General features: G+C 30.4%; 3 protein-coding genes across 3 annotated transcripts; all 3 read right to left on the bottom strand.

The window, feature by feature from the left end:
- Nucleotides 1-16,194: 16,194 nt before the first annotated feature.
- LOC132932865 (uncharacterized) lies at nucleotides 16,195-17,023 on the bottom strand. Its single transcript, XM_060999217.1, has 2 exons — nucleotides 16,626-17,023; nucleotides 16,195-16,552 (listed from the first exon to the last, which is right to left on the bottom strand). The coding sequence occupies exons 1-2, from the start codon at nucleotides 17,021-17,023 to the stop codon at nucleotides 16,195-16,197; spliced, it is 756 nt and encodes a 251-aa protein (XP_060855200.1).
- A 13,793-nt stretch (nucleotides 17,024-30,816) lies between these two features.
- LOC132932864 (ATP-dependent DNA helicase pif1-like) lies at nucleotides 30,817-32,181 on the bottom strand. Its single transcript, XM_060999216.1, has one exon. The coding sequence runs from the start codon at nucleotides 32,179-32,181 to the stop codon at nucleotides 30,817-30,819; it is 1,365 nt and encodes a 454-aa protein (XP_060855199.1).
- Nucleotides 32,182-36,921: 4,740 nt separating this feature from the next.
- On the bottom strand, nucleotides 36,922-44,974 carry LOC132932863 (uncharacterized protein K02A2.6-like). The gene is made up of 7 exons (XM_060999215.1): nucleotides 44,836-44,974; nucleotides 43,908-44,309; nucleotides 42,771-43,796; nucleotides 41,460-42,728; nucleotides 39,017-39,198; nucleotides 38,610-38,931; nucleotides 36,922-36,950 (listed from the first exon to the last, which is right to left on the bottom strand). Exons 1-7 carry the CDS (start codon nucleotides 44,972-44,974, stop codon nucleotides 36,922-36,924), a joined length of 3,369 nt encoding a protein of 1,122 aa, XP_060855198.1.
- Nucleotides 44,975-52,944: the final 7,970 nt, after the last annotated feature.

Genomic DNA, 52,944 nt, shown 5'->3' with positions numbered 1-52,944 from the left:
TTTTTTTTATTTTCTTCCTGTTCAATTTCTCTTAAAAGAAACCATAAAATAGGAATAGCAACGTCCTCCTCGTCGGACGACATTTTGACGACTACTTGATATACTTTGATTTGACTAACTATGTTTTATCTAGTGTGCGACAACAATGCTTTATTATGACTAAAAGCAAAATGATTAAATATGACTTACATTTCTTCAGTCAATTTTGCTTTACCAGTGTGCGGTCACCCTTAGTAGGAACAGGTTTGTTAAGTATTGACGAACAATGTAAGGGTTATGCCAGTCAAAATATATTACACCCAGTTACAACGGTTCAAAACTCAAAATTAGTGGACATAATACCAGAAACTAAGATTATTACAGGGGGGGCAAAATTTAGAGCAGAATATTACATTTAAAATACTAACGTCTAGGAATATGGGGAAAATTGAAAAACTACATGATTTAAATTCTATATCTAGTTCGTTAGATGACATAAATAGAGATATTGATTATCAACTAACAAAACAATCAGTACGAGAAGTACAGAGAAATCATAACTATATATTTTATAGCATTATAATTTTGTTTATATTCATGATAATTTGTGCTTTGTTTAAAAAATATTGTATTAACACAACACCACCTCCGACACCGTTACGTGATTACGATCCCATACATTTTGATACCATCAAAGTAACTGAGGTATGAAATAAGGTAGAATTATTATATTAACCATTGTATGAAATTATATATTGTAATAGTTTTAGTAGAGAAAAATTTAATATTTTATTTTATTTTGTTTACATATAATTTCATTCTAGGGATGGAGGAATGTAATAATCCTCATCATCATTATTATTATTAGTAGGGAACGGATTTGAATGCAAATTGCATTTTTTTCTGAATGTCCGAAAACATTGGTTTCCAAGCAAAAAGTTCATTTCATATGTCAAAGAATTAAAAAATTGTAACTTTTATTTTGCATTTTTTTGCATTTTTAAGACTTAAATGCATTTTTAGAGCATTTTTTGAAATTTTTAGTGTATTTTGTGGTTTTTTAAGTCATTTTTTTCCACATTCATTCTAAAAAAAACTAAAATATCTAAATATGTATTATGTTACGAAATTACGAAATTATTGTTGACACGTGTATAATACAATGCTATGAAACAAAAGGTAAAAGTATAACGAATATACCTATCTAAATGGTATACCTATTAAGTTTTTTTATTTTTAGGGTAAAAAGAAGATGGACAGAAGATAATTGAAAATTAATTAATTAAGGTTGTATTGTATTTAAATATTTTTTATTAGATTTTTCATAATAATGTGTTTTTTTATGTCTTAAATTTAAAATTTTGTTTTTATTGAATATAAAACCCATTTTTAAAGTTTTTTAGGGCATTTTTTTAGTGCATTTTTTGATGTTAAAGCATTTTTTTAAGGCATTTTTCTTGTTTTTTAGAGCATTTAAATCCGTTCCCTAATTATTAGTATATAAATTAATACTGTTATATCTATATTCTATATATGTATATATTATTGTGTATAAGTACTATTATCTAACATGCATTGACTTTGTAAGAATACCAGATATACGAAAAGCGTGTATATAGTTCAGAGGTGATGTCTAAGATTAGAACCTCATTAGAAATTTTCGGTCATCACATTTACAAGGTGATACCGTTTAGCTTAAATAGGAAAGCGATAGGGATAGTAAGGGAGTTGATTACTGGAGTCGACGTGAGTACGTTCTTGAATACATCTATTCAAGACGTTTGTTACTTTTAATAAAAACACTTTGAGTATACGTAAATTTGTGTGTCTTTATTATTATACCTCTAATTCAAATTCGAGTGCTGAAGCGGACACGTTACAACAGCGCCTACCAATTATGTTGAAATGAAACAGTTCTTAGGCTTGCTTATGTGGATGGGGCTGGTCCAAATGCCTAGTTTAAAAGATTATTGGAGTTTGAAGATGTTATATAAAATTATGTAACAAAAAATATCATGTCGAGAAATCGATTTGAGTTGATTATCAGATTTCGGCATTTTTCCGATAACGAGCAGGCTCCTGAAAGTGATTGTATTTTTAAAATTCGAAATCTGATTATAAAAATGGTTCATAACTTTCAAAATATAATGGAACCAGAAGAAATGATGGCTGTGGACGAAACAATGGTTCCATTTCGTGGGCGATTAAAATTCAAACAGTATATTCCTGGTAAGGCCCATAAGTACGGCGTTAAATTATTTAAACTTTGTGGCGTCAACGGGTATACGTACAGGGGCGGATCTTGGATATTTTGATAGGGGGGGCACATATAAATTATATAATGATTCTTTGATGATATAATTAATAATACATACTCTTATTTTTAAACAAAATTGGTAATAATAATAATAATGATAATAATAATGTTGATTACATAATATCACATACCATATAATAATAATTTATACATATATGTAGTCATTAATAAGTAAATAAGTAAAAATATTTTTATAGGTTCTCATATTGCCTCATAGGTCGAATTGAAGTTTTAAATTAGTAATAACTGAATCATTATTTTCATTAAAACGTGAATTTAGTTCTGACATAAGATAATCCAAATAAGGTAGAAAATAGTTAACGTGGTAGAATTCAGATAAATCAGTTGATTCGGGCTGAGCGTTTGCACGATGACATTGTTTTTTTGTTACTCTTGGAATCCTTATATCAACGTCCATTTTTACTGCAATTATTCTTGTTTCTTCAAAAATGTTTTTAAATTCCGTTTTTGAATTTTCTCTTATTGTAGTTAATAAATTTTTAACATTGTTGATCATTTCTATCGATTGTGTATAGTCAATATTAATACTCTGTAACAGCATTGAAAGTGGAAGTGTTATGGCTAAAAATTTCGTTAATATTTTTAAGGAAATCAAAAATTCAAATTTACAAATAGCTGCAGATAGAGATTGTGCATTGCTTCCTGTATGGTTGCTAAGGCTTAATTCGTCTATTATAGCTGGTAATATTTCCAAAAAATGTAAAATTCCATCATGTCTTTCGACCCAACGTGTTTCACACAACTTTTTAGCTTTTACTGATTTTTGATGTGGAAAAAGTTCTGTAATTTTTTCACTCAAAAGTTGAGTTCTTAAAGCAGATTCCCTTAAGAAGTTATAAATATTTGTTATTATTCCGACTGTGTTGCGAATTGAAGGTACAGTGCTTGCTTTACTGAGCACTAAATTTAATCTGTGGTTGGCACAGAGAGTATAAAATGCAAGAGGCTGTAAACTTGCAATTCGAGATTGTACTCCTTTAAACGCACCACTCATATTCGCGGCACCATCATATCCTTGTCCTCGAAGCAGAGCAAGATCTAAATTTTTTTCCAGTAATCAACTCCCTTACTATCCCTATCGCTTTCCTATTTAAGCTAAACGGTATCACCTTGTAAATGTGATGACCGAAAATTTCTAATGAGGTTCTAATCTTAGACATCACCTCTGAACTATATACACGCTTTCCGTATATCTGGTATTCTTACAAAGTCAATGCATGTTAGATAATAGTACTTATACACAATAATATATACATATATAGAATATAGATATAACAGTATTAATTTATATACTAATAATAATAATGATGATGAGGATTATTACAGCGCCCACTTACTAAATCTACTAGATTTAGTTAATCGATGTTTAGACAACACCTGATCAGCATTCCTATTCGTTTCTACAACCATTAAATTAATTATTTCGTCAGTTATAAACAAGTTCAAATACGTCCATATTGTTGCATCGTGCGGAATTTCAATTTTTAGACCGGGATTATTTTTTTCGAACAAAAAATGTTTTTGGTTTTGGTTCGTTACATCATTCCATGTTTGTTCAAAAGTTCTTGGGTGGTTATTATTTACTACTGATGTATTTTCATCAAGATCACTACTATCTGAAATATCATAGTTTTTAAATATTTAATTGACTAAAAAGTTGTTTAGAAAATTAAATTTTAAAAATAAAACCATATTGCGATGAGGTCTTATTTAAATTATTTTTTATATCTAATTTTATTAATTCTTGGTTTAGTATCTAATATATGTACCTATGTACCTATGTAGTACCTATGTATTATAAAATATTATAGTTGGTATATAATATAATAATATCGTACTTACCATTGGAACTTTGATTATCACCTGACAAGTTTGGAGGCAAGTATGTATTGTCCTCATCCGTGTCATCAAATTCACTGAACGAACTTAAATCGTCATCAGACTCTTCCAACAATTCCCTAACAACACTTTCATCACCAGACTTGAACCTTTTTACACGCGAATTCATTTTTAAATGTTAAAATTCAAACACTGCAACTATCAGTTAAAATAAGTAAGCACGCCCGCGGCCGTATGGCGATTGACACTGAATCGTATTATCTGAGCGCCGTGTGACCGCCGGCGGTCGTATAATTATTATTACATATTAATAATCTACGTATAAAAATAAATATTTTGGTATTAAATTCGTATTTTTAGACCTACTTGTTCAAGAGATAACAGTTCGAGCGTTTTCGTAATTCCACGCTGAATAATCGATGGCGTAATAATAATAAACAACAGTACGACCGCCGGCGGCTGTATGGCGGTCAACGTGTTAAAAACAGTAGTTTAATAAATTTAACTAATTGTTTTTAGAAAACTAGAAGGAAGAAGAATTGTCGATATTTTATATTTTATAAGTCAAATCCAAAAAAAACATGATATTTCAATCTGTTTTTTATTTTAAATGTCAAGTTTGTAATATTGTAGAGAAACTTTATACTGAAAATAATAAAAAAACCGACACAGTAACAATCAACAATGCTGCTGTCAACGCGTGTCAAGCTATAGGTTTGTTATTATTAGACTATTAATTATAATATGCATTTGTATGTTGTATATCTGCATACGAAGTTTAATACATAGAACAATAATATTTCATGGAGTTTTGTGAAGTGGCATAATTACAGTGGGGGATGTGATTTGGGTGTCGTATCCCCCCATGACTATTTTTTTTAAACTGACAAACCATATTAATTATGTACCTATTTATTTATATAGGTTCTATTGTACTATAATATAGTATACAGTTCGTGTTCAACGCCCGACCGTGACACACGTGTGTTTCTTATAGTATCGCATTTATAGCTATCGATAGCAGTAACACACCAGTTTGTTCAAACTACAGCGTTGCAGGTAATATGATTACGATTATAATTATCGCCCTAGTTACTCCAATTAAATAAATACCCAAATCTATAACGATGGACGATAAGCCCGTCACCATATCTGACGATATGAATATCACTGACAGTGGTTCCCAACATATACGTAATACTACAACATTCGCAGAGATAACCTCCAAGGTTACTTTACCAAAAATGAACCAAGCAATTGTATTTAACTCCATTAACAATATCAAACAAATTGAGTACGTCACCGCTATCAGTAAAATTATACCTGCAGAAATTATACAATTTGTATCACGTATTTCAAACAATAGATTCTGCATATTTTTCAATAGTCAAGCCGTCATGGAAAATCTACTCAAAACCCACTCTTCAATTTATGTCAATGAAATAGAAATCCCAATTCGTAGACTTATAAATGCGTCCAAAAGAATCATTCTATCCAATGTTTACCCAACTATCCCAAATCACCTTATACTGAACGCTCTCCATGAAATAGGAATTAAAACCACTTCCCAAATCTCTCATATGAAAGCTGGTTTTGCAACAGAACAATTCGCGCATATACTAAGTTTCAGAAGACAAGTATACATTAATCAAGACAGTGCATCCAAACTACCCAGTTCAATCACAGTAACATTAGAAAACACTACCTTTAGAATATTTATTACCGATGACACCGTAACTTGTTTTCAATGTCATAAAACCGGTCATTTTTCAAGCCAATGTAAAAATATACCGGAACAAATCAATATCTCCGACATGACCGAAACCAACATGGAAGAAACAAATGACCTACCACCAACCCCAAATGTAGGAAAAAATGTATCTCACTCACCACCTGCTAATGTTAATGCTCAAAATATTTATTCCACTCAAAATAACGTTCCTTTAACACCAAACCAAACAAATGATTATGTTGATCTAATCACTATCGATCAACCCAAAAAAAACTCGCTAGCCGAAAAACTCAAATCATCATCCAACAAAATTGTCAACGTATCTTCTCCAAACCAAGTTAAACGTCCTGCCCCGTCAACCACGTCTCAACCACTATCTCCAAAATCTCCGCACTCATCCAACCCGCCTTTAACAATGAAGCCTCCCAACGCATCTGAAGGAAAAACCCAGCCATCAAAAAACCCAAATGGAAATGTACACAAAAAACCGAAAGTTAGAACCAGCACCAGTTCTAATGATAGCTTCTATTCAAATATCGATGTAGGGTTAAATCCAACCAAAGATCTGTTCAACTCCAACCCTCAAAATATGTCCCTATCACTCAATCAATTCAAAGATTTCTTCGAAAACTCGCAAGGTTGCACCGATCTCGAGAGTTTATGTATGGAGCACAATAGTACTCCAGATAATATAATCCAAATCATTTCAAACATCTACCCTGTCGCAACAATCAAAAGTATTAAAAACCGTCTAACCAGATTGTCAAAAGCACTCGAAAAAGTTCGAAACATAAATCCTAGTCAGACTTTCTATTCTGACAGCAATGATGACGAAACCTACTAACTTGTACGATATCCATTCATCTACTACATACCAAATAAACTAAATATCAAACCTATCATGACAATCAATAACGGTCTTAAAATACTTCAATGGAATCCAAATGGATTCTACTCCAAATTAGACGAAATCAATTTACTATTAAACAAATACTGTCCAATCTCAATATGTCTACAAGAAACTAATTTTATCAACGACAAGGTCTGCTCCCTAAAAAACTACACAACATACTACAAAAATAGAACCAATGCTGGCAGAGCCAGTGGTGGTGTGGCAATCTATGTAAATTCAAATTATCACTCCGAAGAAATTATCATTAATACCAATCTAGAAGTGGTCGCAGTAAATGTTTTAATCAAAAATTCAATAACAATCTGCAATTTATATCTACCAAACTCTCAACATTTTGAGCAATCCGATATTCAAAACATTATTAATCAACTCCCCTCCCCATATATTCTCTTAGGAGACTTCAACAGCCACAGTCCTTTGTGGGGCTGCTCCACTCTTGACTCACGAGGAACAAAAATCGAGCAAACACTATACAGCAATAATGACCTCAATATACTAAACAGTGGCCAAGCGACAAGAGTTAGCGCAAGCACGGGACACTTTTTTGCCATCGACCTTTCATTCTCATCAGCTACAATCACTCCCTACATAGATTGGGATGTCATACCAGAATTATCAAGCAGTGATCACTTTCCTATCATTATGACGCTAAATCACACAAACTCCTATAATCATTATACTAGGAAAAAAAAATGGAAATTAAAAAATGTCGACTGGAATATATATCAAACGGAAATTGATAAAAATATTGATTCAACTCCTTGGACTTATACTAATAATGTAGAAGATAAGATAAAACTATTCACCGACCTCATTATAAATACAGCCTCTGACGTTTTCGAATCAACCAGTTACTCTGGAAAGAGACCTCCAGTCCCTTGGTGGAATAAAACAATTAAACAAGCTATACGGAAAAAAAAGTCTGCCTTTAACAGATACAAACGAACTTTAGACCTACAAGATTTTATACAATTTAAAAAAAACAAAGCGCTAGTCAGATACCTTATTAAAAGTGAAAAAAAAAAGTCATGGATAAATTTTACATCCAGTTTAAACAGTCATATTTCCCCAACCATAATGTGGAATAAAATTAAAACATTAAAAGGAGTCCCTTTTACACAAATAAAAACACTGTTGGTAGGGCAAACCGTTTTTACAGATCCTAAAGAGATAACCAACCAAATAGGACAGTATTTTTACTCTAACAGTAGTAACTCTAGTTTGAATCCAGACTTTTTGAAATTTAAAGAAACGCAGGAATTGATTACCTTACCGAGCCCCACAACAACAACAAGTCAAGGTTCAATTCTCAACGATCCTATCACAATGTCAGAACTTAACTCTAGTCTTGAAGGAAAAAAAAGTAACAGTTGCGGACCAGACAACATACCGTTCTTATTTCTCCAGAACCTCTCCATTAAAGGTAAAATTCTACTCCTCGAGTTGTATAACAATGTTTGGTCATCCGGTATTATACCATCGTTATGGAAAAATGCTAGCATTACCCCTATTCCTAAGAAAGAGCAAGACAAACACAAACCTTCAGGATATCGCCCTATTTCTGTCTTATGTAACCTGAGCAAAACACTTGAAAAAATAATTTCTAACAGGCTTAATTGGTATGTACAAAGATTCAATCTGTTATCTCCAAACCAGCACGGATTCAGGAAATCACACTCCATTTCAGATTGTCATGTTAAAATTGAAACAGAAATACTAGAATCTTATGCCAACAAACAAACCATGATTCTCATTAGTCTAGACCTTCAGAAAGCTTATGACACAGTCTGGCGACATAGAGTCTTAAATATACTGAGGAAATGGCACATTAATGGGCTAATGTTACAATTTATAATAAGTTTTCTTAAAGAACGTTCTTTCCAAGTAAGAATTAACGAACACATGTCAGATAAATTTGATCTTGAGAACGGAGTACCACAAGGTTCCCCCCTGAGCATTCTACTTTTTCAAGCTGCAATCAACAATCTACCTGATGAAATTCCACATCCTGTCAAATCAATTATGTTTGCCGATGACACACATATTTATCTCAAAGGGAAAAACATTAAATCAATGACACGTCAACTCCAAGATTGCCTAAACGATCTGTCCAAGTGGTGCTTCCACTCAGGTTTTATTTTCTCACCAGAAAAAACCAAATGTATAATGTTTACCAAAAAGAAACAAAGTTCAAAACCAAAGTTATTTTTGGGAAACACACCCTTACCCTTTGTAAACAACATAAAAATTCTAGGTTTGATGTTTGATAGCAAGCTTACTTGGAAACCTCATATAAGTAAGACCAAAACAACCACGACCAAAAGTATCAATATCTTAAAAACGTTGAGCCATGCTGAATGGGGAGCTGAAAGTAATATATTAATCAACTTATATAGATCTCTCGTTAGGTCCAAATTAGACTATGGGTCCATCTGCTATACCAATGCAAACCCCAATGTTCTTAAAACAATTGATATAATTCACAACAGTGGTCTAAGAGTTGCAACTGGAGCTTTTCGAAGCAGCCCCATTCCAAGTATATTATCTATCTCTGGAGAACCACCCCTTCACATTCGTAGAATCAAATTAGCTCTAAATTATATTGCTCGCATCCTATCCTCCCCAGAAAATGCAACATTACCATTCTTAACACATAATCGTTTTGCAAATACATTTTGCTCCAATCCCAATCTAAAAAAACCACTGGGTCAAAGGATGTTATATGAAATGTCACACACCAATATTGATCCAAATTTAATTATCAAACGAGAATGCAGTGTGGTGCCCCCTTGGAGGGTTCCAACATTTCTTGTGGACACCAGCCTAGCGGATCATAGTAAAAAAGAAACGTTAAATGTTATATATAAAAATTTATTCAATGAAATCATGGACTCTTTTCCATCTGAACCACAAATCTATACAGATGCCTCAAAAACAAACTCAGGTGTTACGATCGCTATCATAAACGGAGAGCAATCCATATCGTACAAATTACCAGATCATAACAGTATATATACGGCGGAATACTTTGCACTCCTGGAAGGAGTCCACCTAGCCATTCAACTACCCGATTCCACCATTAACATTTGTACAGATTCGCTCAGCGCTCTAAACAATCTGAAATACAATTTACACTCAAGCATCCTAGCAATCAAAATAAGCAACATCATTGAAAATGCCAACAAAAACATACGGTTCATATGGACACCTGGCCACAGCGGAATTGATGGCAACGAGAAAGCTGACAAAGCAGCTCGTGAAGCAGTAAATAACCCTCTGACTGAAATACGCACGTACTCCTCACTCATCGACATCCATAGAAATGTCAACACCTATTGTACCAATCTATGGGAATCTGAATGGCGTCGTACACCCAATAACAAACTGAGAGAAATAAAAAATACTACCGAATAATGGCCTAAACCCCATACATCAAATCGTAAAGATGAAGTAGTTATCAATAGATTACGTATAGGTCACTCAAAGATGTCCGATGGTCATCTTATGCGCAGAGAAGAACCAGCAATGTGCCTAACCTGTGGAGAACTTCTCACAGTCAAACACCTCCTCATCCACTGCCGCATCCATATAGATACCAGAAAAAATCTAAAAATGCCCGACAACCTCTTTGAAGCCCTCAGCCCTACACATGACAACACCAACAAAATAATCATATTTTTAAAACAAATTAACATGTATAATTTAATTTAAGAATTTATTGTAAAACTATACTCTATTATGTACTAACTACCAATTTTGTTGCAAGCTAATAACCTAGTAGTTGATGCTGTACCATGAATAAAAAAAAAAAAAAAAAAAAAAATATAGTATATTTTATAGAAACAACAAATAAAACCCAATTCCCCAAGGTAATATATCACAAATATATTAAAATAATGCAGTTTAACTCAATAGGACATAGGTATATTAATTCAAGTTTCTACGAGTTAAGCACTGCAGTGGTACAATCAGTATTAGTCGGTCGGACTTAGTTCCAACAATTTAAAGTTTGCAAATTTGACCAAATTACGCCACTGGTTGTATTTATATACTCGCACACACATAATCCGTGGTGTATACATTATATTATTATAGTTTATAAATTTAATAAATATTTATGAATAGTTTATTATACATTACGTTTACAAATTTAAATCGTTTTTTGTTTAATATAACGTTATTATAAACATTGCAAACTCTGCATTATATACTTATGTAGGTATCTACCTAATACCTATTATAAATGTATCTATATTTTAATATTAATATTTTGTCGTTTATAGGTATTGGACATACCCAATTGTCAGAATTTTTCTTCATTTCTTGAAATACCATCATTATCATGTAGTAGTTATATAAAAATACAGTCTACTTTAGCCAAAGTTATTTCGGATAGTGCATGGGAAGAGATGAGAAAAGCCGGCGAGGAAAAAAAAGAACTTGCTTTGAAATGTGGTAATGTCGACACTGATGGTATTCCGATGTGTACGGTAGTGGTTGATGGACAATGGTCTAAACGAAGTTACAAAACGAATTATAATGAATCATCTGGAGTAGTTAGTTTATTTACTAAATTCTAAACACAGTTAATAATCATAATTAATGATTACTGAATCTGTATGTTTGAGGCTTAAAATTAAATTAAATTTTTATTATCGTATAAATATCTTATATTATTTGTATATAAGGTATAACTCAGTAATAAACATAAACATATTGTTTATAGGCAACAATAATCGGATATAAAACAAAAAAGGTTTTGTTTATTGGAATTAGAAACAAATACTGTGTTATATGTCAAAAATCAAATATAAAGAAAGAAATTGCACCTGAACATCAATGCTTTTTGAATTGGAAAAAAGCATCTACAAGTATGGAAGCAGATGGTGTTATAGAGGGATTTTCAAAAAGTATAGAATTACATGGACTAAAATTTAATAAACTTATTGGTAAGCGAATAATAATAATTTATAAGAACAATTAATTTTATTATGATATATGTTTTTAAACCTTAATATATCAAGCATATATTTACATTATTTATAGGAGATGGGGACAGCAGCGTTATGAAAAGACTTCAAGAAATACAACCATATGGACCAAACTTTTTTATCGAAAAAATCGAATGTACAAATCACTTGCTTAGAAATTACGCTAGTAAACTTAATACATTGGCCAAAGTTACAAAATATCGGCTTCGTGTTCGAAAATGTATTATCACAAATATAATTCGATTTCGTTCTGATATTACAAAATCTGTGAAACATTGGATAAAAGATAGTTAACTAACGAAACTACAAAAAATAAAAGGTATAGGACATGGTTATATACATTTTATTTTTATTGAAAATTTTAACAATTGTTCTTATAAAACTTAAAAATTTTAATTTTAGAAATTCAAAAGGATTTAGCCAATGCTCCTTTTCACCGGTTGGGTCAACATGTAAATTGCGCCAGTTATTTTTGTCAACCGGATGAAAAAAAAACGAACTAAATCTAGTTCCAGAGGCCATAAGTAGTGGGATAATGTCAGAGATTCAAAATTGTGTATCGCGTTTAATTAGTAAATCCTCCAGTTTACTAGAAAACAAAACAAATAATATATGCGAACAGTTTAACTATGTAATAAATAAACATATTGGTGGCAAAAGAATAAACTTTTCTAGCCGAGGAAACTATAACACTCGAATTGAAGCAGCAGTTGTGGCATTTAATTCAAAACAATTTTTACGGAAAATCCACAAAAAAATTACTAACAACCACATTCCAGGTAATAAAATACAAATACAATATATATTATACTTTATTAGATTATTTAAAACATGATTTTCCCGATTATTTCGAAGGGTATTGGTTTTTTTTTTTACTTTTACTAGAGTACCAACTAGATTCACTTTCCTATTAGGGGAAATATTGAACTTAAAATACGGAACACTACTTTACTTATAGAAAAAGTGTCTTTCGACAATCTGACATATAAAACAGTTGTTTTATATATATATGCTTCAGACATACTAAAAAAAAAAAACACGTAAAATAGTGTATGTCACGACCCTGCTGTACAATTTTTAGCGTAAAATAACACCAAAATGAGTATTTATAATTTTTAGTTACAGAATACCCTACTAATTAAGTTTTACCTTGTTTAAATTTTCAAACCTCAGCTATAAAGAATAGAATTAGAATTATATAGAATTAGAATTTTGACAAAATTTATCATAATCTCAAAAATTATAAATTTTTGAAATAAAAAAATTATAAAGATTCTAAAAATATCATTGTAAAATCAATACATCCACCAATTCGCCGAGAATCTATAATATTGAATTTAATATTAAAAACGATTAATATAAAATTTTAAATATTATAGGAAAATTTGGGAAAAAATATTTGAAGAATCATAGTCGAAAACTTTTTAACACCACGAGAAGACGATGACTATTTCCAGAACGCAGAAATCATATTCGTAATTCAGTTAATGGACCTGAGGAAAATTATGGGTTGGCGGAACCGTTGGTCAATGATTTGTTACCAGAAATTTTTTTAAAAAAACAAAAAAAAATTCTTATGTTAATGACAGAAACTGCAAATAAAACTGATATAGAATTTAATACACGGGATCAGAGCAATAGTCAAACGTGGTTTAAAGAGCGTAGGATCCGACTTACTGCTTCTCGTTTTGGTCAAATATGCAAAATGAGATGTACCACCAGTTGTAAAAATACGGTTTATGATTTATTATATGCAAGTGAAGCGCAGGCGAAAAGCTTACAATATGGGCGAGACATGGAGGCTATAGCTCGTACGGAAATAGAAAAAAATATTGATAAAAGAATTGAAACGTGTGGTTTACTAATAGATCCAATAATCCCATATTTAGCTGCGAGTCCAGGTAATTAATATTTTGCTATTTAGTACCATTATAATTAATTCATCTCGAAAAAGCTAACACATAAGTTTACATGTATACGTAACAGTATTAGGTATTTAGTATTTATAGAAGTTAATATTTGCATTTAATGTTTAGATGGTCTGATAGAAGACATTGCCATTGTGGAAATTAAATGTCCCTTTTCTGCCAAGGCTTTTCTTAAATGCAATAGATGCCGTGAAAAATAAACTTGTATGTATATTTACTTAAGTCAATTTGTATTTAAATATTAAATAATTGTTTTTGTTTTAAATGTACAGCTACAGTATTGTAAAATAATCGATGGATCAATTAAGCTAAAATTGGAACATGCATATTACTTTCAAATAATGGGCCAGTTGCATATATCTCGAAGACAGATGTGCTACTTTGTGATATACACTCCAAACTGGATGAATATTGAAATGATTGAATATGACAATTCATTTTGGGAAAATAAAATGGTCCACAAATTAAAAACGTTTGTTGCTTTATCATAATAAATTTTAATTTTTAATCCATAGTTATTTCTTTTACCGAAATTATTATTTTTATTTTAGATTTTACGAAGAATGTTTACTCCCAGAGATTTTCGATCCATTATACCCTAAACGTATGCTCAAGGCAGATATAAGAGAATCCGATAGAATAAAAAAAAATATGATTTCAAACGATGGAAAAAAAATAATTAAAAAAGTTTACTGTTATTACAAAATATTATATTATGTGTTGTTATTGAAATGTTACTATGTTAGATTTAAGATAATATTCATTTAGGTTATTGTTATATATTATTATATAATATATTAATATATACTTTTTATAAAGTAGGAAGTAGTATACCTAATAACACAATAGATACAAATTGCGTAGAAACTCGGGTGTATCAAAAATATTACGATGGTATTTACCTATGCGTTTTATATCGACGCAACCCGACGCAGGCGGAGGTTCAGTATTTAATAAGCATCGCTCTGAATGGACTGAATGTGAATAATCGTCGGCCGGCTGCCGACGACGAGTAGTGGGCGCGGCTTAAACGTCACGTGCTTGCGCATCGTGAAAAAACCTAACAGCGCGTTCTCTCGGTCGTTGTATGCGTTTCGCTTTCGGTGTGGCGTCCTCTTAAGATAACAACGTTTTATTTTCAATAGTTCGATTGTATATTTTAATAGCGTCTGCTGGAATAAAAGCGCGAGTTCTGAGCTGTGAGCACATGTGTTATAATAATAATGACTTATTTCTTTTTAATTATCATTCATTTTGTATAAATTTGTATAATTTCATAAAATATGTTATGAACTATTACGTTTCAATTTTTTAATTATTTTCATTTATTTAAAAAAAAATGAACCGAGCTCGAAAAATGGTAAATGCTGTAGCTGTACAGCCAAGGGTACAGTCAGTACAGAAAGTAAGTACCTACTACATTTTATTACCAACATTATACTCTATGAATAGTATATTATTATTTTAAAACATTAATATTCATAAACTATTAGATATTATATCTAATGTGATATTTTATTTTATAGAAGAGCGTTGTTAGAAAATTATTCAATGATACCCAAAAAAGACAGGTAATATTTTGTACTTTTTTTTTTTTAATACACTGATAGAGATCATAATATATTTTACTCCTAAAATCAAACATTTTATATATTTAGTTTAAACCCAATAATATTTTGAAATATAGGTGATTCAAATTGTTTATTGTTTAATAAAGTGAAAATATCATATTATGTTAAATAATATTGTTTCTTTTCACATTATTTTTACTGTTAATAATGATAACTTATATAAAATCATACAATTAATATTCTAGGACAATGTTATAGCATGGCCAGATAATTCAAACATTAGAGAAACGTTAGACATTTCTGAAACGAATCAATCTACTGAAAATGTAAGTTGTATACTCATATGCATAACAGTTTTTAAATTTATAATGGTATATCGTTATATTATTTTCTATGGACAACAGATTAAACTCAATTTAATAATAGGTATAAATATGACAATATAATATTTAGTTGGTGCTGTGCATTTTATAACTTTTTTTTAACATCTTCAAATTTACTATTAAATGTTTGATAAAAAAAATAATATCATTTAAAATAATGTTTACTGTTAATAATGACAACTTGTGTAAAATCATAAAATTTTATATTCTAGGACAAAGTTACAGCATGGCTAAAAAATAGCTTTTTACATACATCAGACCTTTTATTTTTTTTTTTTCGGTTAAATCGAGGACCGGAGGGGGAACCGCGTTAGCATTACTTCCCCTCCGGACCCCATCGTTTATTGAATCACAATAACAACGCTTGAGTCAGCAGCGGTGAGCCATTCTCCCACTCGCTGTCTGCCACAAACAACAATACAAACAATAATAATAATATACAAATGGGGAGACTACTCTCCCAAAGTTGCCTTCGGCTACAAACAATTTTTAACTTACCTAAGTATTATCTAACTACGGGTTATCTGACGTCTGGTCCGTCGGCTGGCTCTGCTGCTTGGCGGGCTCTCTCCTCGTCCTCCTTCACTGTCAGGATGTCTTCAATCATCCGATAGGACAACTGGAACGTTTCCTCCGCTTGCATCAGGATCGCCCGCTTCTCGTCTTCGTCCGCCGGGAGCTGGTCGAAGGGGGGGCCGCACACGATGTCGCCGATGTCGGCTGCGGTCGGACTGTGGCCCAGCTGAGTGGCCAGAGGGACCTGGAACGCGCTCCAGTTGGGGCACTCCGTCAGGGTGTGCTCGGCAGTGTCCTCATGGCTCAGACACTGGAGACACATGGGGCTGGTATTCCTGGAAGCATCCGTGTCCCGACAGTGCCTGTGACATGTGGTACGTCAGAGGCACTAGCGGGACCGTTCTCTCCAGCCAACGTCCGACTGATGGGATGCACCGTTTGGTCCAGGACGCCTTACTGGTGGCCTCCCATCTCTGCTGCCATGCCTCGATAGTTCGGGCTCTCTCCTCCCTTCTGACGGACGCTTTGGAGGGTCGTAGCGCCCCAGGAGCCGTTTCAGTGGCGAGGCGGGACTGGATCCTCTTCCGTTCGAGGCCGAGTAGGTCCGCAGGAACCGTCGAGGCCAGTACCAGGGTGGCTTCGTCTGAGACTGAGCGGTAAGCGCGGATGGTCCTCAACGCGACCGCTCTCTGCTGGCGGATCATGTTCGCTCTGGTCCTGGCCGCGACGGTTGCCTTGCCGATCCACGCGGGTGTGGCGTACAGCAGCTGGCTGTCCACCACGGTTCCGAGCAGCTTACGTTTCCATCCGCAGGGGCCTCCGATGTTCGGCATGAGCCTGGCCAGCGCGGCTGCCGTGCGTGAGGCTTTCTTCGTCACGGTGTCCACGTGGGCTGCGAAAGTCAGATTTTTGTCCAGGATCAACACTCAATGATATAATTTTTTTAAAAAAATTAGTTGATTATACAAAACATAATAGTAAATAGGAGAAGTAGCAATAAAAAAATTTATCAACCATTTGTGGTACTTAAATGATGAATGTGTAACGGTAGTTTTTCCATACTGTTTTTATAACATAAAATATATCTTTTGTCATGAACCATTAGTTTATAACATGCATATTATAAGTTTATTTATTTACATTGTTTCAATAACATAACCATTATTGGTTTGATCAGTTCAATAGGTTCCATAAGAATAACATTTTATACTATTATGTTTGTACAATAAATTAGTAGGTTATTTTGTTAATTTTTAGGTAATTTTATCCAAGGAAATATTGGATACTATGAGTTTTGAATACATTTCTGGTAATGTTTCTGATGAAAATGTTAATGAGAATATAAACCAAACAATAATAAATGCTTCAACTGTAACGTCTGTAACTACTGATCATATTTTAAATGATAATACACTCTAAAGCGTACATTCAACACCTGCTAAAAGATCTATATTAGGTTCAGATCCAGAGTATAAAGAAGAAACACAAATTGTAAATGGTGGAAGAAAACTTGGTAAAACAAATAAAAGAAAAGAAATGCAACTTGAAAGAAATCATATAAAAGCTGAGTAGTCATTTACTATAAATAATGCATGTAACCATAGTAAAGAGGAGAAAAAATATAATGTTTGCAATAAATTTGATCTTCTTGAAGAAGATATCATGTCAATTAGAAAATTATTATCCATCATTGATTTAAAAGTTGATCAGGATAAGTTCATATTCACAATGATGGTAATACAGTCCGCCGAAAGAACAGATCGCCGTAAAAAGCACAGAAAAGAAAGAAATGCTAATATCTACTATATACCTAAAAATCTGGTGAAAGAGTTAGGGTTTGTGTGTCAGCATTTTGTAACATTATATCTTTTACAAAACGACGTTTAACTATATTGGCAAATAAATTTAAGGAAGGAAATCCTAGTCCTAAAGAAATTAGAGGAGGTGCTCGTGTTAATGCTCAATCACAAGAAGTTACTGAAAGTATTATGAAGTTCATTAAAAAGTTTAAAAATAAGAAGAGTCACTACGCAAGGAATGACATAGGTCGCAGCTACCTTCATCCGGAACTATCAGTGAAAAAAATGTAGGAGTATTGGAAAAATAAACGTTCAAATAATGATAAATCAATTTCTTCGCTTGGTAAATTTTATAATATATTTGTGAACAATTTCAATTTAAGTTTTGGACATCCTAAGCAAGACGTCTGTAGCTTTTGTACTGAATTAAATGCAAAAATTAAAGTTGAAGCCGATGAAGAAATAAAAACAACAGTGAAAAATAATTTAATTAATAACAAAGAAAATTCAAAAATGTTGTCAACTGTGGAGCTTGGGTGCATTAGTGTATGTTTTGATATGATGCAAAACCAGCCAAATCCCAAAGTTAAGTGTAACTGATACGTTTTATAGCCGCCAAGTGTGGCTCTATAATTTAACATTTGTGATTACTTCAGAAGAAAATCAAAGTCTGGATAATTGCTATCTATATACATGGTTGGAGACAGATAGTGGTCGTGGACCTAACGAAGTATGTTCTGCTATCTTTGACTTTTTAGAAAGACTGGAAAATCGTCTAAAATGTATGACTGATCCTCCGATTAGTTTAAATTTATACTCTAATTCATGCTCTGCCCAAAACAAAAATCAATTTGTCATAGCCCTGTTGTTGTATTATATAAACTGTACTGAAACTATGTTTACCAAAATTAACCACATTTTTCTAGTAAGGGGTCATAGTTTTATGCCCCCTGATCAAGTTTTTGGTAGGATTGAGAAATGTTTGAGGAAAAAGGAAAATATTATTTCCCCAACTGAATATTATAATGTTTTTAAAAATTTTGCTCAAGTCTAAGTAGTAAATCGTGACTTCTATATTTATGATTTTAAAACATTAGTAAAAAATATAATTAAACCAAATCAATTCAAAACAACTGAACAGAAAGTTTTTTCTTATACTAAAGGGAGCAAAAAATTAGGAATTTCACAAACATATGATGGAATTCCAATACAAATATCAAAAGGAATGCTAACCTAACAACTTTGAATAATAAAGAAAAATTGCCCAAGTTGAACCATGTCAAACCTGCAAAACAGAAAGATGTTGAGAAAATTTAATGAGATTTTTCATTGTGCCTGATGATGCCAAAGATTTTTATCATGATATTTTTCAACCAAATGAATTAATCACAAATGAAAATGAAGAAACGTTGATCTTTTTGTGATGTGCAACTGTCCCTAGATTTGATAAAAGTAATCACTATTTTTTTTTAGTTTTACTTTATTATTTTTGTCAACTGTACAATTATCAGTAATCTACAACAATATTTAAATGTATTGAAAACGAAATTAAATATTTAAGACATAGGTACATTACTTATTACTTTTCCGATTGCTTCAAATATATCATAATATTCACGAGCGGAAAAAGGACATTTTATTTCAATAATACAATTTTTACCTAAAAGTCCATCTAAAAACAAGATATTTGTACAAGTATAACTTATTTATTATTATAAATATATACATATATTAAATATACTGTAATATTATAATTACTGCAATGTAACATGCATTCTAAAAAATATTTATAAAATTATAATTCTTACCTGGACTTGCAGCCAAATAAGGTATTGTATCATCTACGAACAAACCAGCTGGGTCGATATTAAATCAAAATTTTTTTTCAAATTGTAATTTCGTGAATGACTCCATAACTCTTCCATATTCAACTGCCTTTATTTTATGGTTCACGTTTCCGTATAATAATTCATGCACTGTATTCTTACACGAAGTATTAGGCCTCATCTTATATATTTTCCCAAACTTTGAGGCTGTTAGACGATGTTTTCTTTCAGTATGCCAAACTTGAGATTTTGCCTGAGATCTTGTTACTTTCTCTAACATTTCTAAAATTCAATTACATAATACATTGTTAGAATTTTGTAGGTAAATACCCACACAGCAAAAAAATATGATTATCATGTTAAAATTATGTTTTTCAAAAACATGTAAATATGTTTGAAACATCATCAAACATTAACTTTGTATGTAATTTATATTACAGCAATGTATTAAACATGTGTTATACACACGTTGGCAGAAGTGATCACATTGTTTTAATATGGATTTATAATATGTTTGAAATATTTACTGTAATATGATCAAAATATTATCTTTTCACATGTTAGAAATATTGTCTTTTCATATGTTAGAAATATTTACTGTAATATGATCAAAATATTATCTTTTCACATGTTAGAAATATTGTCTTTTCATATGTTAGAAATATATAACGCAATTGTTCTATTATATTTTGATAATATTCTCTTATATTTCAATGATGTGATTGTCATATGAACTGAAACTTGTATTTCATATTTTCAACATGTATTTAAATATATACATACCTAGATAATATATTTTAGCCATATATGTGTTATCACATGTTGAACATGAGTTTTAGCATATAAAAATCTATATTATACTTAGGTACTATGGATAACATTATAAATTATAAATATTTAATAAATTTCAAAATGCATTTAAAACTAAAATCATATATTATTTTTAATAAAACAAAAAGAATATGAACCCTGTCTTGGGTATAACAATAAGAAAATAACTGAATACTTGTTATTTGTTAATATACTTAATACTTGTTTGAAGTAAAAAAAAATCATAATAGGTGTAGTATAATAATTGTAAAATATTATAAAATAAAATTTATGATTGAGATGTCGAGGAGGAACTGGTTATTTTGCCATTTTTTCTTGACAGTCTGTTGGATGCCTGAGCAGGCCAGCTTTTGATTGATTGCTCAATATCTTTATCAGGAGTATTTTCAAAAAGTTTGATACTTCTTATAGTGTCTGAAATAATAAAATGGCAACATTATTATTTATAGAAATTTATTGTACACATATTATGTAAGCATAATATCATTTTAGATATGATTATGCTTTTATGGTATGTTTAGTATTTTAAATATTTATAAATTTTTTCATAAATTATGAGCAGAATTGTATAGTTAAGGTGATTTTTAAACATGCTCCACAACCCCCACATTAACAGTGAATATTATTCAGATTCTGAAATTTAGAATATTTGTAAGTAATAATAATATTTATAATTCTACATTATATATTTTATAATTCTTGATATTTTTATATATGCCTAAGAATAGTGACATGTGGTGATCCAAACTTTTATTTTTCAAATGAGAACTTCCCCCTTTTTATACTGTAATTATTATGAATTTAAATCAAAATTGTCATGAATAGTTTTTGAGTTATTGAATTTTTGTACTAATGTCTAATAGTGAAATAGATAATAACCGTCAAAATGGTTTGATAAATAAGCTAAATGTAATATTGGATCTAGTATTTATCTACTTTTTTAAACATTGTTTTAGACAGGTACATCAAAATCCTTTAAAAAAAATTATCTGCTTAATAATTGAAAATGTAGAATGGGGTTCCTATTTGAAAACCTGAAGTTTGTATCGCCACAGGACCTTCCAATTTGGTACAAAAAACCTCAAGCTTTCAAAAATGTAATCAAATGTATTTAAAAGTTCCAAAAATCAGAATTTAAATACATTAATAAAATAAAAATGGGGAGCATACTAAAAAAATTATTCTGTATAACATATAATAATATACCATATTGAAGACATAATTATGTTTTACTTACCAAATATTAATTGGCAACTTTTAAATTTTGAAAAAATACTTTTTCCTTTGAAACCCAAGTATGAGTATTGCTTTAAAAATGTATCACTAAATACATGTTGCATGATTCGCCTGACTGTTCCGGATATATTCTTATCAGATAATCTTGCCAACTGTTTGATCTACAACATGCAATAAATAGGTATATAAAATAAACATATTTTGTATCTGATAACATTTAAATGTTAAGTACTTAAATATACATGTGTTGTTAAAATAACAGTTTCCACCATCTGTTAATGTAATGTATTCAATTTGGACATGCTATTGTTTGTTTTAATTAAAACAATTAAACAAACAATACTTAAGTATATATTTAAACAAATGACAAAATATGTTTAATTTACTTAGGAGATTTTTGTATTAGGATACTTCTTTAAAAAAAAATAAGATCTAGTTATTATATACGCCTTCATATTATAATTATAAGATTAAATAACTATAAAAAAAAAATCTATTTATGATTGTAAATTTAGTGATATTTAATATATAGCATTAACTTCATAAAAAAACAAAATGATGTATTTCGTTTAGTAATAAATAATAACTCTTTATGTTTAATGTCGTATTGCAATATAAGGAATCTACAATATTTTATTATGCACTTCATGCCTTCATGCACTCCCAGTTTTAAGTTTAAAAATTATAATTTCTAATACACATAATACTAAAAGTAAATACTCAGAAAAATAAATCTAAATACACATAAATCTATACATATATATTACATTAGTGTGTGATGATGTTATATATATATATATATATATTATTATAAGTGTATCTTACCATTGCATTTCGTTTTGTTACATCCTTCAGACATTCTTCTTGCTGATTTAAATCGCTTTCACATTCAATTGGCCAAACATCATAAAATGTGACATTTTCATCATTACATTGTGTTGTAGTTGCTTCTTTTGCAGACAACTTTTCAACTATAGTTTTTGTAATATTTTGTAAGCATTCAACACTGTAAGCTAGACTTTTTATTTCATACTTAATTCCTGTTAATAATTTTATTGTTTGCTTATGGAGCTCTAAAAAAAAATATATCAACGTCTTAGATACAATCAATTTTGTGCGCTATAAAGCTAACATATTGATATAAATTTATTTATTTACCATCATCCTCATCTTCAACTGGTTTATTATCATTCTTATACTTTTTAGAACTTGATGCTTCGTTTTTTAAACTACTAAATAAACCTATATATTTAAACATAAGATATATTTTGGCTGTAATATAATAATATTGTAAATATTGTAAAATGTGTAAAATTTAAATTTAAATTGCATACATTTTAAACACAAAAATTAAAGAATGAATGAGTTCATAAAATTACTTATTGATGTGATAACAAAATTATGAAAATAATTACGTTTGGCAGAAGAAGCAGCTGGAGTTATCATTATTGAATCCTGCATTTGTTCGTGGCTGCTTAAATTAATTCCATATTTGTCCAAATCATGCATTTCTGTAAATTAAGTTGTTTTTTTTTAAATAACTATATGACAAACAAACATTCAACATTTTTAACACTATTATTATTACCTTCTGTTCTAAACAGTGATTCATTGTTAATAATTTCTAAACCAGAAATATTTTCATCAAATTCAAATGACTTATTTAAAATACAGGAACTGGTAGTAAAAACTATAAAACAAAATATAGGTACTTTAAGTACAAAGGCAATTGTTTAAATAAATGAATACAATATTAAAAAATATTGTGGACAATTTTAAATACCTATACTATTTTTATCCGTCGGTTGTTTAAATGATGGGTCTTTGTCTTCATCATCAGCTGCTAGTATAAAATAATATATTATTAACTATGAGTAGTAAAATGTACAGATTGCTATTAATAAATGTATTAATCTCACACTATTACCTATACTTTCATCAGATTCATTATGTATTGGAATTGGCGAAAAACTTAGCTTTTTTTTAGTTCTACTTTCTCTGAATGTTGGTGTATCATCAGTAGAAGAAAGTTCAGACGTAACAGTAGCCTTTTTAGCCTTTGAACGAGCTTCAGTTATTGTACCTAAAATTGTATCAAGTCATTTTATGCGATAATATATATTTTACTTTATATAAAACTCAAATAAGCTATGTAATCATCTAAAATTAATTATTTATAAATACAATGAAACTTCTATACCTATTAAGAAACTTTACTTTTTTCATGAGTTTACAAAAAAAAATTGTATATAGAGATATTTTATAGAATTACATAAATGTGGTCCTAATTTAGTTATGGTTCTCAAAGGTATTTCCTTAAACAGAAATTGTGTTAAATGGAAGTTTCACTGTATACATTTGTTATAGGTAGGACGTAGGTATCTTATAAAAGGTATATAATATATTATAGCTAGATATACCTATATTATTGGATAGAAGTCTGGCACTAAGGTACTGAAACTCCAATGGATTTGCCATTACTCTTTTTTCTATTAATCTATTAACATTTGATGATTTAATAGGCCAAGCACATTTTTTATCCTTAAACCAGTGTTTGGGAACTGCTTCGACAGAATCATCAGCAAAAAAATGTACAACAGACCACATAATGCTGATGAATATAGCTATATAAAATGAAATATTAATTTTATTGAAACATTTAATATAAACAAATTGCAGCAAATTTTAAAGCAAAAACTATTTATAATGATTAGGTATAAGCTACAGTAAAAAAATATTATAAGACATTGCAATTATTAAAATACACTAGGTACTTTATATTTATAAAATACCTATAGAATACACATTGATTCCCAACCATTTTTATTCTGCACCCCCTTTGTAGATTTTCAAAAATCTTATGCCCTCTCCCCTATAAATTACAATGATCGATGACCTTGTTTTTAGTATATACCTACTTTAATTTAAGTTTTTTCCCAATTTATCTAAAGTAAAAATTTAATAAGTACAAATTTCACTCTGTGATGACTTCTTACGCCTCCCTATGTGATCATTCCCCCAGGTTGGGAAATACTGCTAAATATATTTATACCTATAGATATTAGGAACCCAGAATTAATTTATTATATATATTGGACTTACATTTATTTTTTATTAGTCATAAATTTTTAGATGATGGATCAGAGTGTAAAATAGGTGATGCCATAAATGCATCATCCATAGGAAAAAGCATCATTTTTTTTTTTAATCTCTGAAAGTGCAATAACTTTTAACGAGTCTGATAACTGTTCAACAATATATATGTCTAATTTTGATGATTTTATAGGCTTTTCGTACATATTTTGTGCAACCAAAAATGGTTTGCCAATAATAACAGTATCTTTACTACATTTTAAGTGAGCAATATTTAATACTTTAATGATTGTATTGTCATTAGTTAGTATATAACAATCAGCATCATTGTTGATTTTAACTGAAAAATTATCTAAGGTTAAAACTTTATATTGAGGATCTGTAGTGTTAGATGTCAATGGACCCATAAAATGTTGATTTTTTAAAAAATCTTTTTTCCTAATAGGATTTGATTTATTTATATATATTTCATTATATCTCTTTACAACTTGTTCTAATGGTTTCTCGTGTTTTCTGACCATACTTTTTAGATTCTTCATGTAGTTTTCAAAACAAAAAGCACTACAATTATCTAATGGCCCAAATTCTTCATAATCATCAACTAAATGTAAAATTCCGTGAATATTATACGATACATAATGTTTTCCATAGATTAATTGAAAACTATCAACAAAATATTCAAGAAGGTCTTTAGAAAATTGTATCAAATTATTTTTATCAGGACTCAGCAGAATTATTATACCAATACTAAGTGAAAGAAAGTTCATATAACACTCTTCAGTTAAAATATTTTTCAAGACTAAAGGACCAGTATATAATAAAAATTGTCTCATTTCTGTGGCTTTCCAGCGATGTATTGCTTCTACTTCTCGTGGTTTTCGGGAAAAGTCACAAGTTATATACGGTTTGAGTTTTAACAATAATTCGGTAATTTTATGTGTTTGTTTAGTAGGCACACGCACATTTAATGGTCCTTTATAAATCCAAAATATTATCAATTTTTTTACTATACCAAGGCAAATTATATGCATGTAATCTAAAGCAAATATTTTTACAATGTCAATATTGGGTATTTGAATAATATTAGATATTTCATTTGAAACATGATGATCATCATAAGTTTTGTTTATATAATTTTCATGTGTTCTTTTTGCACTAGGGTTTTTTTGAAAGGGGAAGCAAACTCTGTTGTTAATATAATCTCCTTCTTGTATACAACGGTTACAAGAATTAAAACCAGAATGACCTTTTGTTTTTAAAAGAAATGATTTGGCTGGTGTATCACATGAAAATACAAATATTGATACCTTTTTCATAATATTGTTCAACTCAATGCCGTTTTCAATTAAGAATTTAGTCTCATTTATAAAATCATTCATAAATTGATTGCTGTCTGTAGGTTTCTCATTTCCCCAGTAAATTCCAATGGGGAATACAAATTTATTAAATGGAAATATGTAACCTAAAATAGGCCAAAAAGTACTGGAACTGCTTTTAGTAAGTGGAAGTCCATCCATGCCGATAGCAATTTTTATTTCATCTTCGGTGCAATAGTTAGAAAATCGTTCAATACCGGCAGCAAGTCCAAAATGATAATACTTTCCTGGCATAACATCATTTTTAATATTAACTACACTACTTGAACCAAATCCAAATAATGTTCTACAGTCTGCAGGTAATGTTGTTTTAAAATATTTATGATTTTTAAAAATTTTCAATAATGAAGAAAATGCATTTTGACGTATTCCATATGTTATTGACCAGTCTAATAATTTATTATTAAATGATAACACATCATCAGTATTAGTTTCATCAAGTGTCGGTATATTATTCACATCATCTATGAAGCTAGTGGGTTGAGATCCTTAAAAAAATGTTAATTAGGTAATTAATAATTTATTATAATACCTAGGTATATTATGTATTAGGTAGATATTATATAGGTATTTAGTGTTTTGTTAATTAAATAGGTACCCATCTAACTATTCATTCAACATTTGATTTTTAAATACCTAGGTATTGAAATTCTCAGAAAAATATTCTGCTTATAGGAATATTAAACTAAATGCTATCATTCAAAAACTTAAAAAAGGATGATGATAAAAAATAACTGTTTTTAAAAATGTTTAACGACTAGGTACCTAAATTCCTAATAGCAGATCATTTTAATTATATAATATTAATAAGTGGGTATACCTAATAGTAAATATAATTTGTATTTTAAAGATTAATTAGGTAGGTTGCAGGTATTTATAAACTTTAATCTTTTGACTTTTGAAATAAGAATACAAAATCAATGCAAATTTAGCAAAACACATGTAACACACGAGAAATGTATTTTAATTTCAATAACTAGGTATTGATAAATTATTATAAATGAGAATATTTGTGTTAAGTAATACCATTTAGTATAGATATATTATCTATACACAACAATAATACCTATGTAGGTAAATATTTTACCTACCTACCTAATTTGTGATACTTACATAATATTACCTGATAAAAATATGTAGGTACCTACCTAATAGTAACTCATCATTAAATGATGATTCTATGTTGTCATAATTTTGTGTTTCACTTGTTAAAGGAACTGATTGCCAAGAACAAGAGGGCTGCAGGTCTATGAAATTATTATTTATCAGACCATCAGTTGATTTGTTATTATTGAAAAGATTAGACTCATATAAATGTATTTCTTCTTGGATTTTCCTTCTTTTCGATCTATAGCTTTTAATCATTTTAGGTATACTCTAGCTATTATAGAAACGGTTCTGGATATTTGGAACGGACTAACGCCACACACGATTTCTCCCACAGCACGATACCGCACTTAAACTGTACCTACATAGTTCATAGGGTTTATTTAATTTAAAATTTCACTATTTACTAATACCTATGTTTAGTTGTAAATATTCATAATAAATACTTAAATAAAACATTCATTATTAAAGTATTTTTGTTTTCTTAGAACTACAATTTTTTAATGTAAACCAAAGTTGATCACAATATATTTTTGTGGAATTATTTGGGTAGGTATAGCGATGTTACAAATATTGAGAAGTATTTTTACAGATGATAAATCAAAAATATTATAGAACCATTATATACCAGGTAGGTCCATATAGGTATATTTAGTTATAATATAAAAAAATATAATTGTTTTTAACATACCAACAAGTATGTTTAAAGGTACGCACACACTGCTGCGGTAGACGGTCCGGTAACGATAGCGATAAAATTGAGCTCATAGTTTTATATGAGGCAAACCACATTGGTACGATATTATCGGATCGGTGAACGGCAGGCGCGCCGATAATTTTTGTGCGGTAAAGTTTAAAACTAAACGAATATAATTAAATGTAGATGCGCACATTGCTGCGATAAATCGCCGGTACGGTAAAAAATATCGTACCGTGCTCCGATATTTTTTTAACGTTGCATGCACGATAATTACCGTCTACCGGGCCGATAAATATTAATAGCAATAATGTTAATCTATTTTGTAATAATTATGACATGCATAATATGAAGCTGTTTAGCTGTTTAGCTGTACAACTATATTACCATTATGGCATTAAGTGCTATATGTTATACGTAGGTACTACCTTAAGTTAATATAATTATATTATTAATATTTAAATTAAGTATTAAAAGTACAGTAGGTATATCATAATAATTAATATTAATAATAAGTTTTTTTTATCAAGTATACTCCTATACTCCCATTCTGCAAATGTGGACAAAAATTACCTTTAGTTAGTTAAGTTAAGTCAAGTCAACATTTAGAAAGCTATAATTTAAGATTTAATAAACATTATACTTCACTCTTAAGTTTAAAGTTTACACCTGGAAAAATATGAACCTAACTCAGTTATATAATTACTTTTTAATTTAGCTTTAAGTAAAATCATTTTGATGAACGTATACTACCCACTTTAAGCAATGTATACAAAATACATAATTTCATTGTAATTAATATTAGTGAATTTAAGAAATTATATACCTACTAGGTAGGTACCTACCTACATTTGTCAGTTTCTACGAAACACTATATGAGTACCTACAGTTCTTATCCCTAGTATTCTTATTTACACTTATAGGAAATTTAATGAAGTGATTTTTGGAAGAGCAAAAATATAAAGTTCATGGAAAAAGAACAGATCAAAATTTAAAATAGAATTCGTTGGTAGGTATACTTTGTATTATCAGACTTTTGGTTAGTCACTAATCTTCTGTCATACAGAATCGTTAGAATTTTAGTGTTAAGTTCTGTTTGTTTTAAATACAATAAAAAAGAGCGCTTTATCAAAATTGTAAGACAAACTAAAAATATTGACAGGCTGACAGCAAAAATACAATTAATTTTTGGGGATTCTTACATTGACATCTAATATTATTAATTTATTATAATTTTTTGATATAGAGTTTCTTTACAATTAATAATAAGAAAATTAAGACATTAGGTAGATACCTACACATATATTAAGACTTGTATTATAGGCTCATTTACAGAGAAATTATCGTCTTGTGGGAAGGGAAGGGTTTATAACAAAATTATTCATTAGTTTTACATAACTGTCGAAAAAAAAATATTTTTGAAAATAAACTGAGAGGGTATAAACCTCAAAATGTCTATATGTGTGTCAGATATATCGTACCGCATTACCGCAGCAGTGTGTGCTAGTTGTAACGAAAAACGTTTCGGTACGATATTTACCGTCCGGTAACTCATATCGTTACCGGATCACTGTGCAAGCTCCGACGGTAAAGATTACCGCACAAATAAAATATTGTTTACCGTATCGTTACCGTACCGTCTACCGCAGCAGTGTGTGCGAACCTTAAAACTTGCATGCATCACTGGCAATTTATTGCGACGATCGATAGGGTACTCTACTTATGTTAAAATTAAATACTCTAATAGTAGCCATAACACCTTGGTAATAAACAATATATTATAGGTAGGTACCAATAATAAATTATGTAGGTACCTATTATATAATATAATGGTTATAGTACGTTATGCAAATAAAATAAAATGTACTTACTTGTTATAGTATTATTACTGATGTCTGAATTCCTAATTATGTCCAAAAATCGTTAAAAATTTTGAATAAATTATTAAAATAATAAACGTTCAATACGTATGTCAGTCACATACAGTAGTTAGATTGAATACAAGTTCGTAACTAATTCGTAAAAACGATTTACGTACGTTAAACACGCGATACAGATAATAATATATATTTAATAAAAAATGCTACTATAGCCTTTCGTATGGTTTTAGTTTAAAACGTGAAAATGTAAAATAATATTACTTTTGTCTATAATGTTAGGTTATAAATTTATAATCGTAGATTCGTAGTTGTTGATGTATCACCACCGCGCCGCGCCGATGCGTATTTCTATATCATCGAGTATCTTCAACATAATTGGTTAACTGATTGCATCGGAGGTTGCATATTTATTATTTACGAGTTATACGGAAAACCCCGCACTTATACAATATACAGTATATTATTATGTATATATGTATACTAGCTGAATTACCCGGCTTCGCCCGTGTGTAGTTTTTGTTTTATCAAAATTAAACTCTTAAATCAACACAAATTGTTGTGTTTTAAAGAAGAAAAAATGTATTTTACTTAATGCTATCAAGTGCTAAAAAAGTAGTAGTTGCTGAATTATAAAGACAACAAAAATAATAATAATAGTATTTACAAATGATACTTATGATTCTGATACACATATTATTATTAAAAAATGTTTCTATAATTATATATAACTTTTTTTATGAATATTTACAAATGATACGTAGTTGCTCAATTCTAATATGGTTTAAGTCAAAACCTCTTGGTATACTACATTTAGAGTTTTATTTTGTGGTGCATAAACGTACAAATGGTCAGGTCTTCCAACTCTAGAAAATGCCACATACAATTGTCCGTGTGAGAAACAGTTATTTTCTAAATCTACACCACAATAAGTTAAAGTCTGACCTTGAGCTTTGTTTATTGTCATTGCAAAACAGACTTTTATTGGAAACTGAACTCTTCTAAACTTAACTGGAAAATCGTTGGGGTATAATGGTATTTTCGGTAAAAATATTTTTTCTCCCTTAGCACATCCGGTCAAAATTTCAGCTTCGATTACATTTTTTGTAAGAGAGGTGACACGAAGCCTAGTCCCGTTATATAATCTAGGAGAATTCAAATTTCTCAATAATATGATTGGAACCCCCACCTTCAGTGATATTTTATGAGGAGGCATACCAGATGGTGTTTGTGAATTTAAGAACTCTGTAGGAAAATGTACCGATTCTTCACTATCAATAACTGTATCGATAGAAATGTAATCCATTTCTAGTGCTTGAAATCCACTAACTATTAGTGAGTTTATTGTGTCAGCTCGGTTATTTGTAGTTATTAAAATAACGCGTTCGCATAACCATTCACTATTCAGATTTTTCAAATTCCCAATATCTTGGTACACACTTTGTATCAGTTGTTCCAACGAATTTGTCGATACTGCTAGTTTTTTTACAATTGTTATGTACCCATCCTTATCATTTACAGTTCCGCTACTAATATTTAAGAGTAATGTAGAAAATTCTCCTGCGTGTATATCTCCTGTTAATTTGGTTCGCATATTTACAGTAAGAGACAATTTGTTTACTTTCAACCAAATCGTAGATGATTTTAGACTCGCATTTATTTGATCAGATCGTGTTCCCCGTGGAACAACCGGTAATGTTTGTCTAAAATCTCCCGCAAATACTAATGTGATGCCTCCCATAGTTTTATCTGATGACCGAATATCCCGTAATGTTCGATCTAAGGCCTCTACGCCCGATTTATGAGCCATTGTGCACTCATCCCACACAATTAGTACACAATCGGTTAATACTTTGGCTAATTGTGAATTTTTTTTTATATTACAAACTGGGGTATTGGTAATGTTTAAGTCTATTGGTAGCTTGAACATTGAATGTGCAGTCTTACCACCGTGGATTAACGTTGATGCTATTCCCGATGATGCCACACCTATAGCAATTTTACCGGATGATCGGATTTTTGCTAACAACAAATTAATAATAAAAGTTTTTCCAGTGCCCCCAGGAGCATCCAAAAAGAAAATATTACCTGTTGACTCCTCAACACAATTAATGACATGATTAAACACATTATTTTGTTCTGAAGTCATCATAGTTTTGTTGTTATTAACATATTCCATTAAATCTGTGATGTTGTAGTTTGTTTGTTGTAAGTATTCACGACTTATGGTTTGTATATTATCTTTGTGAGGTTTTGGCAATCCAAAATCTGATAAAGATTTTCCTATGCACGATAAAACTTGGTCTTCTATAGAAATTAATGCCTCATTTTGAGCGAGTGCTGTGAAATCTAACTAAATCTGAATATTTATTTAGTAATTTATGTATACCATGGATCGAAACAATAACATTGTTTTATCATGCCATAGAGTTGTAAGTCTTACTATGATAGGTACATAATATTATTATAATATCCACTAATACAATATATAATATTTATAAAGAATGATAATATTACAAATGTACAAATAAATAAACTATCATTAATTAATTAGCCGTTGTTATGCACAGCTATATAAATGCTAATAATTCTTATTTTATTTAAAAATCACGATAAACGTGAGACTTGACGAAACAACATTAATATATTTAAAAAGATGGGCGAGTGGGTGACGCTCTGCTGTACAGTGTACAATATAGGTATCACAATTAGGTCACCATCATGAATTAAGTTAAATTTGAATCAATTGAATCCTCCAATGATATAATATCATATTAGTATACGAAAAACGATTCTGACTTCTGAGCGGATACAGTTTGTCAGCCTAAAATATTATTAAGTATATTAATTTATGATATAATTGTGATTTGTTTTGAAGCCTAACTAGACTTTAGTACTAGTACCTACTGAAGTAGGTTAAATTAAGTTTTTCCTAGAAAGTTGCATTTTAAAATGTCATTGTGTGTATAAAATATATAATTTAGGTAATATTCTTTAAAAGTTTCAAGTACAAAATAACTAAAATCGTTATTCTTCGTTTAAATATCTATAATTTTGTTCTAATTTCAAATTAAAATACCTTTTTTTTTTTTTAAAAAAAACGTTTATTTAAATGAATATTTACAATCTGTACTAGGGGGCACAATAAGTAAAAGGTATAGCATAGGATTAAAAAAAAAAAGACAATGAATGGCATGAAGGAGCTTCACATTAGAGGCACCTGAGCTTAAAATAAATTAATTTGAATTGGTTTCCTTAAAAGGTATGCGTTAAGTGTTGAGTAGGTCTCTAGGCCAATTTCTTTTGAGACGTCTTGTCGGGTTATCTGGAAGATGGTTGGAGTGAAGTTGAGCGATGAGGCAGTTGGGGTGGTTGGCCGTTTTGGAGTGTAGGCGAGTATAGAATTTGGCAGCTGTTTGTTTGATAGTAGCAATTTTTAGCTCGTTGTGAAGACTGACATTTGTAACGTACCAGGGGGCATTCACAGTCATTCGTAGGCAAATGGCTTGAAAAGCTTGGATAGTTCTGGAATTAGCTGGTTTGGCTGAACCCCAGAGGGCAATTCCGTAGGACCAAATAGGTAGAAGTAAGCTTTTATACAATAGTAGACGGTTAGAGGTGCTCATTTTTGATTTCAGGAGTGGTCTAAGAATATGCAGGCGGCTGTTCAGTTGTTTCCGTTTCTGTTTGAGGTGAGGGCCCCAGGTGAGTCTTTTGTCAAGGACTAGACTGAGGTATTTTACTTCATTAGACTGAGGAATGATTTCATTGTTGAACGTTAAAGGGGGTGGAACTCCCGGGCGGAGTGCAAATGTGACATGAGCTGATTTGGAGTCATTGACTTTGATTTTCCAAGACTTGAACCAGTGGGAAAGGATGTCCAGGTGGTTTTGCAGTCGGATATTTGCTTCATGAATGTCGTGGCTGGAGGAGAGTACGGCTGTGTCGTCGGCGTAGGTCCCGATAAGGGTGTTGACTGAGGTAGGGATGTCTGCTGTGAATAGAGTATAGAGGAAAGGAGCGATGTCGCTGCCTTGTGGGACTCCTGCAGAGATTGTTTGCAAACTGGAGAGTGTTGTATTTATTTTAACTCTGAAGCTTCTGTCGCTTAGGTAGGATTTGAGAAGTAAGTAGTATGGCGCCGAGAAGATGTTTTTGAGTTTGAATAACAAGCCGTCGTGTTACACGGTATCTAATGCCTGAGCCACGTCGAGGAAAAGACCGGAGCAGTATTTTTTAGTTTCGAGTGTTGAAGCGATATAGTCCACTACTCTGTGTAGTTGGTGGAACGTTGCGTGATTGGCGCGGAAGCCAAATTGGAAATCGGGAAGAGCATTTTGCTTTATAGCGATGGCAGTGAGTCTCTTGAGAAGAATTTTCTCAAATATTTTACCAAGTGTGGGAAGGAGACTAATTGGTCTGTAGGATTCTGGAGTGTCAGGAGGTTTTCCAGGTTTTGGAATGGTTATTATCATGGCTGATTTCCGGGAGTTTGGGAAGTAGGACAGTCGAAAAATAGCATTAAAAATCTATGTGAGGAGGATAATGGTTTTTGGTGGTAGGTTCTTGACTGTTGAGTTGTTTATGCCATCGTGGCCAGGTGATTTGTTTTTCTTCAGTTTTTTAATAACCGAAAGAACTTCTCCGGGTGACGTAGGCGATGCTAGGAAAGCCATTGGTAGATGTGATGAAATTAATTCTTCCACTCGTAGTAGATGAGGAGTGTCTGGAGAGATGTTGTTGGGTTTGAATGTGTTTGGTAAGTGGGAAGCCAGAAGCTCAGATTTTTCTTGAGGAGTGATAGCAAGGTTGTTGTTTTGGTAGCGAAGAGGGGGAATTACAGTTTTGTGTTTTAGAAGTGATTTGGTTTTTTTCCACAGCGAACCGTTTGAGGGAGAGAGAGATTGGAGGTGGGTGGCATATATTTGATTTCTGTGCTTCTTAAGAGTTGATTTAAGTTTGTTAGAGTAATAGTTGTATCGTTGTTTATCGATTGGGTAATGGGATCGTTGCCAGGTGTTCCGTGCACGGCGTTTAAGCCGGATAAGCTCTTTTATTTCGGGCGTGGTATTATTGTTGTGATTATCTTGAGCTGGATGAGTGGTGGAAGATGCTTGGATGGTGTCTTGAATATTCTTTGTTAGGATGCTTACGGCATTGTCAATATCTTCAGAGTTTTTTAAACTTATATTAAGAGAGGAGAGAGTTGACATGGTATTACGGAACTTGTTCCAGTCTGTACGGATTTTAATGAGCGGGCAGTAGTCCATGGAGGCTCGTATTTTGAGTATGACTGGAGTATGGTCAGAGGCTGGATCGTTTAAATTTGTGATAATAGTTTGAATGTGATTTGGTAAGTTGGAAAGGAAGAAGTCAAGGAAGTCAGGATGTCTGTTTGTGTGAGTTGGCCAATAGGTGGGAGAGACTGGAGAAATATTTTTGGAGCGTTTGTTTGCGATAAAGTTGAACAAGGTGCGGCCTCTTGTGTTCGTTGAGCGGCAGCCCCAAGCTTCGTGTTTAGCGTTGAAATCAGCGCCGATGATATATGTGTTGTTAAGTGATTGAAGATAAAGGGCTAAACTTTCTGCAGGGAATTGGCAGCTGGGGTGGAAGTAGGCAGATATTATTGAAGTAGGTATGGAATTTATATTTACAGATGTAGCGGCTAGTTGCATGTTTGAATTTGATTTAGGAGGAAAAGGAGAGTGTGGGATTTTGGAAGAAATTAGAAGAGCAGCACCAGCGTGGGCTGAGTCGTCAGGGTGATTTGCTTGAAGGCAGTCGTATCCGAATATTTTAAATGTTGAGTTGGAGGTGAGATGAGACTCCGTAATGAGGGCAATATCATTGTTTTCTTTTAGGGCGATTTGAAGTTCATTTGTATTATTAGAGATTCCGTTAGCATTCCAAAGAAGAATGGTTAGAGTGGATAATTTATTGGCGGCCATTGTTATTTATGAGTTTGTCAATGAGTGTTGTGAGTAGTGAAATTAATGGATTGATTAATAATCTAAAATCATTTATAAAAGAGGAGAGTTGTTCGTTGATATTGCTTGAGGCAGGTTGGGTGGGGGAAGGTGTATTCTGCGGTGTATTATTTTTGTATCGTCTTTAGGAGTGTCTAAAGGAGAGAAACGATTTGCGGAGATGAAAATGGTCGTGTCTTTTTTCGAAAGTGGAGATATGGCGTGACCTGGAGATCTTACGCGTTTGGTTGAAACTGATGTGACTGTTTGCCAGTCTAGTTCATTGTCTGAGAAGTCTAATGAGGAAAGGTCGCCTGTTTGATTTGATAATGATGTTGGTATTTTTATCGTTGGTGGCGTTTTTTTTATTTTAGTTTCATTACTGGTTTTAAATTTTGAACTTATGGGATTGCTTTTACGAGAATTCATAATGACGTAGATAAGGTATCGAAAATTGATATAATGAGTGGTCTAGGTATATAAGTATGTTTATACATTACCAGTAATTAGAGGACCCGCGATTATCGCTGGGGACCGCAGCGAGCACTAATGACTTTGGTATCGGAAGCAGATAAAAGCGGAGTGGCGAACGATAAATATACGTGTGGACTGTACGGTGTCTCGACACGAACTGATTAAAATACCTAAAAAAAAAATCTTTATTTTTTGCTGGTTATAGCGTATGGACTAGGTACTTATTACGTACTCGTTTTACAATCTCGATCCTAAGCTATAAAAACTAAAAATTTTATGAATTTGTAACCATAATGCCTACTAAATAATTTGTACATTTTTAGGATTTTGATAAATGCCAAAATTTGAACTGCCCTAGAATGCGTACAAAAAAAAAATGTTAATCTTAGGTATGAAAAAAAAAACTTAAATGAATTTAATACACATCTTCACTGTTAATACAATATACATCATGCATTTGTTATACGCTCTGCAGAATCTAAAATAAAATAATAAAAAATTTAAAAAAAACCACATCATTGTGAAATAAATACATTGCTCCGCTCAGAATCTAATATATTATATATTCTTGGTACTTGATACTTTTATAAGGTATTATGGTATATTTAATTCATACAGATACAAATATAGGTGCAATGGCATTGTTTAATGCAATTTTCTCGACAATAATATTGTAATATAATATAATTAGTTATAAATAACACTAAAGGTTGATTCTTGATAGACCGTCTTTGCTCAGAATCATTTTTCTAATACAATTATAGAGCCTAGTGTTTAAGTACTAATACTAATTAGTGTTAAAACAAAAAAAACAGGTAGGTATGAGACAGAGTAAAAAAGATAAAAATAAAAAATACCTATTATACATTTTGTAGTATTGTGAGTAATATAAATTTCTACTACCAATCTATTATTATAGGTGTACAATTTTTTTTGAGTCGACATAAATGAATCTTACCCCTTAAATATTAATTATTTGTGGATTTACACAAAGCTTTTTTTTTATTTCCATTAACAACAATAACTTTTGCGAGGAACCTTGTATTAAATTTCCAAGTACTTTGGACTTTGACCGAACGAAAACTAAATATTTATTGACAAAAACTAAAAATAACTAATATAATAATATGGCTAGTTGAAATTGGTATTCGTTTAGTAAGTGACCTTCTTAGACGATCATCTATATTCTATATTATGCAAGGAAAATGTACGGGTACCTACCTATTTATAAGTATACTAGCTGATCCCGCTGGCACTTCGTTGCCCGTTAAATGTACCAATTCTATATTACTCAAACTTTGTTCAATTCGTTATTTAATATTCGGCGTATGGTGTATGGTGTTCAAAATTTATCTTAACTTTTCTGTTGCCCGGGATAAAAGTTCTGATTCGCGGCAGTACATTATCAGGTAGGCAATCTACCTGCGGTAGATCGCGGACCCCGGCGTGCTGTTTGTATGTAAGTGTACGATTTAACTCTAAAGTATCAAAATTGTAGTACTAAGTTTGTCGTTTTTACTTAATTCCACATACGGAAGATTTATATAATCAATTAATGCAAAAGCCTAACGCAACCGTACTGAAATCCAATGAATAAAAAAAAAACAAATTTAACACTTTTTATAATTAGCCTATCTTTTCCCCAGAGGTCTGATCTACACACAAACATTCATTTTTATCTATAGGCGACGTGCATGTGCGCAATATGCACGCCCTAGTGGACAACATTCGAACTGTTGATGGTATACCGTATACGTCAATTATTGTTAATGGATATTGGCGATATTGCATATCTAACAGTAAATTAATCTAATGTCTTGTTTATGCGATTAATTTACGTATAATTATTAATTAATATAATTAAGTATAATAATATAGTAATTAATACAATACGTTGGTATTACGGGTTTATTTACCGCATCACAGTCATCTAACTGTAGGCCGTTTTTGTTTTCGGTCAATGAAATCATTTTTATTTGGTAGGTAGGTACCTATTAAAATATTCAAAATTGAAATGAGTAATCAGATCTGTTGTGTTGTTGGTTGTACAAATACATATAAAAACACGACGAATGAGTTAATGACTCTAAAACATTTTCTATTAAATTATTTAAGACTTCAGATACAATATTTTCACACTCTGATTTTTTTTCTTCATCATAGACAATTTTAAACAAAGATGGTGTTATGAAATTAGAAATTGTGTTTGTATGGGTGCACTGTGTCAACTTATCAGACTTAGGTGGAAATAGTTCCTCTATTCTTTTACCCTTACAATATTTTTCTTTTCCTGCCTTTGAAATTTTGGGTTCATTCCATTCGCATCGATCACTTGTTTTAGAATGACCACTCTCTGTATTTATATAATGTGTTAATGCATATACATGTTTGCATTTTCCACCAATACCTGCTGGACATTGACATACAGCTTCTACAACATCTCTGTTAGACCCATTAACCTATTATATAATTTAAGAACTTTAGATTATTCACTCCAACTACATTTTGAAGTTTGAACACAATTATTAACTAAATTAAACTTACTACGAGTTTCACTAGATATGGATGCAACGTAACTGAAGCTTGCCGTATAACATGGCCATTAATTTGACTATTGTTACCTAATAATATTTCTTTAACGTTTATCACATGGTGACTTTTCACTAACAGTTTTCCTTTACTCTGGACATTATCAGAAAAGCCACTACTAATAATAGATTTAAATCCTGAATAAAGAGTTATACATTGACTCATATTTAAATACCGAATCATCAATCAGAATTAACATAATAATATTAATACATTACAGGCTACAGCCAATTTAAAATTGTAAACATTAATTTTCATAACAAAACACTATTATCTAGTTTCATGGGATGTTATTGATTATGGTAACAAGTAAACATACTATTATTAAACATATTTATATCTTTTAAAAATGATTAGTTATACGCAATTACTTTTTTATGTAATGTAATAAAATTATTAATAAATAAAGTATTGATATCATATTGTACAGTGTACACTGTTGTCCCATCAAAAATTAGATTTTTGTCCACCATGCGCGCTTGAGTAGCATTCATATCAAATGCACGTCGCCTATACTAATATATAAAATGATAGCCATAACTCCGGAACCACTTATCCCACAGCGTAAAAACTTCACAGAAACCATCTACATATCAATCTTAATATATCCTGAAATTTTCATCGAAATCGGTTCGGAAATTGAAGCGAACAAAAATAGCGATACAAATTATATTATTATCTCGATTATCACATATTATTAGTATTGTACGCATTCCGCGTACGACGTCGATAAATAACAGATTATTAATAGATAATAATAATAACCTATTCGCGTTATCGCATGGAAACACACGCACGCACGTCGTACGCTGAAACCGCGCGCGCGAAACATCGTACTAACTTAAGAGGCCATAACTCCGGAACCACATATCGCACAGCGTACAAACTTCACAGAAACCATCTACATATCAATCTTAATATGCCCTGAAATTTTTATCGAAATCGGTTCGGTGGATCTTGAGCTATAAGATTTATTCAAAATGTACACTTATTTTTATATATATAGATTATTATATATTACCTATAATATATTCAATATTTATAATTTTTTTTACTAATACCTAAATATTTTGTTTATTATTTTGAAATGTTCGTGTATCGGCAGCTGACAAAAATATATTGTCATTTTTATTAAAATTACACCAAAACTGATTTTGCGTAAAATGTCCCGTTTTTGCCGTTTACATTTCATTTTATTTTTTCCCGGCACTTATCGTTTATACAGGCAAAAAAAAAACACACAATTCAATTCACTGTAAACCGAACCTAACATACTTTTACAACATTTCAATACAGACATAAATATAACATCAGTTCAAAAACAAATGGCTAAAATGTAGACAAAACCATATTTTTATAATATTGAAAAAACATGTGTTTGCAATATATTGGATAAATGTACTAATAACATATTTCTAAGATCAACTAAAATACAAGTTTCTGCCTTATAGGTTAAAACCATATATTTATAATATTTAATGAATACATTTTAACATAATTTTAATTCATGTACAAATTACATATGTCCATCATCATCTCAAAAACAAGTGGCTAACATGTAGACAAAACCACTTTTTTAAAATATTTAAAAAAACATATGTCTACAATAAACTTATCACATGTACCAATAACATATGTCCAATGTCATTTAGGAAAAACGTTGTTAAAACATTTCTTAAACCGTTATGATTAATATTGAATAGAACATATTATTTTTACAACATATATGTAACGTAAATTCAAAACATATTTCCAAAAACACTTAAAACACATATTACTATAATATTAACATGTGCACAATGCTGTGTGGGTACATATTTAAAATACAAAGTAGGTAATCATTACAATTTTAACTTTTTTTAAAATAATCTTTTACATAATTTCAAGTCATAATAAAACAATATAAAAAAATTATATATACAGGCTGTAACTGAAAGAACTGACAAAAAAAAAAACTTATGCTACTTAAACGTATGACAAAAATTGATAAAGTTATATGATTAGTAAATAGTTTAAGGGTATATTTCTTAAACTATTTACTAATGTTTGTAAATTTCCAAGAATATTATTTTTAAAAATGTAATTGCGTTCCAAATTAATTTAATCAAAAAAATATTGATATTTATATTTACAAATTTAAATAATATATAAAAAAAAGAACAAAGTCAATAACCTACAGTAAATAGTAAGTACTCATAGTACCATACATAGAAAATATAACAATACATTTCAAGATATATAGAATAATAATAATTCATTACAATATAAATGAAATAATAATAATAATAATAATAATAATAATAATACATTATAATATATAGGATAATAATAATAATAATACATTATAAATTCAATCGGTTAGGAGGTTTGACTACCCTAGCACTACGCCTTATAGTACTGGTTGGCTCCAACAACTCTTTACCCAAACTTATCTCTTCATCAATCAATTCACCTTCCCTCTTTTGTAAGTCCTCAACCTTTTCACCCACTACTTCACTAATACCAATATCACTTATTCCTTTCTCCTGCAAAGGAACTACTAACACTCTATCCTGAGACTCCATTCTCCCAATTATTTGATTAATGTGACGTTTCCAAACGCAAAAACCATTAACACTAACTAAATATGTTACTGGAGATAAAATCTTAAGAATTACTCCTGGTAACCATTTCTCACCTTTCCCATAATTCTTACACATAACTTTATCATTAATATCAAACTTTTTCTCTCTACCACCTCTGTTATTCCTAGCTGCATTTTCTAAATTTTTATCATATTTACTTTTTGCGAAAGGAAGTAACCTATCCAATGAAGTAAATAATGATCTACCCAAATGTAATTCAGCAGGGCTTACTCCAGTAGCACCATGTTTAGAACTATTGTAAGATAAATTAAATTTATAAATATTAGTTTCTAAATCTGAATTTTGAGAACATTTCTTTAAATAATTCTTAAAAATGCGAACCAAATTTTCAGCTGCACCATTAGATGAGGGGTTGTATGGTGAAGTCTTAATATGAAAAACCCCATTGTTTTTCAAAAATAATTCAAAATCCTCAGAACATAACGATGGACCATTGTCTGTGACTAGTTTAGCAGGAATGCCCCACAATGAAAAATATTCTTTCAATACTTTAACTGTTGAAAATGTTGTAATATTTTTCATGTATTTAATAAAAACCCATTTAGAATAAGCATCAATAACACATACAAACATATTTCCATTTACTGGACCCATAAAATCCAAATGAACTCTTTGGGCAGGGCCTTCTGGCCATGGCCAACTACGTAAAACTGACCTAGGCGGATTATCACTGTATGCCAAACATTTTTCACATTCTTTTATTATTTTTTCAATATCATTATCAATCTTAGGCCACCACACATAAGATCTAGCAAGATTTTTCATTTTGACAATCCCTAAATGCGTACTGTGTAATTCCTGTAACAACTCCTTCCTGAATTTTGTTGGTATAATCAACCTATGCCCCCACATAAGACATCCTTGTTCGATTGCTAACTCATTTTTCCTATAATAATAAGGTTTCAATTCATCAGAAATATTTTTTATGTTATCTGGCCAATTACCAGTAAAAACTTTAAGAAAAACTTCTTTAAGAGCCAAATCCCTCTTAACTTCCTTACAAATATCTAAATCTGATACTGCTTTAATGTTAGAAGTTATTAAGTTAATAAAAAATTGATCACATTCTTCAAAATTAATTTTATCCGATTTAATTAATGGTAAACGAGATAACGCATCTGCATTACCATTATCTGATCCTTTAATAAATTGAATTGTAAAAGAATATCCAGACAAAAATATAGCGTATCTCTGTAACCTGTGAGACGCCATTGTAGGAATCCCTTTACCCTCACCAAAGATACTAATTAACAGCTTGTGATCCGTTCTTAATATGAATTTCCTACCATACAAAAATTGGTGAAAATATTTAACACCATATACTAAAGCAAGAGCTTCTTTGTCAATTTGCGAATAGCCTTGTTCACTCTTTGTTAAAGTTCTGGAAGTAAAAGCAATAGGTTTATCTTTACCATCAGGTAACCTATGTGATAACACCGCTCCTAGGCCCACTGGACTAGCATCACAAGCTAATATCAATTCTAAATCAGTATTATAATGAATTAGAACCTTATTGGACAATAATATTTTTTTAATTTCATCAAATCCTTTTTTCTGCTCTTTTCCCCATATAAATTTAATATTATTTCTTAATAATGCGTATAGAGGGCTCGCTACAGTAGACATGTTAGGTACAAATTTACCATAATAGTTTACAAGTCCCAAAAAAGCTTTTAATTCATGAATATTATTTGGAGTAGGTACCTCTGAAATTGCTTTTATTCTATCAGTAGGAATATGAAGTCCTTTCTCATCAATAGAATAACCTAAAAAAGTGATTTTAGTCTTATAATATTCACATTTCTCTTTGCGCACTGTTAACCCTGCAGAATCCAACTTCCTCAAAACTTTATGTAATCTTTCATTAACTTCTGGCTTATCAATACCTGAAATAACTATATCATCAAAAAAACAACCAACACCTTCACAACCACTCAACATACTTTCCATTTCTCTTTGTAAAATCCCAGGAGCAGAAGTTACTCTATAAGGTAATCTCTTATACATAAATAATCCCTTATGTGTAGAAATGGTAGTCAATTTTTGACTATTCATACTTAAAGGTAACTGTTGGTAAGCTTGAGATAAATCTAAAGTACAGAATAATTTAGCTCCTTGAAATATACTAATTAAATCATTTACTCTTGGAATTGGATATCTATCAATTTTTTAAAATTTATTAAGTGTCACCTTATAATCACCACATAGTCTAATCGACCAAACTGCTTTAATAACAGGCACTATCGGAGTTCCCCACTCAGACGTTTCAACTGCCACCAAAATATCTTCCTTAACCAATCTATCAAGTTCCTCACTCACTTTATCTTTGAGAGCGAAAGGTAAAACTCTAGGTTCACAAAAAATAGGAACAACATCCTCTTTTAAATATAATTCAAATTCTTTGAGTTTGTAACAACCCAAAGTATCTTTAAATACTGAAGGAAACAACTTACTAATATCATCACATGCCAATGAGTTATTGCCTAATTTGGAAGAAAAAATGTCAAACTCCCCAAGCCAATCTCTTCCTATTATAGGAGGACCACCATTTTCAATAACATACAATTTTAATTTTTTACAACAATTTTTAACTTTAACATTAGCTATAAAATAGCCCAGAGGAATGATAATTGAGTTATTATATGCTTTTAAACTCACATCAGAATTATTAATATTTTTAATTTCAGCTATCTTAAAATATTTAAAATCTTTAAGAGATATTGCTGATATACCAGACCCTGTGTCAATCTGAAAATCAATATTTTTTTCATTAACCATAATTTCAACAGTATAAGGTTTAACAAAATTCACCTCCACTGTGTCTAAATTGTATAAACAATTTAAATCTAAATTATTATTACCCTGGTCTAAATGATTTACTTTAATTTTGGCTTTACATACCTTTTTTAAATGACCAACTTTTTTACAATTTAAACATGTTGACATTTTATGCTTACAATCAGGTTTAGTATGACCATGAGTCCCACAACAATAACATATAACTTAAACACAAATCTCTCATCAACGAATAACCCTTATTGCCCAGTAACGTTAAGAACATTAATTTTTTTTTATGTTTATTAATTTCATTTAACATAACATACATCTCGAACCTCTCCGTCCACGCACAAAAATCCTCTTCCTCAAGTTTAAATTCTGTGATTTGGCTCATTTGTCCAACAAAAGAACCCCTTTGAGAATTATTTAAAACATTTAATTCACCTTGGTTTGATGTTTCTCCTTGAGAGTCGTCCGCTGTATTCGTCATTACTGTTCGACTTACTGAACAATATTACCAAACGCACCTTTTGCGTGGTATTCGAATATCTTCGTCGCCAATTTGTAATGTCTCAAAGACAATGAGAGAGGAAGTAATACATTTAATAGTTTAACACTCATTAAATCATAACTATTCTTTTATTCATTGATTCCAAAATAAAATGATGTGTGTTATTCACATTACATGTTTTAACCATATTTGTTCACATTGAGGTTAACAAAATAATTTTGCAGTATTGCCACTTGTAATACACTACAATAATAATTGGTGTTATCGCCACATTATCGCTATGACAAAATTTGCTATCATTTATTATTTGTTAACAAATCGGTTGTTGTCTACCACTCGTAATTTTCATATTTTTTTTGGCATAATATACATAAATTTAATTTTACTTATTAAATATAATATGAGTAAACGAAGCATAAGTAGTTATTTCAATCACATTCCGGTCACATCAAATGTACCGGCTAAGCTCCCTAGGGCGGAAGAACCCGAAGAACTACTGGAAATCCAAACTTCAGAAATACAATCGGGTCTAGACACTTCAAATGTGCTTAGTGTTTTCGACATAAAACTGTTGGTTGGTAAAAAATTAACTGATGGTGAAAAAATTCAACATCTCGAAAATCTATGGACACCAGGTAAGAACTCAGTGTAATGTAACAGTTACATTTATGTGCTGGCGTAAAAGTATACCTAAAGGTATATTTGATAAACCAAAATAAAATGAATATTATAATCATTAAGAGAAAAAAATCAAATATTTCCAGTATTTCGTTTTTTAGTTACACCAAAATTCAAATCGATTTTGTCAAAAACTTCTTTTTTTGTAAAATTACTGTTTTTCCCAAATTTTAGATTCTGAACGGAGTTTTGTTAACAAAAAATAAAAAACACATCATTGTAAAATATAACTGTAAATTACAAATAGGGGCTTACTCTAACATTGTATCATCAGAACTAGAATTTTCGACTTCAATAAATAAGCTGTGTTCCATGACTTCAGTTTCAGGTGTTTCAGCAGATGGTTTTTCAATAGGATTCGATTGTATATTATTTCTAAATGAAATATTTTGATTTTAATTTCAATTTCACTTATCAATAATTGTTTTTTTTCTGATTTAAACTTAAAATAATATATTGATTTGTTAAATTTATGATTTTTATTTTCTTTTACAATATTGATTTAATTGCACTGACGTCATTTCAACTGTTTATTGTTTATGCCAACATTTTTGCAGGTCAATTCAAATCATTACCAGGTCACAAAATAATTTTCATGGTGGGGGGGACTAGAACTAAACAATAGAGCAATTTTTTTCGTTTTAAACCAAGAGACTAAGTTTTTTAAGTTAAATTTTAATTGGTAATATGTTTTTAATTTTAAAATAAATAATATGTAATTTAAGGCACTTACCTTGAATTTTTAGATCGTCTTAGCGAAAGTGTCTTAGTGACCATATTTTTAGTCGATCGCTTACGTTTTACCACATTTTTTTTATTTGCCATGATAAACAATGTAACGAATGTATAATTGGAAAAAACTTACGAAAACTGAATTAACTGATGTGATCACGTCGAATCATACAGAAGGAATCGTTATTTTTCAGAGTTTACTTTATGATTATTCGAGTATTACAATAGTTATAGTAATAATTACCTATACTTGATTATTTATTTTTAATTTTTATTCACATTTCTGGAAATACAGCTATTAGTAGTCTGATATTATTACTTCCGCTCTCCTAATTCGTAATCACTAATAAGAAGTACGGTGTGTATACTTATAAGCAGGGGTAAAGTGGGAAAAAATTCCAGGGGGGACTAACGCCTCCATATAGTTTTAAGCGTTCCAGATATCGTTTTATGTATAATGTCTAATACATATAGACATATGGCAGGTGCATCGTACATGTAATTTATAAACAGTGATGTGTAACATACTCATCCCACTTAAAACCGTGAATAATGTTAAAATTTGTAATTTGTTTCATGAAAAATTTAAATCACAAATAATACTACATTTTTAAGAATAATTAATATTTTATACACATTTAATATTTTTTCTCATAATATTAAGTTGTAAGTAGTGCTTTTCTTTTAAGACAACTTAAGGAATCAACTAGACAAAAAATATTTATATCATAAAAATGTAGGGTTTTTATTGTTTTAAATTGTACAAGATAAAATTCAAATTCTACGCATGGTGGGATGAACATGCTTATAAAATCACACATTACCTTTATATCTATATATATTCTATATGTTTATATGAATATTTCAATTTCAATTTTACATTATTTAATAAAGAGTTATTTTCAAATAAAACAATTATAAATATTTAAATAGGAACATAAATTGTATTTTGTTTAATAAAATATGTTTTCTTTAACATGAACTCATAAAAATTAAAAATGTAACATTACTACATAGAAAATATACATTATAATTATATTATTATTATTATTATCTTAGTAACACTTAGCTATACTGCCTATACTTTTGCATTTCAAAGTAATATGTTAAAACTATTAATATATGGTAAAGTAAAGTAGGAACATAAATTTAATATTCTTTTGCACTTGGTTGCTTCAACATTAAATAATAAAAATAAAAACTAACAAATATAATAATAACTAAGTAAGTTTTTAAATTAAACATTTAAACAATTCCATATTGAATTATAAGAATAAGATTCATTTTCATCTTTTTTGGTTCTTTTTAAACAATTTGTTTCTGTAGCAGAACGTTTTCCTCTCAAGATTCATGACTTCACAAATGATTTAGGATCAAATTTTTCTAGAGGTAGCCCAACACAATTAATGAAAATTAGTGAAGACAAATGACTAGATGTTAATGTACTCCTTATATGACTTACAATTACATTCATTGAGCTAAAGGTACGTTCACACTCCGAAGAAGATATTGCAATAGAGTTGATTACAGTCATTAAAAGTTTAATATCGATGTTAACTTTTTCATTTTCTTTATACTCACGAAAACCTCTAACAGATAAAACTTGATCAATTTGAAACACCTCTGATAAACGCCGAATACTTTCATCACCATACTGAATATTCATATTATCCGGCCAATTTTCTGAGGAAAGGACTTCTAAATCTTCAATTAAATTTTTGAAATTAACTTTATATTCATTATTAACTTCCCTTGATGACACATTACTAGCTTGTGTTGTCATAAGTCTTTGTTTCATATTATTACTTAGACTTGTAAAAAATTGTCCCATCTGTACTTTTATAATTGATGTTTTAGAATAGATTTGATTATTTTTGAATTCTCTGTTTTCACAAGCAGAAATTACTTCTTGACATTTTGGACCTGGTATACTAGCCATGGACTCTAAAACTCGAATTGTACGCTGAATAGATTTATGGGAAGCAGGTAATGTCATATCTCTTTTTTTGTAATTGTATTGATAAGTCTGATAGTTCCATTAGTGCATCATATAACACACCAAGATTATGTACAAAATTATTTGAAGTGAGTATATTTTTTAACCCGTTATATTTTGCTCTTTCTCTTGAGTCTCTACATGTGTCAGTAGATGCATAAGAAAAATGTTTGAATAGAGCTTCATAATTATTCCAAACAGCTTTCACTGTACGCTGACTCGAAGCAACCCATCGGATAGTGAAAATATTACCAATTGTTAATAGTTGTTTCTCTAATGAAGCAGCACATTCTCTTAATTCACTTGTATTCTTAGGAGACATATGAAATGTTGCATAAAGTTTTTCAATAAAACTCTGAAAATGATTTAATCCACTTACTTCTTTTAAAGTATCGTTAACTGCCAACTCTAGGCGGTGGTTGCAACAGTGCCAAGTTATTATATTTGGAAAATCATTTTTTAATATTTGATGCTCCATCACTAACAAAGGCAATCAAGTTTTTTTTAAAAAACTCAAAATTAATCCCATACTTTTCAAGTGCTTGCAACATTGAACCTTTTACAGATACAGCTGAAGTATTATTCAGTTCAACAATATCAAAAAAGAATGTATTTATTTCACCCAATTCACCAATAGCACAGCGCAAACAAATAACCAACATTTACTTCCTGCTCAAAGTTGTCGATTCATCAACTAAAATACATAATTTTGTTCCATTTTCTATAATGCATTTAGCTAATTTTATTCTCATCTCAGAGGCAATATGATCAATTATTTGTGTACATGATACATTAGTATGAAGTATTCTCCCAAGATCAACTCCATTAATAACTTGGAGGTCGACTAATTTTGGCATATCAGTATATGGGCGTTGATTTTTAGAAATTAAGTAGGCTGTTCTAAATATTTTTTGTGTTTGGTCTGATTCAGATAATGCCATTTCAGATATTTTTTCATCCATTATATTTTTTTTACTCTCATCAACTATCTTTTGAGCATTCAAATGTGAAATTGAAAGCTTGTGTTTTAATATTTTTTTTCTTAAATTAGTCTGTTTATTTTTTAAATTTAAACTAGTTGGAGAAATTTCTGCATTTGACCATTCAGTTGCTATATGTGATCCTGTTTGTTTAAGCAAGTTTAGATTTACATCTCTACAAAATATACAACCAATTTTTTTTTCTTTAAAATACATCCAAGGATAAGTTTCAGTAAAATAAAGAATTTGTTTGGAGTCCCAGCAGTCAGAATAAGAACTATTATTTATAGAATCAATTTTTGGTAATAAGTGATAACAATTTAGCAGGAATACATTTGGTAAATGGTTTATCATTGAAGTATAGATGGCGCCAGATTCGCTCATGTACGATTTCCCCTCGTACACCTCTCTCGCGAACACTAAGCGGCCCGGCGGTAAACCGTAAACGTCTCGTTTCCAGTCCAGTGTAGTAGTCCGTGATAATCACGGTTTTAATCTCAACGGATTTCTGAATTATATCGATTAATGTTTGGATATAATTGGAGCGTTCCGGCATACCTTAAGAAGAATTTGTTAAAGGGGACGCTTTTTAACCACCATTCGAGGTAGGGGGACTGAGTGGGGGGCACTTTAACCCCTGCTTATAAGCTATAACTCATTATTTTGGGGTAGTCATAAGCCACAATATTCATACAGAATACTTATATTATTTTATAATAATTGTTTTAATTAATTTGAATATTGATTCAAGATATTTTTTACATTTATAGCCTTATACCATTATAATTTATAGCATGTATTATGTAGATCAATACGAGATATTTATTTTATATGATTAGGTACCTACTAGAATTTATTATTGCTAGAAAAATTATGCATACTTTGAAGTTTGATGTACCTACTGTCTGAAAATATTAGAATGTCCGTAGTATAAACATAAGCGTAATCTGGGATAAATTTTTGGGGGGCAAACTTTGGTAAAACACCTTATCCCCCAGATTACACCTATGGTAATTATATTATAAAAATGATTGAACACAAATCAAGTCAGTCAGTCCGTCAGTAATGGAATGCCGTCTATGATTACCGATTGCCTGATTATAATAATTTTATTTATTTATTATTGCCATTTCTATAATGTAAATAACCCATATTACTATAATAATAGTAATGTTTATAATCGGCGCACAATCTATTTCTCGGAAGCGTATGTCGTCGCCGATAACCGACCAAAGTCCGCACAAGACAGTCATTAGCTTATAGGCGTAGTGGGGGAATTCGCGGCCGCCGTCACACCGGCAGGCAGGTGGCGGCACATGATGACAATGAAAAGTCAAATCTAACGACGTAAACATGCTGTCGAAAAAGAAACAAAAAACCATTAAAAAATGGTTTCAGAGTAAAAATACCTATAATAAATTTTATAGAGAACAATATTTCGGAGGGAACCTCATCGGGGTTTTGTATTAATCTAAATACAAAGCTAGATATTTGAGGCACAAAAACCCTTTTATTTTAAATTTTTTAAATAACTGTAACCTTTTGAATAGTTAATATTTCAAAAAACACAGATGAGGTTCCCTCCGAAATATTGTTCTCTATAAGTTTCATAATTAGTATTTTTACTCTAAAACCACTCTTTGGTACCGTTTTGTTTGTTTTCCGTGGACGTGTTTTTACCGCTGAAAATGACCGGTGTGGCGTCCTAGGGCTGTTCGATTATTTTTTTTACCACTCGATTATTAATTTCACGTATTATCGATTATTTCGATTAATCGAAAATTAATAATCAAACAGAAAATCGATTTTTTAACGACCGATTAATCGATAAACCGATTTTTTTAATGACCGATTAACCGATTAATCGATTTTTTTTTTATGACTGAGTAACCGATTAATCGATTTTTTTTAATGACTGATTAACCGATGAATCGATTTTACAAGTTCACAATTTTCAGTTCCTCGTTTTTGTTTATCAAGTTCATTATACTTTCCTTTGTGGGATTTTTTTATATGGTTCCATAAATTTGTAGTGTTTGAACCCGAGTTTGAAAAACACATATCACAAGTTGCCCTGTAGGGGTTTTATCAATTCCGCCGTTTTAATATCAATTCCGCCGGCTATCGATTCCGCCGAGCTTTTTTATTTATTGATTCCGCCGGCTATCGATTCCGCCGAGCTTTTTTAATTATTGATTCCGCCGGCTATCAATTCCGCCGAACTTTTTTATTTATTGATTCCGCCGGCTATCAATTTTGCCGGAAATTTGTTTATGTTGATTCCGCTGACTGTATATTTTTTAATCAATAGTTTATCAATTTTTTTAAGTTTAATCAATAGTTAATTAATTAAAACCTAACTATAATTAATTTTAAGTTTAAATACTTTTCAAAAAAACATTTCAAAAAATAATTCAAACATTTTTGTAAGTAAAATGTATTAAAATAGTAAAATAATGTTATACAATTTATTTAGTTAACGTCAAAAAAGCAAAAATATTGTAGTACAAATAAAATAAATAATAGTAAATAATAATATATGAATAATACAGCAAAAATTATTTAGAAAAAATAAAATAAATAATAGTAATAATAATATATGAATAATACAGCTAAAATTATTTAGAAAAAATAAAATAAATAATAGTAATAATAGTTAAAATGTAATAATAATATTAATTGATTTATTTTTCAGAATAGTGCTTAGATGCCAGTTTTATATATTTAAATCTATCAATTTTTTTATTTAAATAGTCTTCAAAAATTGTTACTATATATATTTTTTTTTTTTCATACATTTTATTTTTACTTATTTTAGTATTATCGAGCCCTCTTATTATTATATATGTATCAGTTTGAATTTTTAAATTTAATACATGCGAAAACAAAAATATATTATGATGTGCTTTATTGAATTGGGTATTAAGTTTCGAATGAAACGATTCGCAACTGTTTGTTGTTCGTTCGGAAGAAATTGAAGAAGAAGCCCACATTTTCGGATTAAATTTTGATGTTTCATCAATATAATTATCACATATATAATCGCAGAATTTTTTTAACCTTGGGTCATCAGGAACGACTGACATAAAATCTTCAATAAAGCTTTCACTTACTTCTTCTGCATTTAATAATGGCAAACCGAATATCCATTTCAACCACTGTCCAATTTCGCTGTTGGAATTCTTGTATTCAATTGATAAACCTATAATATAGTTAATGCATATAATATATAATATATATGCAAAAAAAAAATAAAAAAATAATATAAGTAATTACCAAAGTTTTGTATATGTCGCCACCAACTTTGAGTCAGATGAAATCTGCATCCAATTATTTTAATTTGAGGCCATACAAATTTTGCTCCTACATGTATAGCTTCTTCAAAGTCAGCAATAAGTGTTGTTGGATTGAAATGTAAATTTTTTGATGAGCATTTTTCTACAACACATCTAAATGCGCTAGCATAGGTATTTGCACTTTTGTCCGGCAGTAAAAAGAACGATAATGGAACATAATGTCCATTTTTAAAAATATGGATAGTAAATAGTTGGTAAAAATATTTA

This window comes from Metopolophium dirhodum, chromosome 1 (assembly GCF_019925205.1).
Source record: "Metopolophium dirhodum isolate CAU chromosome 1, ASM1992520v1, whole genome shotgun sequence".
NCBI lineage: Eukaryota > Metazoa > Arthropoda > Insecta > Hemiptera > Aphididae > Metopolophium > Metopolophium dirhodum.
Note: the sequence above shows the minus strand (reverse complement) of the source record. Positions and strands in the feature narration are given on the sequence as shown.

Excerpts from the sequence above, each read along its gene's own strand:
- LOC132932865 (XM_060999217.1), bottom strand. The coding sequence starts at position 17,023 with ATGCCGAACATCGGAGGCCCCTGCGGATGGAAACGTAAGCTGCTCGGA. Across the intron at positions 16,553-16,625 it reads AAGGCGTCCTGGACCAAACG|GCACTGTCGGGACACGGATG; the intron begins GTGCATCCCATC and ends CACATGTCACAG.
- LOC132932864 (XM_060999216.1), bottom strand. The coding sequence starts at position 32,181 with ATGACTTCAGAACAAAATAATGTGTTTAATCATGTCATTAATTGTGTT.
- LOC132932863 (XM_060999215.1), bottom strand. The coding sequence starts at position 44,974 with ATGACGAATACAGCGGACGACTCTCAAGGAGAAACATCAAACCAAGGT. Across the intron at positions 42,729-42,770 it reads TAAAATTAATTTTGAAGAAT|CAGTATCAGATTTAGATATT; the intron begins GTGATCAATTTT and ends CTAACATTAAAG. Across the intron at positions 39,199-41,459 it reads AGAGTTGTTGGAGCCAACCA|GATTTAAATCTATTATTAGT; the intron begins GTACTATAAGGC and ends CTCTTTATTCAG.